Below are 72089 nucleotides of genomic sequence, written 5' to 3' on the forward strand. Positions count from 1 at the left end.
TTAAATTGAGACCGGGCGGGTGTCTTGCATCGTGAAATGAGCTGGTGTAGTGATTCGTCTGTGTCGGTTAAGGACTGTTCGTTGTTGGCCCTTGGATCAAGATTTTTGCAGCACTAGCCATGTACTCTGGTAAGCCAGAGTACCTCGGCTATTCCATTATGCGAACTGATAATGCACACTGGGAGTGGAGAGATGGCGGGAGTAGCGTGTACCCACCCTGCAAGATAACCGTCCGAGATGGAGCTGAGCGGTGGAATACTATGCTCCCAGGAGGTGCGATCCAGTTCATGTTTTGGAGGCTCCATGGGAATGGTTGATATATGTAGGTCCGGGACCTGCATATATCGTGTGGTTGCGAATCCCTAGTTGGGTTTTAATCGATTTGAATCATCGTTTGCTCTACGGTAAAAGGAGACTTGATCCCCGTACCATCATCGTAGTTAATCAATGGAACCTGGTGACTTATGGAAATGAGAAGAAAAGAGATGAGATTGTAAGGAAAATGGACCCTAGGCTCATTTACTTTGGATCTTGGGGTTTGATGACTAACACAACCAAATTGGACTAATGAATTTGCAAGTGTTTGTTTTGTAGTTCAATATGGTGCAAGACGTAACTTGGACGAAGGCGACGTGATGATCCGATGATCAACACCTCAAGCAAGACCTTAGAAGCACAAGAAAAGACCCAAGAGATCAAGCAAAGTCCAAGCATGAAGATTAGAACCAAGCCGTATGCAAGATCACGAAGAAATGAGCTCACTGTGGTGACCGGATGCTGGACCAAACGCTGGACAAGCGACTGAACACTACGACCAGACGTTGGGCAAGTGGCTCAACAGACAGGCGACCGGACGCTGATGGCAACCAACCGGACGTAGGACAACAGCGTCCGATCAAGTATAGTAAGGTTTCAGAGCAGCAAATCTGCGACCGGACGCGTCCGGTGGTAGGTGACCGGACGCTGGCCAGCGTCTGATCAGCACATTGCCGGCTCAACGGTCGGGACGACCGGACACGTCCGGTCAGGATGATTCAGCGTCCGGTCAGTAGCAGAATTGCGGGAGTTTGACCCCAACGGCTACTTTCTCAGTGGGGCTTATAAATACAACCCCCAACCGGCCATTTGAGAGGAGTGGAGCTGAGGAAACATATTAAGGGTGTTGATACACTATTTTAGTGATCTCCACTTGCATAGTGCTTAGTATTTTATTAGGTGATTAGCGTAGGTGCTTTGCGAAGTGCTTAGGTTGATTAGACCACCACTTATACGCTTGCTCTAGGTTTAGGCCTAGTGTTTAGTGAGGTTTGCATACCTCCTGCTACCCCGTGCTTGTGAGCACAAGTGTTGTACATCGGAGGGGCTTGAAGTCTTGCGAGATCACACCAACCGAGTTTGTAGTGTGGCCGCCACCGCGTACCGGAGGAACAAGGCCTGCGGTGTTTCAGCCAGAAACTTGATAGTGAAGACAGCGGGGAGCATCCGGGAGAGGCTTGCCGGAAGGCACGTCGGAGACCCACTTGCGTGTGGGGAAGGCCCGAGGCTATCCATGGAGTTACCTGACCGGGAGCTTGGCCCTTGTGAGGGATTCCTTGCAAGGGGCTCCAACGAGGACTAGGGGGAAGCTTGCGCGCTTCTCGATACCTCTGTAAAAATACCGGAGTTGTCGACGGGAGTTTGCATATCTCTACCTTGCTCTTTAGCTTCCGCATTTCCATTGATTACTTTACTACGTTTGCGGTAGAGATAGCAACACACTAGCAAAACCATAGTTGCACATCTAGATAGTTTATCTATTATATAGGTTTTGCTAGAGTTAGAAAAAGAGGCCATAGTTTTGGAGTTAGATTTTTAAGTTGCCTAATTCACCCCCCCCCCTCTTAGGTGTCACGGTCCCTTCAATTGGTATCAGAGCCGGTTGGCTCAATTGGTACCTTTGGCTTAACCGCCGTTGAGCCGACGCTATTTAGAGTGGTTGGGATGGATACCGCTAGGCCTCCGCACTTTGACGGCACTAACTTCCCATACTATAAAGTTAGAATGGTTTGCCACCTTGAGGCGGTTGATTTGGGTGTATGGAGAGTCACTCGTGACGGGATGAAACCCATCAAGAATGCTAAAAAACCCACAAAGAGTGATGAAAAAGAAATGCACTTCAATGCTAGAGCTAAAAATTGCTTGTTTGAATCACTTAGTATGGATGTTTTTAACCAAGTATTCACTTTAAATACGGCACATGAAATTTGGTTAAAACTCCAAGAGCTCCATGACGGCATAAGCAATATCCGTGAGCAAAAACATTGTCTAACAAAGCAAAACTATGATTCCTTTACTATGAATGATGATGAGCTTGTTCGTGATATGTATTCTCGTTTGAATCTAATTATCAATGAGCTCCATTCTATAGGATTATTAAAGCTAGATAATGCGGACATCGTGAGGAAGATCATCTTCGTGATACCACAAAAGAAATATACAAGCATCATCACCATCCTTCACAACATAGAGGACTTGAGCAACATGACCCCGGGCATAGCCATTGGCAAGTTAGTGGCATTTGAAATGTCACGTAAGATGGGTCAAGAAGAAGCTTCTTCATCAAGCAAAGGCAAAGCTCTCGCTTGTAGCGAGAAAAAGAAGATGAAGGGCAAGCAAGTTGAGACAAGCTCAAGCTCAAGTTCCTCAAGTGAAGATGAAGAAGATGAGGACGATGATGAAGATTCAAGTGATGATCAATCTTCCTCCTCCACCTCCGATCTTGATGAAGAATCAATCAAAGTGATCAACAAGGTGGAGAAGATGATCCAAAGGCTAAATATCAAGGGTGTGCCCATCCAAATTCAAGATTTCAATTTCTCAAATTAAAGAAATGAGCAAAGAAAGAGAGGATGCTATGGATACGGCGAGTTGGGGCACTTTGTGGAAGTTTGTCCAAACAAGCCCACACCCAAAACAAAGAAGAAGACATGCAAGAAACAAGCTCTCACATCAATAAGATCATGGGATGATTCTTCAAGTGAAGAAGAACCCCATCACAAGAGGCGAGGCCGCAAGCACTCATCATCAAGCTCTTCTCATGTGTGCCTTCTGGCACAAGGTAACGAAAGTTATTCCTCTAGTGAGAGTGATAGTGATGATGATATGCCTTCTTATCATGAACTTGTGCAAGAAAATATTAATTATGCTAAAGCTTGCACTAGTCAACAAAAGAAGCTCAAAAGTTTAAAAGAAAAGCTAGATAGTTCACAAAAAGCATACAAAACCTTGCTTGAACAATATGAGGACTTTGCTAATCTCAATGTTGAACTATCTACTAAAATTGAGAAACTTGAGACTAGTGCAACAACAAATGCATGCACAATCAACGATGAGCAACTCTTAAAGAAAAATGAAAAATTAAAAGAAAAGTTAGCTAGCTCACAAGAAGCATATAATAGTTTGCTTGCTAAAATGGAAACCATATGCAAATATTGTGATGAGCTAACTAATAAAGTTGCCAATCTTGAAGCCGTTAGCACAACCCCCTACCAAGGCATCTAAAAAGAAAAGTTCTATCTTTAACATGTCTAAAAAGGATGCCTCTACTTCTTGTAATGATTTATGTTTAGACTCACCTTTGTGCAACCAAGTTTGTGTTGAGAAAGTTGTTGTAGATACATGCACACGAGAGGTTGCAAAGGAGAATGAGCAACTCAAGCAAGAAGTAGCTCGCCTCATCAAGGACTTGACTCAAGTGAAAGGCAAGACGAAGCAAACCCAACTTCATCAAGATAACACCGTCAAGAGAGTGAAGAAGCTTGATGAAGGACAAACCATGGTTTGTTATGTGTGCCACAAAGAAGGTCACAAGTCCTATGAGTGCAAGGTGAAAAATGGGGGAGGAGCAAAGAAGAAGGAGAAAAAGCAAACAAGCAAGCTCTCCAACACCTACACCAACAAGGTGGACAAGAAGGCCTCCACACCTTATCTCTTGAAGAAGAAAAATGACAAGGTGGTGGCCATCAAGGTAAACAAGCAAGCCAACTATGGGGTCAAATGCTTTTGGGTGCCAAAGAAAATCATTTCAAACATGAAGAGCACCAAGAAGGTTTGGATCCCGAAAGGGAAGTGAGAAGTCCATCGGATTTCGGGGAATTTGGAGACTTAGCAAAGTATGGGTGCATTTCATGGAGTGCATCATGATGGACAAAATCATTACCAAGTGGGTTAGTGAATACTATGGACCCAAATTCTCCTTCCCATGTTAGGTAACTAGATGTTATTGCTTTTTAATTGGTACATCTTGCAATTAGATTCTCCTACAATTAGTATCTTTAAGCATCTAGTTATTCTTCATGCCTAGGTTTGCATTTGCATGCTTATATCTTTTGTCATGCATACACTAGGTATATCTTATGGTAGGCTTGCTCGGTCTCATTTTTAACCCTTGGAGCAAACCTACATGGTTTAAAATTGCTTAGAAGCACGACACATAGCTTGTCTTACTTGTGGTAGAACCTCCTAAATTATAGGACCCACATGCACTTGTCACTATCCAACGACCTTTGACAACTATGCATATGTTCCTGGTAACTTAAGAAGTCTGTTGGGTGTCCTCGAGGAACCCCGAATCATCCATGATTTCCGAGTAGGATCACATTACAGAGTCATTGCAGTATTACAACATTTATTCAAATACATACATCAGAGTAAAATAGCGGAAGTCTTACGATAACATAGTTTACAAACCAGTTGTTTTAAACCTTACAAACTAAGTTCGATAATTATTACAAACCATAGTAGTAGTGGAGTGGCATAATTAACATAAACATAACACACAAAATAAGCATCCTGCCCAAGGATCACACATTCATTTATCGTCATCGACCTGAACAACAGTCATGCAGCAAGATCCACAACAGACCTGCTCATGAGGCTCACCTACAACAAGGGTCAACGAACCCTGAGTACAAAAGAACTCAACAAGACTTAACCGAAATAAAGACTGAGAAGACTCAGGAATGTAGGCTCGGGGATTCAAGGTATGGCATTAGCAATACTCAAAGTTCTTTCGCATAAAATCTCTTTAGCAAAATTTTAGTATTTCAATATTTAAACTTCATAAGAACAATATATGAATCTGCCATGATCCGTAATGAGATCATGAACTTCATATCAAACTCTTCTCAAACCTTTCTCAAGTTTTAGTTATTAAACTACGATGATGAACAGTGAGTTGAGTCTCCATAACCGAGGAGCAATGACGATTCGAACCGATTAAAAACCCAGCTGGGGATTCCAGACCACACGACATATGCAGGTCCCTGACTTAAATATATCAACCTACCCTTAGGTCTCCTAAAACAAGAATGGGTCTGCGCCACCCGAGAATACAGTACTCCACCAATCCGGCCCATTGCCACGTGGGTACATGCTATTCTCGCCATCTCTCCACTCCTAGTGCGCGATTAGCCATTCTCGTAATAGAGTTGCCAAGTTAAGGCTTACCGGAGTATGTGGTTAGTACTACAAAGTCTCATCTCATGTAATTCAACAACGGATGGACCTTAATCGACACAGGCGGAAAGAAGCCGCTCACAAGACCTCCATATCTTGTGGCTCTCACACACCGAGTCCGCCCGGTCTAGATTTATTACTTCCATGTTCACATCTCATGATAACATAAGTAACCAAAGATCCATTTAAAACTCGCAGGTGACAGGTAATCACCCGACTAAGCATGACTAAGCATAACTAGTCATTTACGAATAAAACAGGTAATCAAGGTAGATATAGAAGAACAAGGTTGGTAATGCACCAATTAGGTTTCCACTTGACTCCCAATCACTTAATGCAGTCTATAAAAGCAAAAAGCGATAAAATTTGTAAAACACAAGGTAGGGTTAAATGCATCCGGGGCTTGCCTTCGTTGACGAAAAAGTTAAGTTCCTACGGCGTTCCACAAGTATCCGATTCGACCTCAACAGGCGGATTAACCTCCTCCGTAACTTGATGAACTACCACGTGTTCACCTTCGTTCACTACACATAGTAACAATGCCATGTTTAACATGATGCGGGATATGAAACATATGCTCGATGATGGATGTAAAATTAACAATTCAGATACAACTTTCCTTCGCGGTACAGCTGCAAGTCAAGCTAACTAAACCTGTCTCGTAACACATACATTAATTGCCAAGGATCATTACCAACTAATGACCCAAGGTCATCACTCAATCCAAAATTTCAAACAAAACCTAAATCATTAAAGGTTACTATTTGCTTTTATGAATTAATTATTTAATTTAAAATTATGAAATAAATCAACTTATTCTAATTGAGCTCAAAATTTTAGTAAAGATTCATCACATGATAAGTAAGTGGCAAAACAAATTTCATAATTTTTGGATAATTCATTGAGCCTAGAAAAATCATGGAAATCCATTTATTCATTAATTGAGCAATTTTTCATCACATTCAAGAAGTACTGAAAAATAATATTTCATATTTTCCTAAATAGTATTCATCACAGAGAGGTCACACAAAAATTTTCATAATTTTTGGAGCTTTAAATAAATCTACACAAAAATAACAAAAATAGACACTATTCATTCGATTCTAAAAAAGGAAAAATCATTTTCAAACAACACAGTCGCTGACATACGGGTCCCACCTGTCATCCCTAACCTCTAGCTTTGACCGCGACGATGACGGCACAGACCGACGCTAACTCGCCGACGGTGAGTCCAACGGCGACGGCCAAAGTACCAAAACACTCACAACAACATGGCGCATCGATTGGAGACACTAGCTAACTCAAGCACGGCACGATTCGAGGCTGACGCCGGCCATGGCGGACGCGGTGACACGGCAGCACTACGCCGATGAAACAAGGCTGGTAGAGATCAAACAAAAGGCACGGAAAGGTTCAGCAGCTCACCATGATCATGTTGGAGCAAAGAATGAGACCGGAGAAGCTACGGTGACGTGGGTCGACGTTGACAGCGGTCACGACGGAGCAGACTTCGTCGACGACAGTGTATCGGTGACTGTAGTGGGCAAAACGAGCAAGCAACAGGTCATAGAGCATCACAGGAACATGGCGAAGCTGACAGCATACCAAGCACGAGCAGAGACAGACCGTGGAGCTCTGGCCACGGCGAAGCGCGCTCGACGGAGATGCTGCCGGCCGTGAGGAAGAAAGGCTGCTAGCGGCGATTCCTGATGGACTCAGGCAACCACAGTTGGTGGGATGGGTTCACAAGGAGGAGACAGAGTTGGAACACTGCTTTGCCGAGGCTGGTTTGCGCTGAGGAGGCGAGGTGAGCTCGACGAAGCTAAGACGACGGCGTCGGGAAACAGAGGAGAGAAATGAAGGTCGACGACGGCGTCTGATCTATATAGCGCGGCCAAAAGAGCGAGGAGACGACACGCAGTGACCCGCTCATGCCAGCGCAAAGCCGAGGGCGGCCACAGACGCAACTAGAAGGCCGGAGAAGCAACGCCGGCGGTGGGGCGGTGGTCGTGGTATTGTTCCTCCAAATTACAGAATTGCCATTCGTTTTAAAATTCAAATTACTCCCAATTTTGTATAACAACTCAAAAATCTCCAAAAATAGAAGTTGCTCAAAATCTAAAGTTCTACAACTTTGCTTTTATAACCACCCCCTAATTCAGTCTACATTTTGAAATGAACTTTTGAATTCAAATAGGGGACATTTAACGAATTATGCCTTTTCAAATTACTTCAAATTTTTCATAACAACTTTGAAAACTCCAAAAACAAACTTTGTATAAATTGACAAGCTCTATACGTTTGCTTTTAGGCTCAACCCCAAAATATGCTTAGATTTTGAATTGGGTTTTTAGGGTAGAATTTAAATATTGAAAAACAGGTTTTCCTTGAAAATTCAAATTCAAACCAATTTCAAACTTGATTCCAACAATACAATTCAGCACACACCACATAAAGGTAAACTTGTTTTAGTGTATGCATATCAAAAGTTTCACTAAATGCCAAATGCTTTGCAATGCACATGATGACATGACAGGTTTTAGTATTTAAACACCCGAGGTGTTACATTACTATTGTTCATCCAATATGTGCCAAAGTCCAAATTATAGATAATCTCTCCCGGATATCTTTTTGAAAATGATTTTAACATTCATGAGATGTCATCTTTCAAGTGGTATTTTTTATTCTAAAATCAATGTGCATGATTTCTACAAAATATTCTACATTTGTGTGCACATATTTAGGGGGAGTAATTCTACAACTTGGATGCTTTGAGACTAACACATTTTCAAATAGTATAATTTTTTTCAAACCTATTACATGTGTAGTAGTCTCATTGTAAGGAAATTGGAATCCCCGGAGTTAAGCATCATTCTTCAATTGACATAATCATGTTGTTTTCATTTCATATCTATATGCTTTCTTCATGCATTATATAGATTAAATTCTCTTGTGCAATAAATTGCTAATTATGCATATGCTTTGCTTTCTACCATATGTATGCATATATTTAGGGGGAGCTTAGTCTATATAATGTGAGAGTCAAATTTTGTGATCCATTTCACTCTATACACAAAGGATCACAAAATTTGACCCTCCCTTGTGCTACTAATGTCTTCCTTTTCGGTGTTTGATGCCAAAGGGGGAGAATTTGAAGGACCAAAGGCAAGCATCAAGTTGATGTCTACAAGTGACAATGGTCCGAGAAAGGGAGGAAAGTGGATTATGGATTAGTCTAAGTAATGGTAAAATTTATAGGAATCCATAATGCCACATGGGGATTTTGCAAGGGCAAGATAACCTTTCATTTAGTTTTAATTGGTATCTTACAATTGATTTCAATTGGTATCCCTTAATATCATATATGATTTCAATTGGTATCTTTAAGTATCAAATAAACTTGCCCTTTGCATTGCATCCTAGCAAGTAGGTAGTTTTTAACTTCCAAATTCTTATTACTTGCTTGCTTTGGTCGTGTTGGCATCAATCACTAAAAGGGGGAGATTGTAAGGAAAATGGACCCAAGGCCCATTTACTTTGGATTTTGGTGTTTGATGACTAACACAATCAAATTGGACTAATGAATTTGCAAGTGTTTGTTTTGTAGTTCAATAGGGTGCAAGACGTAACTTGGACGAAGGCGACATGATGATCCAATGATCAACACCTCAAGCAAGACCTTAGGAGCACAAGAGAAGACCCAAGAGATCAAGCAAAGTCCAAGCATAAAGATTGGAACCAAGCCGTATGCAAGATCGTGAAGAAATAAGCTCACTGTGGTGACCGGACGTTGGACCGGACGCTGGACAAGCGACCGGACGCTTCGACCGGACGCTGGACAAGTGGCTCGGTAGACAGGCGACTGGACACTGGCGGCAACCGACTGGACGCAGGACAGCAGCGTCCGATCAAGTACTGTATGGTTCTAGAGCAGCAAATCTACGACCGGACGCGTCTGGTGGTAGGCGACCGGACGCTGGCCAGCGTCCAATCAACACATTGCTGGCTCAATGGTCGGGACGACCGGACGCGTCCGATCAGGACGATTCAGCGTCCGATCAGTAGCAGAATTGCGGGAGTTCGACCCCAACGGCTACTTTCTCAGTGGGGCTTATAAATACAACCCCTAACCGGCCATTTGAGAGGAGTGGAGCTGAGGAAACATACCAAGGGTGTTGTTACACCATTTTAGTGATCTCCACTTGCATAGTGCTTAGTGTTTTATTAGGTGATTAGCGTAGGTGCTTTGTGAAGTGCTTAGGTTGATTAGACCACCGCTTATGCGCTTGCTCTAGGTTTAGGCCTAGTGTTTAGTGAGGTTTGCATACCTCCTGCTACCCCGTGCTTGCGAGCACAAGTATTGTACATCGGAGGGACTTGAAGTCTTGCGAGATCACACCAACCGAGTTTGTGGTGTGGCCGCCACCGTGTACCGGAGGGAACAAGGCCCGCGGCGTTTCGATCGGAAACTTGATAGTGAAGACGGCGGGGAGCATCCGGGAGAGGCTTGCCGGAAGGCACGTCGGAGACCCACTTGCGCGTGGGGAAGGCCCGAGGCTATCTATGGAGTTACCTGACCGGGAGATTGGCCCTTGTGAGGGATTCCTTGCGAGGGGCTCCAACGAGAACTAGGGGGAAGCTTGCGCGCTTCTCGATACCTCGGTAAAAATAACGGAGTTGTCGATGGGAGTTTGCATATCTCTACCTTGCTCTTTAGCTTCCGCATTTACATTGATTACTTTACTACGTTTGCGGTAGAGATAGCAACACATTAGCAAAACCATAGTTGCACATCTAGATAGTTTATCTATTGCATAGATTTTGCTAGAGTTAGAAAAAGAGGCCATAGTTTTGGAGTTAGATTTTTAAGTTGCCTAATTCAACCCCCCCTCTTAGGCGTCACGGTCCCTTCAGAGATGTTTAATGAAGTGATTGATTTAGATCAGGTGCAAACTGGATACCGATAATGACTTAATACATAGCTAAAATATTGAAAGTAAGGATCCACTCATAGTAAGCTTTTCTGCATAAGTTACTCTTGCTTCAGACTTTTCCTTAAGCCTGCATGTCCTTGGAGTCTTTTCTTTTAGTCGGGTAAGTCTTGTTGAGTACCCTCAAGTACTCAGGGTTTGTTAACCCCTGTTGCAGGTACTGACCAGTGTTGTTAATCAAGGTCATGTCGGTGGGCTCAACATGATCTGGATGTCTCTTCTACTTTAGGTGCTTCTTCTAATTTGCTTCTGCTGTCCTATTCACCATTTGGATCTAAAGTTAAGTTTTACTTAAAACGTGTTTTGTAATCTAATGTTGTAAATCTTCCACAACTCCGATATATGAAATTTTTGTATCAATGTTGTAATGTTGTGGTAACTCCATTGTTGATCCAGTATGAGTTGTAAAATATAGATGATTCGGGGTTCCTCGAGGACACCCGATAGACTACCAGATTATCTGGCTTTCGTGTACAGCAGTCAGAGGTCTTTAGGACAATGGCGGATACACGTGGGCCAACATAATTTGGGTGGTTCTGCCACACCAACAAATCCGCCCCGGGTTCGAACTCTGGCCGGCAGGGTGCAAAGCGCACAGCCAGACCAACTGGTCTAGCGTAGATGCATGACAGTTCATCAGTTGTTCTAAGCCTAAGTTAATAACATGCATGTAACGATGCCACTGGATAACCAGTGTCCATACCAAAACCCGTACCCATGCTGTTTAGGGAGGATATGGATTATCCATTTGATTGTGGTTATGGGTAGGATAATAGAGGTATTATCCATTTAATGTATATGCTCAGGCTTCAGATCTGAGCGGAGCTCATCGCCTCTGCCTAGAAGCGGAAGGTGAGAGAGGGACGTGTGACTGTAGAGGTCGTCCATGGCCACTTCGCAACCGCACATGGAGGAGGCGCGTACACCAAGCACAGCCTGCGCTGTCCACATGCTCGACCACGGGCGGCGGCAGCATCGTCATGCAGAAGCTCGCTCCCTCGTCATACTCATGGCGGTCATGGCCACTTCACCCCGGCGCCCGTGCCCCAGCAGCCGTGTAGCTCGACCCGCCGATGCCCTCCAAATCAATCTGCGGTGACTGCGCACGGGAGCGAACTAGCACCTACAGGCTGCAGCACCGGCGGAGGGCGATGCTCCTGCTGGCAAACGAGAGTTACCTGTCGACGGGAGAAGGAAGAAACGATCCAGCAAAAATCTCCTACCCATTGGATAATCCACACCCAATGGACATTACCCTTATGGGTAATCGAGGATGGATAATTAACGGATATGGGTACGGGTGACCCCAAAGCTTCCCCACCGGCATCGTTACATGCATGAGCATGTCTTAGATTGCAGATAAGTTTTTGCTATAAATAAATAATGTATGTAAAATAAAAAACTAACCTCTTTGCTCTTTCCTATCAGTAGAAAAGGTATTGTTCAGGCCAACGTACATCAGAAATCAGATTCAGACGAGATGCGGGGGCTTCTGGGCTTCTGCTGCTGCGACCTGGCCCGGTGGGCCTATTTCAGCTGGCCCATGCATGTACAGTCATGTCACCAACCGACCCATGCATCGATCCATAGCCTATCTCGCATCCGATCGTAGTAAAGAGTCTTTCCAAAATTTACTCACTAAAATTATTATTTAAAGAGTTATTTGGGAAAAATCATTTTTATATCTTTGTAGTTTCAACAGTTTTTTTATATCTTATGCACTACTCTAGAGAGTCATTCTCGCTCTTTATATTTGGCTAGCGAGAAACCTAGAATAGAGAATGTTTATATTTAGAAATATAATTAAAGAAACTATTGGAGGATTTTTTTTAACAAAATCTCAATTTCTGTAAAATAGAAAGGGAATACGGAGTCTCCTAGAGTTGCTCTAAGGTAAGAGTGAGACAACATTGAGGCCTTGTTTTGTAGGGCTTCCTTTTTTTCATAAAAAACAGCTCCTAATACTAAACCATTTGGTAGGGGTGCTCCGTAGCAGCCGGAGCCAGAGCAAAGCTTACCAAACAGGGCGTGAGTGAGCACATAGGAGTACAATATGTGATGAAGTGCTAGATTTTGGGACCACACTAGTGTGAGAGGTAATCAGCCTGTTCGCTGGTTGGTTTCAGCAATAAATTTTGGTCCGAGACCTCTCCTTGCCCTCCTTCTGAAATGTCATATCTTGGACATGTCGGGATATATATCCTAGATGCGCATGGCCATGGCATATACTACTTCCAACGTAAAAGAAAAAAATGAAATTGTTACCTTTTAAAAAAAAAGTAAAATAGTTTTAGGTTTGATCAAATCTACAAAAAAAAAATACTAACCTTTATAATATTGCGTAAGTATTATATTATCTTGTAAAATCATAAAAATTAATACTACTTTGTATATAAACCTAATCAAACTTTTAAAAAAAAATTGTTTCAATCCAAAACTAGAACCAGAGTCCTTTTTAGGAGGGAGGCGCGCTCATGCATGCGGCATGCGGCGCGGCCCTGCAAATGCATACGGGGGGCGTCTAATCGAGAACCATGCATGGAGTAGCTAGTAGTATGAGCTTAGCTAGAGCCGGCAAAATGTACAGAAAAAGGACCCGGCAGAATGTACAGTACGCCATTAGTCATTAGATGGCATCTGCCACTGCATGCTAGCAAGACTCTCTGATGAATCTCTGCCTCATATGACGGACGATGCATGGTATCCAAGGTCGTCGTCGCAGCTAGAGCTAGAGCTAGCCTACCTACATAATTCTTGACACATTTGATACGTTTTCGGTTATAATACAGTACTCCGTTGCATCTTGAATAACGCATTTGTTACCACTACCATGCTGAATTTGACCCCAAATAAAATAAAAAACATATACTCTGCTGATTACATGTTTTTTTTTGGGTAGGGGTGTCAATTTGAGGCGAGAGAAGTGGTTCAATCTCCTACAACTAAAAAGAACAAAACATGGATAATTTTTTGTGCGGTATTTGTTTTGGTTCGTCCGTCTGCCCATGCCTGCGATACCCGCCTGCTTTGAAGGAAACAAATCGATCACCTAAGGCCACATGCATGGAAGGAAACAATAATCATGCATCGAAATCATGCAGCTCTGGAAGGGAGGTACGTTGATGTTCTTCGAAGGATCCCCGTCTGCTTTGAAAGAAACAAATCGATCACCTGAGGCCATATGCATGGAAGGAAACAATAATCATGCATCGAAATCATGCTGCTTTGGAAGGGAGGTACGTTGATGTTCTTCAAAGGATCCCCGTCAGCTTTGAAGAAAATAAATCGATCACCTGAGGCCACATGCATGGAAGGAAACAATAATCATGCATCGACCCCTGCGATATTTGTTTTGGTTCATCCGTCTACCCACCCCGACTCCTGCGATACCGCGGCTAATAAAAAAGAAAAATCCCTCCTCATCTCTCTCCAAGGTCGTCGTCGCAGCTAGAGCTAGAGCTAGCCTACCTACATAATTCTTGACACATTTGATACGTTTTCGGTTATAATACAGTACTCCGTTGCATCTTGAATAATGCATTTGTTACCACTACCATGCTGAATCTGACCCCAAATTTAAAAAAAACATATACTCTGCTGATTACGTGTTTTTTTTTGGGGGTGGGGGTGTCAATTTGAGGCGAGAGAAGCGCATGCTCCTTATTTGTTCAATAAAGTTTAAAAATGAACTCCTGCATGAAGGATACGTACGCCGCCATTGCAGCAGACAGCCCACTAAGCCTTTTAGCGGCCCAGCCTAGTAATAGGTGTCCTGGCCCATGACAATATATGCCCATGAGTCAATAACCCACTACACCCAGGTCCAGCGTGAAGTTACTAGGGCCCAGCGGACCTGCCCCTGCCAACTCTCTCAGCTAACGATAACGTGCTGGCTTCATTAGTTTGGGCCATCGATATAGGCCCAGCTGTTTATGTTAACAAAGAAACCACAATGCTACCACGTTCATATGCTTTCATAATTCCCCTAAAAAAATCATGCTTTCATAATATATAATTTTACTATTTTAAATGGTATATTGTAATAAGAAAATGCAGGTCGAAATGTCGACCGTGTTGATGTCCTAAACGGCCCATATGCTAAGTCTAGTGATATATCTTCATGTCAGCTATTCACTTTGAACACAAGTGTCGTGTGTTTGACTAAGCCTGGGCAAAATACCCGATACCTATTACCCATACTCGAATTACTCGAACCCGGACCCGAATTACCCGAACCCGAGGTACCCGATCCCAAATTCGGATAGCGATTTTGATTACCCGAAATTAGTTTGGGTAATTCGGGTAATATCCCCCGGTACCCAAACTACCCGAACTACCCAAAGATTTGTTTTTGTCTTTGTATTTATCATGTGTTGTTAGCTGAACCATTTAACTTATCACTTTATTAGAATATAATTCTCTCTATTTGAATGAGTGACTGTAATATATTATTCTCTACAAATTGCTATTGAAATTCTATACAAATTGCTGCTGAAATTATGTATAGATCGCTACTGAAATTTAGTGTAGTTGGTTATTTTCTGTAAATTTGGGTATATCGGGTAATACCCGAACCCGAACCCGAATTATCGGGTACCCAAATTTGCAGGTAGTGTTTTTTCGGGGGTAATATCGGATAGCAATTTTCATTACCCGAATTTTGAATTACCCGAATTACCCGACCCGAAAAAATCGTGTAAACGAGTAATTCAATGAATGACTCGCAGTATATCAAAGGGATATTGCACGAGACATGTATTTATATACTGGTTCGGATATGAGATGTCCTATAAATTTTTTTATCTACATTGTGAATTTAAGACTAGCCACGGTGTGTCAATGCTCCGAAGTATATGTTCATCATGCCACTTTATTCTCTTACCTCATAACACTTCTGTGATATCTTCGTGTCGCTTACAAGCGGGACCATATATTTTCTATGAAAGCCAGCCCCCGCCTCTACTTTCATTGATACCAAAGGTTTCCATGCCTGCATTTTCTCCTACACTGGGCAAACATCGAAGCTTAGATGGGAAAAAGAGATCGATTCAAGCATCGGGATTTTCACCACGCGCGTGGACCGTGGCTAATCTAAGAAAAGCTAGCATCACCATCAGATCGAGAAAAGAGATCCCCTTTCCCTAAAACCTGTCACATAGGATAATGAGGTGAAAAAAAAAATCTGCTCCACCAAATCCCCTTTTTCAATCTCCTTTTTCTATATTTTTTCTCAATCCCTCAAAATCTCCCCTCAGTCCCTCAATTGGAGGGGAGATGTCTTGCGCGTCGGGGGTGCCACAGAGTGAGAGGGAGAGGAAGGAGCGTCGGGGGTGCCACAGAGAGGAAGGAGAGAGGATGAAGAAGAAACGAGATGTGTCATTGACAGATGGGTCCCATGTAAATAAAGGGCATGAAGTATTCTCAATATGTTGCGGCCGCAGTCCTCCCTGTAAGCTTCAATTCAGTTTTCTCAATCTCTTGTCCCTTATATGAGATTTTTCGGTTTTCTCAATCTCTTGTCTCTTATATTAGATTTTTTTTAGGAAAGGGATACTCATCTGATGGAGATGCTCGGTTCACTAGTAACAACGTTACCATGTTCATATGTTTTCTTAATGCATAAACACTTTACTATTTATTAGTATGGTATATTTTGTAATAACAAAAATTACAAACCAAAATAATGTTACTTCAAAGATCATGTCAATGTCCTAATAAACAGCCTGTTTTTAGAATCAGAGTTACAACAGTGGTATTTAACTACAGAAACTGCAATTAGCATGCAAGCTACCTCGACTAAATTTCTCCGATGATCGCTGGCGGCTACGTGCTTGTTGTTACCATGAACCTCATGATCGAGCATGAACCCATCCATGGCGCGACGCTAGCTAGCCACCTCGATGACCTACAGACCTAGCTAGCTAGCTCCTATTCCCGAGGCTACCCCTATGGATCTGATCTGGCCGTGGCGGCCGTCCCGCCGCAGGCACGCCATCGCCGCCCAGTCCCAGCTCCGCCGATATCCCCCCGGCAGACGGCCTCGCGTACGACTGCACCACCAGCACCGACGCCGTGGTTTGGAAGTCCCTCGACGAGAGCAGGTCCCCGATGGGCCCCAGTTCCGGGCACTCGCTCCACTCCGCCATCCCCGCCGTGAGCGCCGGCAGTCCCGGCACCTTGCCCACCACGAAGAGGTCCTTCCCCAGCGCCTCCACCTCCCTGATCTGCGCCACCATCTCGTTGGCGTTGAACACGCCGCGCTCGCGGTACTCCACGCCCGCGCCGCCGCCACCGCCGGCGCTGACGCTGTTGGCCCGGTCCAGGAACTCCCGCAGGATCCCGTCGTCGGCCTTGCGCTCCTTGAGCGCGTCGAACTCGGTGCCCGTGAAGCTGCCGCCTTTCTGCGCGAACCGGAGCAGCGTGAGGTCCACGGCCGGGTTGTACACCATGCGGATCGCCAGCGCCGCCACCTCACGGTCGTCGCGGCCGCCGAAGAAGAGCGCCGCCACGCGGCACCCGGCGCCCGGCACGCCGCCCAGCCCGCGGTCGACGAGGATGCCCACGGTGCAGGGCGAGAAGCGCTGGATGCTCTGGTTCAGCGGCTGGATCGCCGGGTGGAACACCTCCATCCCGCCGTCCACCAACCGGTGCTTGTGGAACGGCAGCAGGATGAGCGCCGAGTGCCGCTCCTCGGCCGCGGACGTCACGTCGTCGTGCATCGTCGCGTACGGCGACACGGCCGCCATGGTACGCGCCGACACGCCCGCTACGTTCTCCTCGTACGCCATGAAGGCGTGCGCGATGTGCTTGAACTGCAGTTCCACCTGGCTGCGCCGGTGCGCCGAGTGCTCGAACGACGACGACGGCGCCGACGCGTTGATCAGCAGCAGCGCCGACGACCGCCCCGCGAACTCGATCAGGTGCAGCGCCTGCACCGCCACGGGCGACCGGTCGGACGGCGACGCCACGTCCAGCAGGGTGAGGAGCGCCGGCACGTCGCGCGGCATGTGCACGCACGCCAGCACATGGAACTCCGCGTCCGGCTGCGGCCATGCGATGGTGCGCCGCTTGTAGAACACCAGCCGCCGCGCGGGCTTCACCACCAGCGCCAGCAGCGGCGTCACCAGCGCCGTGATCAGCGCCGACATGAACACCAGCACCGTGAACGACTGGTCGCTCATGATCCGCTTGTTCCTGCCGATGTTGAGGATGATGAGCTCGATGATCCCCTTGGTGTTGAGCAGCAGGCCGATGGAGGTGCCGTCGAGCAGCGGCATGCCGAACACGGCGGCGACGCCGACGGTGGCGGCGACCTTGAGGATGGCCGCGGCCAGAGCGGCCACCATCAGCAGCACCGCCGCGGGCGTGCTGGTGATCTTGGCGGTGTCCGTGCGGAGCCCGCTCATGGCGAAGAAGAGCGGCAGCAGCGTGCCCACCACGAAGTCCTCCACCTTCTCGACGATGGCGACGCCGACGGGGCCGTTGGGCACGGCGAGGCCGAAGACGAAGGCGCCGAAAATGGCGTGCGTGCCCCCGGCGTCGGCGACGAGCGCGGCGACCAGGACGCCGACGAGGACCCAGCACTCGTGCGCCTCGCTGACTACCTCGCCCTCGGCGACGCGACGCGCCAGGCGGACGAGCATGGGGCGGACCACGAGGTAGCTTGCGCTGACGATGAGCACGCCCGACACGAGCGTCCAGAGGCAAGGGACCATGCCGTAGCGGACGTGCGCGAGCGCCGTGGCGACGGTGAGCCCGGCCCACGCGAAGGTGTCGTTGATGAGCGACGCCGAGATGGAGAGCTGGCCCACGTCGGTGCCGGCGAGCTTGAGCTCCGCGATGTTGCGCGCCAGCACGGAGAAGGCGGTGGAGCAGAAGGTGGCGCCGAGGAATACGGGGAAGGAAAGGCGGTTGAGGAACTGCTGTCCGGCCTTGGCGGCCGTCGTCGTTCCGCCGCCTTCCTCGTCCCCGGCGCTGGAGAGCGCGACGTAGCCCGTGACGGCGCCGACCAGGAAGGGCGGGAGCGCGGAGGCGGCGGCGAACCAGAAGCTGCGGAAGCCCGCGCGGAGGACGGTGTGGAGCTCGATCTCGACGCCGATGGTGAAGGTGTAGTAGACGAGGCCGATGAGGGACATGGACTCGAGGATGAAGATGCTGCGGACGGGGAAGGCGATGTCGGAGAAGTGCGGGACGCGGCCCAGCACGGAGGGCCCCAGGAGGAAGCCCGCCAGGATCTCGGCGATGTAGCGCGGGAGGCGGAGCGGCGCCAGCAGCAGCGCCACGGCGCGGGTGGTGGCGGTGACGAGGATGATCTGGAAGAGGAGCAGCGGGAGGGAGAAGTCCAGCGGGTTGTCCCCCGTCCAGATGCCTGTCATGGTGATCTTCCTCGTGTCGAAGCAGAAGAGGTCCGACCGGCCCTCCGACATCGTGTGGTTCCACAGCTCCGCCAGCGGGTCGGCCACCGCCGTCGCCGCCATCCTCTCTGCCGGCCGCTCGGTTCGCTCGTCGGCCGGTCGATCGATTGTTAGCTCGTTCGTCGATCGCCGCCGGCGATGATGGCTGATGTGACGGTCGGTCACTGGTGGACGTTACGCGCCGGGGATGGGGGAGAAGCGCGTGTGGGGTGCCGAGTGATCCATGGGAGAGAGGACGGAGCTGCTATTCTTGGCCGGCCGGCCGGAACTCTGCTTGCATTGCATTTGCATGCACTCGTGCATGGTTTGTGGTTGTGAGCTCGACCTCCACGTGGCTGGTATGTAGGACCTGGATTCTACCACAATTTTTGCATCTTCATGGATTTGCTAGAGCTGTGGGTATTCATAGCTCTAGAAAACATTTTGTTTATCAGTTGGATTATACTCCCATCATTCTAAATTATAAGACATTTTGGTTTTTTCTATATTCGTAGTTTTTCTATGTACTTAAATATACACTATGTTTAGATGCACAGTAAAAACGATGTATCTGAAAAGTCAAAACGTCTTAAATTTGGGATGTGGGGAGTATTTGATATAACATTTGAATTACTTTCATCTAATCTACAAATTACATAGTTAACCTGCACCTCCAAAGTTGAATTGTGGCAAATAGGACGTGCCATGGGAAAATCGGCTTCTTATCTTGTTTTTTTAGATAGTAGAAGAATAACGATCATGCTTTTTATCAGAGGTGCAGTGTAAGTTGTGCTTCAACATGTTGTTGTTTTTGACTCGAACCTTGTTGATTCGACATTACGTTTTGTGTTCGTCCATTTCCTTTTGAAAAAAAAACTTACTATCATAACATTTCATAGTAGACATGTTGTGCCAGTTGATTATCCATAGCACACCATTACAAATTTATGGTCCAAGCACTTTGGTTTGTTTATTCTGACCCTAGTTCCCCCTTTTTTCCCTTCTATATTGCACTAGCTAGGATATCTCCTGTGTTATTCAGAAAAAGGTCATTTAGCGGATGGGCTCATGGGTTATACCATCCGATTCTCGCATTTTCAAGTCCAATCATGATCTGCTCGTTTTCTTCATGTCCATATGGGTGGGTGCAAATTAAAGCTTTGTCCGGTTAATCTCTAAATCGAGGGAGTCAAAAAAGATTGAGGAGGGATGTTGACTTAGGGTTTGTTTTAATGCACTCGTAATCATCACAATTCACGTGTGTTGGAGTGAATCAATGTAGAAATTAGTTAATTTTTCAACTCAATACATGTGTTTTGGGGTGAATACAAGTGCATCCAAACAAGCCTTCAGGTCTTGTCTGGATGCACTCATATCCATCTTGATACACGTGTGTTGGAGCGGATTAGGATGAAAATTAAACTAAGTTTCACTCCAATCAGCTTCCACATGTATTGATTGAGGGGGGGGGGGGATACAAGTGTATCCAAACAAGCCCTTATGAAAAGATTTAATCCCTCTCAATCCCCTTCCAATCGTCTCGGTTTGGAGATTAACCAAACAAGCCCTAAGGTGATAATAACTGGTAAGTAGCCTGCTATTTGAGGTTCAAGATGCAAAATCTATCAAGTACCTTAGTATAAGTTGCAGTAGATATATCTACCAGGCACTTATATAGTGCAATCATGGTCTTGTTGTTACCATCCCATATATTATTTTTGCTATATACTGCTAATTCATGTGTTATTTACAAGGGTGGATCTGGCATCAAGGCGAGGTGGGTTCGAATCCCTAGTACCGCTACTTAAAGCATGGAGCCTCTTCTAAGCCCCACTACAAATGGGTATCCATGGAAGTTTGTACAAAAGAGACTAGAGATAAAAGACAATGGGAGAAACCATTTCTAACTTACTTTTCTAGATCTGCCACTATTTATGGGCCTGATATTATGATCACTTCTTGCTACCAGATATTCTCATGGGATTTTACATTGGAACGCACAACATTATATTAATAAATTTGCTGATTCCATGACCAGGGAGAGGTAGAAAAAGGAAATATGCATGGTTCTCATTTAATTGGGCAAACCAGCTAGGTTAATCGGTCGGTTCTTTCTGTGCTCTACCTATGAAACTGCGTTCATGGGCTTCACATGGGCTGCTTGGAATACCGATGCGGGCCTTCTCCAGTGACGAAGAGCCTCTTGGGCTCTTGGCCTTCGTGGAACGCGACGCTTTCCCTGCGCTCCCACCTCCACCGCTCCACGGCTCCGCTCCTGCAGCCGCAGCCTTATTCACTCACGGCAGCGCCACCTCCGCTTCCCCATCGGCGATCTGCTGCGCGCTCCCAGTCCCAGGCACGCGGCGGCGGGTGCATCGAGGCGCGGTGGTGAGGCGAGGCTGTTCGTTCGGGGTGCGTTGGCCCTCTCTGCTTTCCACCCGCTGTATTTGTTCGGAAATGCTGCTGCAAATAGCTGGCACCTGCATGTTAACTGCCTCTATTTTTTCCGTCGATTCAGGCGGCCTTCGCTTGATCCTGCGGGGATCCGACTCCACTGGTTGTGCTTCTGGATTTCTCAAGCTGGTTTCGTTCTGGGTAAGCGACGGGGGTATCCCACGGCTACGCTCATGTGTCTGCACTTGATATGCAACCTCCTTTATTCTACCACGCAGTCAGTTCGTCACCAAATCCTATCGCGCCATTTACTTTGTTGTGCTGCTGCGTAGCACTAGGAAGAGAGGGAGGGGATCCGTGTAGGCGACTATGCAGCTAACAAAGAGGAAAGGGGAACCGAGAAGTGTTCCCAATCTGCCAACCCCTTTTTGCGAAAGTTGGATGCTTTCATGATAGAAGGCATGGGTTGGGATCGAATACCCCTTTATTCAGCTCTTAGCTGTATGGGCGAATTTCATTACGCGTCTATTGTAGTTTCTCAAAAGCCACACAGATGATAAGGAATGGCAGCTCAACTACTTGTCCTGAAAGGAAAAGCAGATGGCTACTTACTTTACCTCGCTAGTTTGTCTAAGGAAAAAGAATTTTGAGTGGTATGGTGTAAGATTCACAGCTTGTTCCAAGTAAGAAGACGCCAAATTATATAATAGGTTGCTAGACCGACCTAATCCAACATACCTGCTACCAAAAACAACATCATTCCTCTGTCGTCTCCCTAATATGCCGATTCTGTTGTCACTGTCCTAAATAGATATCATGTGTGGCTGTTATAATTCTGGCTTTTTAAAGGAACTTCTCTTACTACAAGGAAATGCTACCACTGTTGTCTTGTAGACCTGCACATAGACTTTGTTCAGTAAAAAGATGATAAATATCTATATGACCTACAGCCTGTGAATTCAAGGTTCCTCTCATGACTCTTGACGCGCGCACACCCCTTGTTCAGTTGCTGCATGTTTTCAAGCCTCAAACAAATGGGCACCAGGATATTCTTTTTGAAAGTTGCTAGTATTGTTGTTCTCTACTTGTATCAACAAAAGCTTGACTTTCTCCTCCAAATATTATTTCACTTTAACACCAGCTCTAACGAAAAGTGGTCACAATCACAAGTTGGCAAACCGTCTAACATGGAGTAAAGTATCTTAAGATAGTGACATCATTGAAACTGAATTTTCGTCTTTGTCTTTTTTTTAAAATCATTTTCGTCTTTGTCTTGAAGCAGACAAATCCTTCTCTGTCTCCCGTCACATGCTTTATGATGCCCCTACATATTCTTCATACTTACTATTCTCAAGAACTCTGTTCTGACGACTTCTTTTCCTCACTTTCCCCTTCTCCCTCGAGAAGGCTGTCTCTAGTTCATCACCCTCCTATTCCTTCGTACACAGGCCATCATCAGACGAGAGGGAGAATCAGCAGGGAGTGACAAGAAGATGCTGAAGAAACTGCTGCCAAAGACTAAGAGCAAGAAGAAGAAGGAGTCTGCCTCCTCTGCCATACCCACGCTGGATCGGCTCCATGAGGTCTTTCATCCCCTTTATACCTAATTCATTGTTTATCTTCCCCGTTCCTGGTTTTCACTGTTGCTGCGCTTGTGATCCTTCAATAGTGATATATCAGCTGCAGTACTATTATTTTGTTCAAAAGCGGCAGTACTATTACATATTACTCCTTTTTCTGGCAAGATAGGACTGGATTCGAGGGTGCAGTTCATGGAGGTTTAATATGTTCTCATCAAGAATACTTTTTTTTTTGAAGTGGAAACTGGTCACCTCTAAAATATAAAGAGTTCTTATTTCTTAGAATGGGCTCTCTCCCCCCTTCTTAAGAGTATGCCAGAAGAACTCTCTTGTTTTTCCTTCTATTTGTACTCTTTTGCTTTTAACACAACATTGTGGAAGTATATGTTAAAACCAATGTCATAAAACAGCCTATCCATCTTCAGCTGACTGCTGTAACGTAATCATGTGTATTTCTGAATTGAATGGATTTCCATAAGATAAGAGTGGAATAAAACAAGAGATGATTCGGAGTCCTCATGTTGAAAAAGAGAGAGGAAGAGGTCCTTCTTGGCATAAGCTGCCAGCTTGTCCTGAATGCTTGACCTTTAGGCAGGATGGTCAGTTAAATTCGAGATGGTCAGCCCTTCAATTCTATTGTTCAGCTCATCTATTTTTTAAGGACACAATAAAGTATAGCATTCGATGCTGACATTGTGGATTATTTGTTCTGTGATCATGCCCCTCGGTCTACATCATCAGCTATTGCCAACAGATCAGCAATTTATATCTGCAGTACCTAGATATTAACTTGCTACCTTAGATTTACCTTTCACATTGGTGTGTTTTTTGTACCGTTCATGTGTGCAGACTCTAGAAATGCTGGAGAAGAAAGAGCGTTTCCTACAGAAGAAATGTTCTGCAGAAATCGAAAAGGCTAAGGATTATACAAAATCGAAGAACAAGAATGGTAATGAACATTGCTCCAGAGCAAACACATCTGCTATTTTTATGTTTTGTTACAATCTTATGATAATTCGTCATTCTTAATTGTTAAATATGCAAATTTTGCTTGCTTATCATTAATCTTTGAAAATTTTGCCACCAAAAGGCTTGTATAGAAGAATGCTTGTTCCCTCATTGTGTTTTGGTCAGAAACTAACTTTTTCTCGAACGTGCCATCGGCACGGTATTCATTAAGCAGAAGAAGAGTTTTACAAATTAAAGCTGGGACGGTAATTTGAGGTTACCAAACCAAAAAACCGACAAACCGACAGAGCTCACAGTTGTGATAAAAGAAACTAACTTTGATTTAACGTCTTGCACACAGCCTATCGATAAATGCGCAAAGCAAAGAGAAACTACAGATTAGTGATATTGAATGTCTAGACAACATTATAGATTATATTGTGTTCTCACTGTGCTTGGAACATAAAAGGATTCTTCCTAAGCTTGTGATGCTTTTCATCTTTTATTTTATAGCTCTTTAGCTTTTTTTCCCCTCTCGAACAATAGCTCTTAAGCTTGTATGTGAAATTCCTTCTCTATTTGTTTCAGCTGCTATTCAGTGTCTAAAGAAAAAGAAACTGTACGAGACACAAATTGAGCAGCTATCAAATTTTCAGTTGCGAGTTCATGACCAGGTAAAGGAAAAAACATATGCACACAATGTCGAACTTGGTTCACGCATCCCGGGGCTTGTAAAAATGGTGCGATAAATTGATTGTAAGTTGTTTATGTAGATCATAATGCTTGAAAGCGCCAAGGCAACTACGGACACAGTTGATGCTTTGCGCTCCGGATCATCTGCTGTCAAAGCTATTCAACAATCAGTGTAAGGTTCCATCTGCCCTACGATGGCTTATACTAAGCTGTAACACGTAACATCTGAAGATGTTGCCGTTCTCTACATTTTCTTTTATAATGCAATGAAAACCCCCATTCTTGATTAAATATTTCCTGCCCTTCTGTTGTTGGGCTTGTGCACCTTCTGAATCTAACACAACTCATGTATTGATAGCTCTCATGTAGACTATTACTACTATATTAATATTAATTAAAATGGCATTAACCGCCACTTGGACAAACTGTTTGTGGCAATTCTTCTTGTGCAGGAATATTGGCGACATTGAGAGCGCCATTGAAGAGGCGAACGAACAGACAGAGAACATGCGGGAGATACAGCAGGCGCTCGCGACGCCAGTTGGCGCTTCTGCTGATTTCGACGAGGTACTGTATGACTTCCCCTCCCTTTAAACTGGGTACAAGCTCATAGCATCCAGAGTTCCAGACCCCAGTCATCATCAACTTGAAGTGCACCCACTGTATGCATAGTCGATCCCGGAGAGTCCTGCATGGAACCCATTTATTTCTCTCTAACTAGTTTCCGGGCAAAAACAAAACAGGACGAGCTGGAAGCGGAGCTGCAGGAGTTGGAGGAGGAAGAGATCGAGGACGAGCTGCCTGAGCCGCCGGCGAGGCAGTCCGTGGCACCCGTGGAACAGTTGGCGAGAGCGAAAGCGGAAGCGGCGCCCGCTCCTAAACAGGGCAGTGATCTGAGCGAGCTGACCAGACTTCAGGCAGAGATGGCGCTCTAGCTGTAGGCATAGACTGACGACATCTGTAGAGGCTGGCAGCATCGCGAGCTCGGTCGTTTCGCACTCACCGGTACATATGTTTTGCTGTAAATTCACGCTGTTGTAGAAGACACGAGCCCTGCTTTGCAGGTAGCAGCATTGTGGTGGGCGTGTTTGAGCTGGCTGAAGTTTTTAAATATATTCTTTTTATTTTTGCCTTGCCTAGAGTTTGCTTGATAGTTGCTGTGCGAGCGGTATATAAAATGGATGAAAGGGAGATGATATTGCGATGAGATCGTCCGCGCAGAGTCGCTGGTGACTTTGTCACTGGCAGGTGGACCCACCTGATGACTGTCAGCTATAAGGGCGTGTTTGTTTCCCTGGACGGCGGTCTGGGACATGCCCATGGGCTGCAGGCGGCCGTGTTTATTACCCTGGACGCCTTGGGGGCCTGGGCCGCGCGCTGCTTAAAGCACCCGCGAGCCTGTAGCCCGGGAAACAAAACGGTTTCGTTTCTCGCGGACTCGGCCGCGCGCGGTCCCTCCGTTGGCTCTCGCTGTCCATTTCCATTGGCGGCCTTTGGCTCTAGTGGGCTCACGCACCAAGTGAAATTTTCGTATCCCTTCTTATGCCACCGTCGTGCCGCTAGGGTTTGCTCTCCCTCACTTGCTCTCAGTCCTCTCCACCACTCTCCACTCTCCCGCTTCCCTCCTCGTCTTGAACTCTCGGTGGTCGGTGATGGTGGCTGCGAGGTCGTAGGCAGCTCCGGCTCTCGAGCGCGATGCTTCTCCCTCGTCCGACTCGCTCGTGGTGACGTGGTCCGGGGCTTGTTGTTCTTCTTCCTCGCCGTCGGGTTGCTGCTCCCCGAAGACCTATTGTTGGTGGCCGTGTTTGTTTCCCTGGACGTCGCAGGCGAGTGTGGTGGACGGTGCTTGGCCGCCGTCTGCTCGTCGTCGCCTTTTCCGCTTCTTCTTCCCCGCCTCCAACCCTCGTCTTCAGATCCCCTTCTCGACGCTCAAAGCAAGGTGAAATCTCGGCCTTTCTCCTTGTGTTGCGCTCTGGGCTTGATGCGGTGCTCGATTTACTATCTGTTTCGTCGGATTTTGGGCTGCCTCGAGCCAAATGTTGGGGGAAATGATGAAAATGGTAGGATCTGTGACCGTACACAATCCATGATTTCTGGTGCTAGATCTGAGATTCTAATGTGCCGATTCCTGAGCTAGGGTACTGTAGCACCATAGCTGAGATTGTGTACTATTGGTGCTCATTGTTCATACATGTTGTTGTAGCACCATCTTGCCGATGATTCTGGCTGCTCGATTTTTATTGCATGTGTAATGTTCGATTTACCACCGCAGCTTAGATGAGGTGTTGTCCTAAGGTTTTCTGCATATTTTCTACGATGTTTTCAGTGCTTTTTGATTTACATATGAGTAGATGATATATGCTCCTATCCTTTTGGAGGCATGTGGTGACACATGCAGCCAAGGATAGTGGGTCTGTGTCCACTTGTTATGTTATGCTGAACATGCAGCACTTTTTGAGGCCAACATTGCAAACCCAACAACATGATGTTTCAATACTTGTTGTAGATGGATGCTGATGCTAGCAGATCCCACCTGGCCTCTCAGGTTGCTGCACTTGTTGTTGTGATTGTAGGTTACCTATCATCTAGGCTTAAGAGGAAGAGGTCTGAGGAGGAACCAACAGTGTATGGTCCTAGACTAGAGGCAGATGAACACAGATAAAAGAACCTGCAACTTATATATAACTCAACTGACTCTAAGTGCCTGGCAATGCTTAGGATGACTAGAGCTCCTTTTTACCAACTATGCAAACTATTTAGGTAAAGAGGGCTGCTTCAGGATACTTTAAACTCATCTGTGGAGGAACAAGTGTCCATGTTCCTTCATGTAGTCGGGCATAATCAAAGGTTTAGGGTGGTACATCAGAGCTTTAGGAGGTCCATAGAGACTGTTAGCAAACATTTTCATCAGGTGCTCTATATATGATGGTTTGTACATGACGACGCACTGATGTTGTGGTGCATCCTATGGGCTTGTGAACTTGTGAACCATTTGATGGCCTAGGGGCCTGTCTAATTCTAGACATGTGTTAGTAACTATGATGCATGGCAATGTTGGTTCCTTATTTTTTCACTAGATCTGTTGAATCATTTGCCTGACTTTTTGTTGGTTGTTTTTGGCCAGTGAGGATCAAGTACCGATGTACATGAGGTGACACTCTTCTTTGTGGTTGCAGTTGGTTTGTATCTTTGTTTGCCTCTTGTTGTTACTTTGGTACTTGAATTTCTGCTGACATTTTGGTTTTGCCATTCTTGTTGTTACTCCCTTCTAACTTTTGTCATTCATGCCACCTATAATTGTATACTCACATTGTTTTATCTTTAACATCTGAGCCCATAACATTTTATTTGCCTATCATGTCATTCTTTTGCCATTTACTGATTTGGGCCTGTGATACAACTACATTATATAAGATGGCACTAGAGAATCCACTGTTTTTGTTCCTTGATTTGTTCTTCTATCTTCTGGCTCATATGTGGGAAAGGTCCAGGGAAACAAACACGCCCTGCAATTCATCTAATTTGCTGATGGTTTGTGTATTGTGGTTGAAGTTGAACTCTTGTAATTCATATTAGATTCGTACTAATGGGGTGACTGAACATGTTTAGTAAGCCTATGTGTCATCTGTGACAATGTAATGTGTTGCTTAATGTTAAAACTGTGCTACTAGTTCTCTGTTTTGTTCATTTCTTACTTGAAATGCTTCCCAGCTGGCAATAGTGCATGAAATGTTGTCCAGGTAAATAAACACTATCATCAACTAGTAGTTGGGAGTTAGTTGGGCTACCAACTCAGCTGTCCAGGGAAACCAATAAAAACTTGGCCTAGCCAGGCTCTAGTGGGAAATGCACCCAAACAAGGCGGTGTGTTGCACCCGATGGACCTGCCCTTTGGTGCCCTGGCCCTCTTGGCCCGTCCAGATTAGACAGGTCCAGGAAAACAAACACGCACTAAATGCACCGTGTATGCCCAGATTTCACGGCTTCTAGTCTAGTCTAGTAGTGTGATGAGATCGCTGAGAATATGAATGGCTGTTGTCCTCGCGTCGGTGTTCGATGATACCAGGCCGTGGACGAACGAAGATGTTCCAGACCAGTGACGGCCTTCCCCTCTAGATGCAGGGGAAGCGGTCAATGCCGCCGGCCGAGCTGGCAACGGCCGTGGACATCTGTCCCGGACCGGGAGAGAAGCTTTAACTTTGCCGGTTTGACCCCTGCCGGCTGCCGCCCTGGCCCCGGATCTTGTTCCATTATTCAAAGCTCCGCCGTATCCAGCAGGTGACACTGAACCGGTTAGCCGAGACCGAAGGGAACAGGCACCGGGCAGGCATATACGGACGGGACGGTAGAGGAGATGCCAGTGAAGCTACGGATGCATCTTTCAGCAAAATTCGCTTCCAAGAGATGCTAATAGCAGATGCCATCGTGTGTGCATCTATCGCAATAACATCATTATGCTTGTGATAGATGCATCGCTCAAGAATCTTCGGCTGGCTGGACCAGGCATCGCTCCTAGTCGAAGTCGTTCATTTCGACCGTCTATGTACAGCTAAGGGCATGTTTGGATGGCAGGTTAGGAACATCAAAGGAATAACATTCCTTTGCTTTGCCGATGTCATCGTCCGTTTGAAATGGAGGATTACAACTTTCCTTTCCTGAGGAAAGGTTTGCTTCCCATCTCAAAACGTAGGAATCAGAAAATCCACTCTGATCTCTTGGTTTCTCTTCCTATCATGAAGTCCGAGACAAAGCGCTGACCTACAGAGAGAAGCAGCAGCCAGCGCAAAGTAGATTCTTGTTCACGTGAGGTTAGGTGCTTTTAATATTTTCTAAGTACTCATATTTGCCTAACATGTTATAATTCCTATGTTATAAATTCCTGTGTTCCAAACAGCCTAAATTTCTGTTCCTATTTTTTGAAATCCCGTAGTTTTCATTTTTCATCATACCTTATTCCTATGTGTTTTTTTTCTATTCCTGTGTTTTAGATTCCTTCGTTCCAAACAGGCTCTAAATACTACAAGTACATCATAGCATCATCTTCATCTAAACACGTCGCGGCATATGTGTTACTCTACTGTATAAAATTAGCGTCGTCAGCGTCGGAGGTGGAGGTATTTGACAGGCTCTTCAATGGCAACCTGACCCGCGTCGGAGGCCGAGACGATGGACGCGCTCTTTCTAGCCATTGGAAAGGGCCCGTCCAGGCAGCTGCGAGGACGCAAGGCCACCTCCTAGGTCGCACCGTTGCGTCGGTTTTGGTTGTTTCTTTTCATATAACTAGGTAGCGTGCCCGTGCGTTGCTACGTAACAACTAAATCTTTTGTACTAAAAACACACGGATCGCACAATAAGATAACAATACTGTTAAATTAAATACCGATGTTAAAGTGATATTTAATTCAAAAAGCAAAGTTCGTGAAATTAACATAGTCACGAAGAGCGCGACGTCGTAGGCTCACAAACTCTACTGTATAGACTTTTTCGTGATATGGCTAAGATAATATTTTATATCAGCCGAAAGAATTCTCCGATATCCATTTCTTTCATGTGCCAATAAATCCATGAATAAGTTCCGCTGCATCTCCATATAATCCTGTACACACAGGTTCGAGTATATATGTAAATATTAGTGCCTGTCACATGGATAATACTGCGTGTCTTAAAAAATCTCTCATAAAATTTTAAAACAAAGTATGTTATACTTACCGTATAAATATGTGTGGCTTTAGAACTATTCCACACAGACATATATTGTAGAATAAGGTATCAACTTGAGTGTCTATTCTAAGATGTTGAATTAGGTGTTGTAATTCTTAATTTTGACATATTTTTCAGGTCAAGGCAACCAATAGTGACACTTTTCTTAGTGGTGCATAATTTTATGGTGTACCTCTTGACTATCTGAGTAAGAACAAGTTAGCACTGCAAAGATTTAGAAAAGCTGCTGAGAAGGCCAAGATTGAGTTTTTCTCCACTATGCATACTAAAATCTATGTCCCCGTTTATCATTGCCGATGCTTTTGATGCAAAGCAATTCAACATTATTATGATCAGATATAAGTTTGAGTCTCTTGTGAGCAATCTCATAGAGGAATTCTCATCCTTTATGTGATCTGCCTCAAGAATATTGACAGGACGATGGACCCATGTTGGAATGTCGCACCAAAAAGTATCAACGTTTTGTCCACAATTTATTTTCCATGAATATATGCGGGTACTATGATAACACTAACTACACCAAATAAAAGATTAAAGAGAATTTACATTGCATCTAGAAGAATTTATTTATTAAGTTCTTTGGACTCTACAGGTAGTTTTAAAATATCTGTTTGCATGTCTTACCTCGTATCCTAATTCAAAATTTTATAGTTTAATTAGAATATGGGGAAATGATTTAAAATGAACAGACCCAAGGGTAATTTCAGCAAGAAATAGCAAGCGAGTGCGATGGAACACGTGAGCGTGAAACCAAATGAAAGGAGAAAAAAGCTGTCACTTTTACAAATGCAAAGAGTGGTTGTCTTAATTCTCATTCCTTCTGTGTTAATTTTTTTTTCTTTTGTTCGTTGCCATGTATTCTGGTGCATGCAAACATGCAATGTGTATATAGATAACATAATAATTTTTTACTTTCTATTTTGCCGTGATTCCTCTATCATATGATAAGTAATATTCAAGGAGAATCGTACCGAAGGACGCGGCATGCGAGAGATGTCGTGGGATCACAGGCATGGGCAGACGGATAAATCAAAACAAATGTCGCACCAAAAAATATCCACACTTTGTTCTTTTTAGTTGTAGGAGATATCGCAACAAAATGTATTTTGCTAGGATGGTGCAGCTATAGCTGTATTAGGTCGACCTCTTTTGGCGCTCAATGATGTGTGTTGTACGTCTGTTTAAACTCTTCTACTCAATATAATGATACGCAAACCTTTTGCGTATTAAAAAAAAACCATATAAATTTGCCAGCATGTTCTAAAAACACTTGAAAATAATTTTGTGAGCGTATTTTGGTCATTTTTTTAATTAATAGTTATTTAAAAAGAGGACCGAACCTTTGGTGACCTGGATAAAAAGTTTGACATGTAGCAAGAAGACGTTGGTACGCAACCTTATCGTGAGGCTGTGGCGTGTCGTAAATGATCGTAAATTTCCAGTCGGAACAATATTTTTCTCTCACACAAACCACCCAGCAGTACTACTTCACGAACCAGCAACAATACGAACCAGCCAACCGAACAGGTTGACGATGGATGGCCGGTATTCAACACAGTATCGATCACTGACAAGTGGGGCATGTTCCTAGACCACGGCGACTGACATGTTGGTCCCACACGGCAGCCAGAGTTGGAACGGTGTACAATTCCGCTACGCTCACTCCCGAACGCAACGGAACGGGGACCCCACTCTCTTGCTTGTTTTGTTTCCCTCTTTGCCCCGGAGGCTCGGACTCCTCGGAGGCACCACCAGAGCATTCGTCGTCCTCCCCCGCCTCGCCGCCACCACCGCCGTCCTCTCCCAGCCTTCCTCTCCTCCTCCTCCTCCTCCTCCTCCCCCTCGCATGGCGACAGCCCCTCGTCCCTAGCCCTAGATCCAGCCATCCCTCGCTCACGCACCACCAACCCCTCCCTCCCTCCCTCCCTCGCTCCCCACCTCCGCGCGTCCGCCCGTGCCCCCATGGACGCGGGGAATGGCTGCAGCGCGCGGGCGCTGGTGGCGTGCGTGATCGGCGGCATCGTGCTGGGCGCCTCGGTGCTCGCGCTCCACCTCGCGGGCGGGCCCGCCGCCATCCCGCCCCTGCCCCTGCCGCCGCCCCTGGGCGCGCTCCGCCGCCGCCTCCGCCGCCGCGCCCGCCGCCCCGTGCGCGTCTACATGGACGGGTGCTTCGACATGATGCACTACGGGCACTGCAACGCGCTGCGCCAGGCGCGCGCGCTCGGGGACGAGCTCGTCGTCGGTGTCATCAGCGACGACGAGATCAAGGCCAACAAGGGACCCCCCGTCACGCCGCTCCACGAGAGGTCCTGTCTCCTGTGTCGATGGTCTTTTCGTTTCGATCTCCTCATCTTTTAAAAAAAATATTATTAATCTCTGATGATGTGACGCGAAACGTAATTCTAGACTTGTAGCATGCGGTTGTGTTAACACAGGTTACTGGAGTGACGTTTTATCACCCGTAGCTACCTGCCCATGACCTCAGTTTCATCAGCAGTAATTCACCAGTCGAGTGCTATTTGGGAATTTCATATTCCTCCTGGGGAATCCGTTGTTTGTTATTGCTGGCTTTATAAGAGTTACTGTGCAGTGGACTGCTCCAAAAATGCTTTGCTATCAACTGGGTTCAGAAAATTTTCTTGCATGAATCCAATTCTGCAATCTGCACATAAAGAGAACAATCCAGAGGGTTTTATTTATGTGTTATTTTTGGTAGTTATTAGTTTAATTTCATCCACAAATTGAGTTAAGGCCTTTAGGGCATAGCACTAGTGTTTCTATTGTCACTTCAATATAAAGGAGGCAGGTCACTTTGTTGTTTGACACGTTCTGCATATGCAAATAATCCTCGAATGGTTGTTTTTATATTTCATCTGAACTTTATATTGTGTTATTCCTTTACGTGTGACCTGGCTGTACAGAGATTTATCTCACTGCTTCTCTGTGTCAGGGAGTTACTTACTCCCCCCCAACTTATATATGTTGTTTAGCACAATATGAAAATTGAGTTTTATTTATGTTTTCTTTGCTAGTTATTAGTAATAGGTTTCTTTGGTAGTTATTAGTAATAGGTTCATCCGAAAATTGAGTTAAGACCTTAAGGGTAATAGCACTAGTGTTATGTTGTCGCTTTCATAAAGGAGGCAGGTTACTTTGTTTGACACTTTCTGCAAATTATGCAAATAATCCTCAGAATGATCCTTTATTTTATTTTGTCTCAACTTTTATATTGTGTCATTCCTTTTAATCCTTTACATGTGACCTGGCTGTACAGAAATTTATGCCTCTGTTTCTCTGTGCCAGGGAGAAATTTATGCATATTCTGATGTTTTTTTTTCTGATAATACAGAATGATAATGGTCCGTGCTGTTAAATGGGTAGATGATATCATTCCAGGTGCACCTTATGCCATAACTGAAGAGTTCATGAACAAGCTATTCAATGAGTACAACATAGACTACATTATCCATGGTGACGATCCTTGTTTGCTACCGGATGGTACTGATGCATATGCTCTTGCTAAAAAGGCTGGTCGATACAAGCAGATTAAGAGAACCGAGGGAGTGTCGACAACAGACATTGTTGGTACTAATTTCGCTTTAGTTTTTATTTTCTGCTTTTGATGTTAAATTTTGCTTTGTTCTTGTTCATGATTATATTGAATTCTGAAATGTTGATTATTTAGGTACTTGTTCTCAGTTGCTAGTTATTTACTTATTTTTTATTGAAATATCATAGCTGTCCTTTGGTGTTGCAATTGATTCTATGTCTACCAAAAACTTCTTTTGTCAGCCACCGTACTGCAAAAGATTTCCTCAGCTGATTTGGTCATGAGGAAACCATTGTGAACCAAGTGTCATATTAAGAAATGTTTAAGGGATGATCATTCCATTATTGTTCTTGTTCCCAAGACTGCATGCACAATGAAGCTTCTGCTATACGCCTGTACCCATTTCTAGTTTAGAGTTTCAATTTATTCAACATCTTGGGGACAGTGATTTGGTCATTTCTAGTGAATACAATTTATATGGTGATGAAATGGCTCTTCTCATGTTGATCGAGTATTGCTTCATGATAGGACGGATGCTTCTTTGTGTTAGAGAGAGATCATCTGATGCCCATAATCACTCTTCACTACAAAGGCAGTTCAGTAGCGGACATGGTCAGAAAGTTGATGATACTGGATCTGGAACTGGAACAAGAGTATCTCATTTTCTTCCCACATCTAGGCGAATAGTTCAGTTCTCAAATAGCAGGGTATGACTTCCGCTGTTCTGTAGCATCACATACAATAATATATCACTTCTTGGACTGTTCACAGACGATTTGAGACCAACTCTTGGATAGTCACTGACTGTACAAATTCCCAATGCAGGGTCCAGGTCCAGATTCTCGGATAGTTTACATAGATGGTGCTTTTGATCTGTTCCATGCTGGACATGTCGAGGTAAATGTGAATTCCTTTGCACATGCCCACCCACCTGAAATGGGGAAAGAAAGAAAGAAATCCTCACATCTGTTTCAGCTAAGTCTGTTTAGGACACAAATGCCTGTGCTGGCTGTACTTCTGTTTTTGCAAGGAGAAAACTAAAATTAACCCTCCACGATTCATATATTCTTGTGTTTATAGTTTCTTTCCATGTAGATATTACGACTTGCTCGAGAACTTGGAGATTTCTTGCTTGTGGGGATTCACACAGATCAGACCATAAGGTAATATGATGATTGCATCTGTATTCTCCCCTATGCTTAAGTTAGTTCAGTTCTGCAGTAGTCCTTCTTTATAGTCAGAGTTCATTTCTGTTGAAGCATTATATCTGTAATGTATAACATTCAGCTTACTTTTCTTTCGGCGTTTACTATTATTTGGCAGTTCAACTCGAGGACGACACCGCCCAATCATGAATCTCCATGAGCGAAGTTTGAGTGTTTTGGCTTGTCGTTATGTTGATGAGGTGATCATTGGTGCTCCATGGGACGTTTCAAAAGACATGGTGAGTTATCTGTTCTCTTCTCACCATGGAACTCACTAATTTAGTTATAGAACGCATGATGAAATGTTTGTAGTTGGCTGGTTGCTCCTTGTACACAGCACTCTTAACACAATAGACAATACATTGACCATAAGATCTGTAATCCAAGCCCAGATTATCTTAGTATAGATAAAAAATAAGGCTGGCATGCTCTTATCCATGGATTGATACAGAAGAAATAAGCCTTGCATGGTATGCTCGCATCCATATTTTAGTTTGGATATAAGCTAGGTCTGAGGCTTTGAGATTTGCTTAACTGAGCCTCAGACATATTTAAATAGTTGGTTGGCATCTAAATCAGATTTCAAATAGGTGTAGACCCATTAGCGCTACCTGTTCCATTTTGGATGCTATTTACATTGGACAGAAATGACCAGAGAGTAGAGACTAGACCCCAACGGCGGAGCCATGTATTGGCCATAGAGGGCTCCGGCACCCCCTTGCCCCGTAAAAAAAATGAGGATATATGCTACAGATGTGCAAGCTCCGCCATGCTAGCTAGTGCAAAGCTGCAGGACTGTCCGAGCAAGCAAGTTAGTCATACAATAGTAGAGATACAGTAGTAATAATATGAGTATATCCGTGCCAGTAATAAATAATACACTTGCAGCAGAACAACTAGCTGCTCTCAAGTGGTTCAGCCTGGGCACAAATACACCGATAACCGAAAACCGAACCGAACCGCACCGAACCGAATCAAAATTTTGGTTTTTTCGGTTTTCGGTTTCGGTTTCGGATTCAGCATTTGCACAGTTCGGTGATCGGCTTCGGCTTCGGTTTTAGGCTGCAACCGAACCGTTAAACCGAGCAACCGAACTCCCAGCCAGCGCACAGCGCGTCGCACAGGCACCAGGCGGTGAGGCACCTAAGTGCACACCCAGCAGCCCAGAAGTCAAGACGGCCCACCATACTCCAAGGCATACAAGTCACGTGAGGCCAGCCCACACACAGCCACATACTCGTAAACCCTTTCTCAAAAAAAAAAAAAATACTCGTAACCCTATCCCTTCGACCCTTCCCTATCCGAGCTTTGGAGGAGGTGGCGGCAGTTACAGCGGTGGAATGGCGGGGTGGTGCGGATGCCGGACGGTGATTCGCTGCGGCGGTTTCTGCGGTGGATGGCGTGAGCCGGGAGGCGTGGAGCCCCGAGCAGCGCTTCTACGAGAGGAGCAGGAGGCCGTCAAAGCTGCGCGCGAGGAGGCCGTCAAAGCTGCGCGTGAGCGCGAGCGCCGAGCAGGGAGGCGATGCTGCGGGCACCGGGCTGCGGCGCATCTGAGGCCCCGAAGCGGCGAAGCCCGTCAATTCGTTCTTCTCTTTTTCTTTTGCGACTCGATTCGTTCTTCTCTGTTCCGACGTTCTCTCCCTTTCGTCTTTTCTTTCTCTGCGATAGTTTCGGTTACTTCGGTGGAAACCGAAAAACCGAACTAAGAAACCGACACCGAATTTGTCGGTTGTTGATTCTACAAACAACCGATCGGTTGTTGATGTCTGAAAACCGAAATTTACAGATACCGAACAAACCGAACTGATTTGTCGGTTTTAACCGAATGCCCAGGTTGACAAGTGGTAGTTCAAGGATGCTACAGTGTAATGGGCCCCTCCTTAACTTTGATTCACGCTCCGCCACTGCTAGACCCAATTTTGATAGAAGCAGGAATCAAGTTCTTACAATCATCTTAATCTCAAATACTCATAGCCTGAATAAGATGTAAAAAGAAAAGGACCAGGGCCCATACCCGCGGCCTAAGAAAATGAAAAAAATGGCTCCGTTGGCTGCAAGCCCCCTCATCAGGCACTGTAGCAGCAGCAGCTGAACAGGCCCATTAAAATTTGAATAGCCGGGAAATATAGAGATGGCACCTGCACAAAACAATACACCTTGCAGAGTGATCATGGGTAATATTATTGCTACTTCCTACGTTGCATGGATACGTGAGGTTGGCCACGTATCCCGTATCGGATACACTTGGGATATGCGACGGATACGCATCCGTGAAGTATTGGCAAAAAAAATAAAGGGGCGTACCCAGTGCAGAGAGCTCCCGCTCTGTGCGGGGTCTGGGGAAGGGTGTCAGTGGCAAGCCTTACCCTCGCCTGTGCAATGTGAGGAGACCGCGACTCGTATCGGCAAAAAAAAAAAAATGCAAAAAAAATCCAATACTTGGTCTGATACGTATCCACACGATTTGATGAATGACGATACGTATCTGCCACGGACACCTGCCTAGACACCCTGCTGCATGAGCGCCGCCGTCTGACGTGCCTCTGCCCGCTTGCACCCGCGAGCGCTGATAGCGCCTCCTGCCCGGATGCACAGCGGCACGAGTGCCGCCGCCCGACACGCGGCTTCGTGCCAGTACGCTCGAGCGCCGATGGCGCAGCCCGCCCGACGCCTCCCTCCTGGCCACCCGCCTGCCTCAGTGGCCGCGAAGACCTCCAGCACTTCCTGGTGGCGATTCAGCAGACTTTCGGTGATCTCCCCTTCTTAATTTCTTTCTTCCCTTCCTGATCTAGTCACTCGTTGCTTCATTTCTTCCTCAACGGCAACCTCCTTTCTGTTCTTTTTGCCTGATGTCTGTCTTCCCCTGTGGGAAGGGGTGAGAACTGGGGAAGCAAAGGATACAGACTGAGCGGTGGTGAGCTGTGCCAATTTTTTTTACTGGTGTCGGTGGGGTGAGTGGTGGAGATGGAATGCTGTACGAAGCCACTAGTCTAGCAGTTAAATAATTGTAGATGTGGCTTCCGGGAGCGTTTGATTGGCTTCTACTAATTTTAACATGTCTTATTATTTTTTGTAAAAATATAAAACGTATCTGCGTATCAGTTTTTTTAGAAAAATGACGTATCCGCGTATCCGTATCCGTCTGATACCGATACACGTATCCGTATCCGTGCTGCATAGGCTACTTCACTACAAAAGAAGAGCCAAAAATGGAGTTAATAAAGACCAAGTCCTATAGGTTTTCCACTATTTTGTTCCTCATCTCTCCAACTGAGGACCTTGGTCTTCATCTGAGAAACTGAGCAGCTCGTATATGAAACAACATGGTTAGTAGGTCTCTGCAAAGCTATCAGTGACTGAGTTTCTGTCCCAGCCAAATGCTCTCTTATAGCACCAGTATATTGCCATCAGTGTCCTCAGTTTAGCCACACTGGTTGCATAAAGCACCAATTAGAAGGCGCATGCTATTTAGATATTTTAAGGTTAATAATTGAGCCCTCTTATGTATTGATAGAGGCCAGGTAAATGATTATGTGATGCAATTATTGTTATGACCAGTATGTTTGTGTACTGAATTCTCCAGCTTCCTTTTGTCGTGTGCAGATTACCACATTCAATATTTCGTTAGTTGTTCATGGAACTATTGCTGAAAACATGGACTTTACAGAGGTAATTAAGTTTTATTTATAAGAACCATTTCATTACTTTAACACACAAATGTTTCAACATTGATAACTAATTGTTCCTAATGCATTTTAGGATGATTCAAACCCGTATGCTGTTCCAAAGGCTATGGGCATTTACCGTCGGCTGGAGAGTCCCTTGGATATCACTACAAGTACTATCATCAGGAGGATTGTTGCTAACCACGAAGCTTACCAGGTAATTACTGTGATAGGTTGGTTATGGGTCCTTTCTATGCAGTATGCAGCATGGTGTACAGTACATATTTACAGTTACATTACACGCGTCAGTCGATTTTGTCGTCTACATATCAATGATGTGCATATGGGAGCTATTGTTTGCTGATATTGTGCTGATGCGTTACTGCTTGAGCACAGGCAGCCTTGCATGTCAGCATGTGTCATTAAATAATGTCTGTTTTCTTGGGACCAATCTTCCCCCCTTGTATTACGCCTGGCAACGTGTTCTTTGGTGTGGGGCTGTTGTCGTTTCATTTATTCTGGTCCATGGATCTGGTGCTGTCTGTATTCACTTTTGCTGTGTCCATATGCCATTTTGCAGAAGCGGAATGAGAAGAAGGAAGCCAGTGAGAAGAAGTACTACGAGAGTAAAAGCTTTGTCAACGGGGAGTGAAGTTACGAGTAGCAGGACTTGCATGAAGATTGTTGCCTAGATCATTTTAGATCCCAGCATTTAGCAACGGCAACAGTTGGTTGATCTACAGCTGTACCTTTTTCTTCAGTATCTTTGATGTTCCGCTGACATAGCTTAGGAAGCATCAGGCGCGGCGTTGAGGAATGACTACCAGAGTCTAGGAGCATTTCCATCATTCCCCAGTGTCGTAGTCAATTTCCCCCTGCTGTATTGTATATGCGCCTTCCAGCTGTTGTTTCCAGCTGAGTTGCATTTGAGAGGTCTATAGGCTTTCCGACCCCTTCGAAATTGTGCGTTACAGTATGAAAACCCAGAATGTTAGCGTGATTAACTATTTGCTGCTGGTGTTTCTTTCCCATCTGCACTGTAATGCGCATCGTTTTCACTGGCAGCAATCCTTTTCTTGAAAATCAGGTTGGGTTCCTTCCGCTGTGTTGTTGAACTGAATAAATGAACATATGGACTGTCCGTGGTCGGCGATGGCAAAAGCGACCGATGGTACACCTGGTTGGCTGGTTGGCTGGATGGATGGATGAACCGAACGTGGGTTGGTGACACGTTGGGATCTGATGATACGATATGGATCTGTGAATTAACTGAATTCTGACAAATGGTTGCTGCCAATCTGCTGGGCCTGCTGCTTGCTTGCTACGCGTTGTCGCGGATGGAAAGAGATGTGCTACCTGTGATCTGCATGCATCCAGCAGCCGAGGGGCACACATCTGGTGCTGGGGCTGTCTGTGCTTGCTCTCTTGCGAGCGACCTTTACTGTGTCTGGTCCACTGGCTGATTTGCTTGCCAACAAACGTTGGTTTCGCTTTGATCTTGGATTAGGACACTTGTCGTCTGTCTCCTGGTTTCTGGGTGCAGGATACTCATCGTCTGACAGTCATGCGTGGCAACGGTTGAGTAGATGCGCTCCATTGTTTCTTCTGCTTGGGTAATCGTTTGTCGTTTCCCTTGTATCGCAGGGAAGGTACAGGATACAATTCGTAAGAAAACTTGCAGGTTTGCACCTTACTTTTCCGTGCTATCTACGTGTACAATATGTCATGAAGCCAATTCTGAAATTGTTCTTGTCATCTTCGACAGTTCACATCCGTATGCATCCTTGATCTGCTCTGAGATGAACAAAGGGCCACAATTAGTGGTACTAACATGGACAGAATAGACGGGGGAGAGATTTTCGTGATGGATGATGGATGCTGGGACATTACGATTCAAGGTGTGGGACAAGACGAAGGCCCCGCTGCTAGTTCTGACGCGTTACCGATCCTCTCAAACGTCGGAATGGATAATACATATCTGAACGTGCTTCTTGTGTGTGATTTTGACATGAGATTTACCTTTTGCGGTTGCTGGTGGGCCGGGCTCTGCACATGATATAAAATCCGGCCCCAATCATGCATTACAGCATTGGCAATTTTTTCTTCATTTCCTGTGCCTCTTAAAGGTGCCAATAATTCAACTATTATTTGCCAATGCTAAATTGTTTATCTCGTGGACTCTGGCTATCCAAGCTAAATAGGATATCTTGCATGCCCTTCTACCTGAATTTTGTCTTCGCTGTTGGCGTCCATCTGAAGGGAAGTACGGGGTGCAGTGTTCAATTTTCTACATTCATCTGTCCCTTCAAAATAACGTGCTTTCAGAGTTATGAAGCAAAAGTGACGTACATTGAAGGTCATACCAAGTTTCTCTACTCATACTCAGAAGCATACCATTCTTGCTGACATACGTTGCACAATTTTATTCGTGATAGCAAAAAGTTACATGATAAGGAGTTTGTTAGACGTGATGCAGATGAGGAGTACCTCCCAGAAGCACCATATGCAACGACACAAACACAAGGAGATGAGAGTCCATAGTGGGAGAATGAGGATACCACCATGAATACCATTCGAAGTAGGATAGTTGATGATTTAATTAGTTAGTGCGAGAAGGAGATAGCTATCCTGACAGAGATTCAGTAAACAACTCAGGGTTTTATGTTAGAGTGACACATTTGCTTGGCTTCAGCAACCAGACGCATGCGTTTGGTCTCAAGTGAGGGTTGTCCCACCTCGTATATTATGCTTCACCGTCGTTAGTTTTCGACGTGAGACTAAACCTAACACTTTTCGCCGAGTAGAATGACTATGCACCCTTTTTCCCTCACCTTCTCTACTCTTTCCCAGCATTCATAGATAAAGTGGTTGCTATGGCATGGTCACCAAAGATGAGGAATGAAAAACACTAGCAATCTGGCCACTCACATATACATTCTTTTTGTTTTCACTTCTGCTATATTTGTAGATTTTCTAATTTTTGCAGTTATTCAGGCAACTTGTATTTTGTCATTTTTAGGTACAAAAAATATAAATTATTTGAGTTGTCCTATTAACTGTAATAGTTGATTGTTTGTTTTTTGCTGTTTCGACAAACGACTCGATCTGCAGTCAATCAAAGGCTGTGTGCCTGATGCTTGCATGTGCTATGCTTTGCCCATCATGCGTGCTAGGTGCGGGACCGAACTGATGAACAGACGAGGAAAAACACAAACAGAGGAGTTCAGCTTTTGTCCTGTCGTAGCTGAGCGTGCGCCTGGATGAAAAATAACAAGGACATCGATCTAATTTTTTTTAAAAAAATTCGATCCGATGAAGAACTTTTGGCGCGAGAGCTAAGATAACAAACCTACTGCTTCATCCGTTCCTAAATAACTATCACCGTTGGTGTACATACCACAAACAAATTTGACTCGATGGATAGAAAATACGTATAATATTTATATCTTTAAATAAATTTATTAAAAAACTAGATTCAAATATCTTTCTAATGATATAAATTATATACCATAAATATTAATATTTTTTAATATATATTTAATAAAGTTGTTTTTTGATAAACGAAACGATAGATATTTAAGTACGTAGGGAGTATATTGCAGTTAACAATGATATCATCAGCAGCAGCAGGATGCTAAACAGCGCATATCCCAAGGAATCTTAAAACCTGTAACCATGTGCCTTGATGGCAGCAGGTAAGAGAGGAGTATCATCCAGTATATTTCGTTACGAAGCAACTACAGTCCGATGTGATCGTGCATGCAGTGCTTCTCGATCGGGATGACCACTACTTTATTTTTCTTTTGAAAGGTTACCACAGTACAACCACGCTAATGAGGCAGCCGTGTTCATTGTCAAACTAGTTGGAGTACAACCACGCTAATGACATGACATGACAAGGTGAGATTTGTAGATGGCTGCGTGGCCTAATGATGTGATGAGCGAGGCTGCATGCACGGGGCTCTCTGTCTCTGACCAGCTGAGACCTTCAATTCCCAACGTTACTGCGTTGCCGGGTGCAGGACTGGAGGACATTGTTTAGGCCTTTTTTTTTTCCGTCTATTAACTACTAAATTTAGTAGTTTTTAATTATTTTAGTAATTTTTTAACCAAATGCTATAACTAAAAACTATTAAAAGAGCTCTAGTAACTCTAAAGTTATTAAAAATGACTAAACTGTTTAGTAGCTACTAAAGTTGAGTAGCTCGAACAAACACCCCCTTACCTGCTGCCCATGCGTCTCCTTTTTCATTTTTAGAGTCTATTTGTTCCAAATAAGTCACTTACTTGTAAGTTAAAAAGTAAAATAAGTGATTGATTTTGTCAAACACTACCAACTTATAAGTTACCACTGCTTATAAGAAATAAGCTGGTTCACCCCTGCTTAAAACTTATAAGCCACCCTTTTCCGTATGGAACCCACACCTTTCACTTAACAGGCATGAGCTTATAAGTTATCTACGACTAAACAGGCATGACTTATAAGTCACTGATTTTCAGTCACCTGACTTAATAAGTCACCTGACTTATGGAAACTAATAAGGGCCTTATCACCAACAGCACAGCCCTAACCAACTTTGGGCCGGATCGGCTGGTATTAAAGTCGGCTAAAGTTGTTTTTGTTGCGAGAGAAAAATACTGTAGATTTTATCTAATAAACCGGCTGAAGCTGTTTTGCTCTTGGCTCTTGTCACACAGACTTGACACTACTGCGGCCACAGATATCATTGCAGTAAGTACCGTACTGCTAGGGGCCTTGTGTTAAGCAGCTGGCAGTTATGATGGGCAGCCAGCCAGCCAGCGGCAGATTAACGAACACAGTTACACAGTGATACATAAAGCTAGCTAGCGATCTTGCGCGGCCTTTGGATCGACTCAGGGTGCGTTTAGATCCAAAAAAAAAAAAAAATTGGATTTTGGCTCACTGTAGCATTTCATTTGTATTTGGTAATTAGTGTCTAATTATGAACTAATTAGGTTTAAAAGTTTCGTCTCACGATTTCTCGACCAACTGTGTAATTAGTTTTTTTTTTCATCTACATTTAGTACTCCATGCATGTACCGCAAGATTCGATGTGACAGTTACTATGCAAAATTTTTTGACAAGTAAACAGGGCCTCATAAAAAAAAAGGGAAAGTTGATCTTCGCTTGAACATGGAAGAAGAAAGGTGACAGATGCATGCTGCTAACTGTATTCTACAGGGCCTGCATGATGCAGTGCAACAGCAACTGCAACTGTAACTGCAAGACATGCACGCAGGATGCAGCAGGGCGATGGTGCGTGCGTGCGTGCGTGGTAGCTTTTGCTAATTCCAACGTAGCAGTAGCAGAAGATCTTCGTCTGCTGCTGGTGTATCTGGCCCGCTGCCGCCTGCCTGTCCCGTCCATGGCTCCATGGGCACGCAGCCGCACGCATGCAGCAGCGGCAACCACGGAGCAGAGCAGAGCAGAGCAGCACATGCAGCTCATTGCTCCCATGCATGGGGCTCATGGCCACACAGGCCACCCACGGGCCTCCCCCCATGTGCCATCACAGCAGGTTCACACGCTTTGCCTCCAGGCTAGGCCTGGCCGCTGCTTGTCCCCGGGGACGAGACGACGACGAGGAGGGAGCTCAGTGCTTGTTGTGACAGTGTCCAGGCGTCCAGCTGCTGTGCTGCTTCTGCACCTTTTTAGGCACGTAGTACTCCGTACGCAGGCAGGCCGAGGCAGGCGAAGCACCGAAGCGCGAAGCACCCGTGCACAGTTTGCACATGCGTGCAATGGCAACATGGGCAAATCGCGGGACGCCCACGCCACTCCACCCTACCATCGTTTTCGGCTTGCTCGTGTGGTCCTTTCTCCTATTTCTTCACACACATGCACCAGGATTTTTTTTGTATGAGTGGTATATATTTAATGAAGTAGTGATTTTGTTAAAAGATACTATTTTATTGTGGTAATTAATACCTGAACACTATAGATATTAAAACAATATTTTCTAAGAGTAGATGAGAGTGTGAGAGGGAAGTTAAAAGTGATCATTATACCCCTGACCATTATACCACAAACCTTAATAGTTATCTAAAAAAATTCATAAATTTTGCATATGGAGTTGGATGAAGATGGGTTGAGTTGTATATAAAAAGTGTAGAGCCTAATAAGATGTACAACTTTGTAAACCCTTTGTCCTTGAATAAATTAGTTTCTAGAGTGGTCTTAAGTTTTTTTTTGCGTTCATCCAATTTATAGAAAATAGCATAAATATCTATGACACAAAATAAATATATTATGAAAATATTTTATGATGTATCAAATCTAATGATATTAATTTCTTAACATTTTTTCCTATAAATCCAATCTGGTTTAAAATATTTGACTTAAGATAAATTTAGGAATTGAATTTTTCCACCAAAGATGAATCAAATTTAATTATTCATGAGCAATTAAATTACAAAAGTTGAATTTAGAAATTGGTTTATAGTTGACAAGTTTTTTATTTGAAATTATTTGCAGTGAATATGTTTTTAGTGGAATTTGCAGTGAATACGTAATACGTTGGCCGATACCAATGTGTCCGGTTAGCCGATAAGGCCCAACCCAATTATCCCCTACATGTGGGTCGCCCGCCCTGCCTGCGCCCGGGCAAATCGCGTGACGCCCACGCCACTCTACCCTACCATCGTTTTTGGCTCGCTCGTGTGGTCCTTCCTCCTATTTCTTCACACAAATGCACCGGATTTTTTTTGTATGAGTGGTATATATTTAATGAAGGGCATGACTTAATAGTGATTTTGCTAAAAGATACTATTTAATTGTGGTTATTAAAACCTGGACACTATGGACATTAAAACAATATTTTCTAAGAGTAGATGCGACTGTGAGAGAGAAGTTAAAAGTGACCATTGTACCCCTGACTATTATACCGCAAACTTAATAGTTATCTTAAAAAATTCATAACTTTTGCATATGGAGTTGGATGAAGATGGGTTGAGTTCTATATAAAAAGTGTAGAGCTTAATAAGATGTACAACTTTGTAAACCCTTTGTCCTTGAATAAATTAGTTTCTAGAGTGGTCTTAAGTTTTTTGTTTGCGTTCATCCAATTTATAGAAAATAGCATAAATATCTATGATACAAAATAAATATATTATGAAAATATTTTATGATGTATCTAATCTAATGATATTAATTTCTTAACACTTTTTCCTATAAATTCAATCGAATTTAAAATATTTGACTTAACATAATTTTAGGAATTGATTTTTTCCACAAAGATGAATCAAATTTAATTATTCATGAGCAATTAAATTACAAAAGTTGAATTTAGAAATTGGTTTTGTAGGATCTCTGGTACGCCTAGTGGGGGGGTGAATAGGCATGTAACAATTCAACTCAAACCGAAGTCAAATTCACCAGCGGCATGTCGCTCTTTGAGCGCGGCACTGCCGCACCTGCAGGAGAGATTAGTTCACAATTCAAAATCTATCCAACAAAATTTAGATCGGGTAAATTTCTTAGCTTCCTGCAGTGTGGTAGATCACAGATCGACAGCTGAAAGTGATGGGAACACCACACACAAATAGATCGGCCTCAATCCTAGAAATTACCTCAACAACAACAAGAACACAAGTGTAGCAACACAAGCACAGGATGACACAAGGATTTATCCCGTGGTTCAGCTTGCCACCAAGCTTACATAAGTCCACGTTGTTGAGGTATACCACTAAGGTTTAGAGATTTGCAACCCTACCTTGTTCTCAAGTTAAGAGAGTGAACTTTTGAGATGAGGGATGATTTTACTTGCTGCAAGAGGTGATTACAAACCTTTTGGGGCTATCACACAAGTTGGCAAGCTCACCAGGCGACGCTCTAGCCGGCTAGGAGCCAAACTCCAAGAGTAACAAACACAACCATCGGTCAAAACATGAACCAAGTGCTTTTTAGAGTTTGGAACCAATAGAGATGCTCTCTTATCAAGTTTTGGACCCTTATCCCTCAAGGATTGATGGAGAAATCAATGGATTTGCTTGGGGGCTTGAGGTCAACAATGAAGTGAGAGAGAGAGAGAGAGCTCCTGCTCTATTTTGAGTGTGCTGAAGTGAGGAAGAAGGGAGCAGATTGGTTCGTTACCGTTGGGAAAGAAAGGGAAAGGTATATATACCTCCTAGGCTCCAATAGTATCTTAAATCGTAGATAGCCGTTGGGGAAAAAAAGACAAGGTATATATACCCTCAGCCCCCAACGGACATTGCACCCAAGATGTCGGGCGAGACGAGGTCCGCAGCCTTGAGGTCGGGCGAGATGAGGCCGTCACCAAAGGGTCGGGCAAGCCAAAGCCTGCGACCAAAGGGTCGAGCGAGCCGGAGCCCGCGACCAAAGGGTCGGGCGAGCCGGAGCCCGTGACCTTAGGGTCGGGCGACACGAAGCCCACGGCCAAAGGGTCGGGCGAGCCGAAGCCCGCGACCTTGGGGTCGAGCGAGATAGAGCCCGTGACCAAGGGTCAGGCGAGACAGAGCCTGCGACCTTAGGGTCGGGCGAGACGGAGCCCACGACCAAAGGGTTCGGCGAGATGGAGCCCACGACCAAAGGGTCGGATGAACCGAAGCCCGTGACCTTAGGGTCGGGCGAACCGGAGCCCGTACCCAAGGGGTCGGGCGAGTCGGAGCTCGTACCCCGCAAGACACTAAGGATAATAGTGAAGTGTAGTCTGTCTTGGCTGTGAATCTAAGGATACATGTGGTTGTTTGAGCACTTGGTAGCATATATTAGCTTAAGCATTGTGCCCTCCTTTATAGTACGTCTTTTTCTATACTCAAATTCAATATATAAAAGAATTTAAACCTCCTTTGAGTTTGAAGCCATCTATATTTGTAGTTGGGGGCTCCTCCGTTTCGTGTAGCATTCTCGAATATAAATTCCCTGCTTGTTATCTCGATAAATCTCATTAGTTCTCTAATTACGAGGCCATTATCACAAAAACCCACAATTAAGACTTGATTGCACTTTCAGGTTTATAGTTGACAAGTTTTTTATTTGAAATTATTTGCAGTGAATATGGTTTTTAGTGGAATTTGCAGTGAATACGTAATACGTTGGCCGATACCAATGTGTCCGGTTAGCCAATACGGCCCAACCCAATTATCCCCTACGTGTGGGTCGCCCGCCCTGCCTGCGCCCGAGCCCGGCGCGCGGGCCTGACACTACTGCGATGTCGCCATGCCCGCCAGCGACGAGCCTCCGTGCCGGCTGAGAGAAACAAATGAGCAGAGTCCTGAAATGTCAGTTCAGAGAAAAAGGGCTCCGACCCACCCATGCGCTGGCTCGCTGGCACCGCGCATCCCTCGCCACCTCTGCACCGCCACCATGATCGCGGCCGTGTTGCAGGGTCTCATCGACGCGTCCCCGCTGCTGGCCGAGTTGCAGACCCTCCACACGTAGCTCCTCGCATCAGGTCTCACCGGCAGCGCCGACCTCTCCGTCAAGCTCCTCGTGCTTCACCTCCGGTGTGGCTCCCTCCACAACGCCCGCGCCGTGTTCGACGGAATGCCGAGCCCGACCCATGCCGCGCACAACTACCTCGTCGCGGGCTACTTTCGGTGAGGCCGCCCCGCTGAGGCGCTCGGGGTCGTGCGGTGGCTCACGGCGTCCACGGGGCGGCTTGACGTCTTCAAGCTGTCCATGGCCCTGAAGCTGTCCGCGGCGCTGGCTCTGCCCGGGGTCGTCGCCAGGGAGGTCCACGCGCGCGCTGAGGTCCGTCGTACAGTCCGACGATATCCTGTTCATGGCCCTAGTGGACGCCTACATGAAGAGCGAGTTGCTTGGGTATGCGTGCCGGGTGCACGGCGCGATGCCTGTCTGGAGCGTCGTGTGCTCCACGGCGCTGATCGTTGGTTGCATGAATGAAGGGCTGTTCTAGGATGCTGAGGCGATATTCGAGGAGATGGAGGGGAAGGACGTCGTGGCGTACAACGCCATGGTGGAGGGTACAGCAAGACGGAGGAGACGGCAGAGGCTAGAGGGCTCGCTCGAGGTGTTCAAGGCGATGTAGCGGGCAAAGTTTCGGTCCACCGTATCGACATTTGTGAGCGTGTTCGGGGCCTGCTCACTCTTGTCGTCGCTAGAGCTTGGCGAGCAGGTGCATTGCCAGGGATTGAAGAGCGGCCTAGTCTTTGACATCAAAGTTGGAAGCGCTTTGGTAGACATGTATGCCAAGTGTGGCCGGGTGGAAGACGGCCAGGATCTTCAGCCAGATGCCAGAGAGGAATGTGATCACCTGGACTTCGATGATCGACGGTTATGGGAAGAACGACCTCTCTGACGAGGCCCTCCAGCTGTTTGGCAAAATGCGAGAGCGGCGAGATGTGAGGCCGAACCACGCCACCTTCTTGAGCATTCTGCAGGCGTGCGCACACGCTGGGCTGCTGTCTCAGGGCTAGGAGGCTTTCCAGAGCATGGAGAGTGAGTACTTGCTGCGGCCGCGGATGGAACACTATGCATGCATGGTGGACTTGCTGGGTAGATTCGGAAGCGTGCGGCAAGCCTATGATTTTGTCCGAGGTATACCGGTGAGGCCAAATGTGTGGGCAGCGCTGCTCGGGGCAGCTACACTGCACGGGGGCATGAACATGGCCAACATTGCATCGAGGGAGGTCTTTGAGCTGAGCCGCAAGGGAAGACCGGGTGCTTACATGGCATTCTCCAACACACTTGCGGCAACTGGGAAGTGGGACGGCGTGCATGATGTTAGGGAGATGATGAAACAACGAGGCGTGCTGAAAGACGCTGCCTACAGCTAGGTCGGCTCTGAGAACCCGCTGCTTGTCGACTGATGTACAGGTATAGTTTTTACCTAGCCATACCATGTAAAATTTCTCCTGTAACATTTTAACATCAATCTATTGGAGAACAATGCATTTTTGCAATTCATATGATATAGAATCTATAAGTGTCATGCTGCTGGCTTACAGCTGAGAAGTAATGTCTTTGTATTCTGATAGTCAGTAATTAGCTTTCCAGAAAAACCAGATAGATCTGTTTGTTAATTTAGTATCCTAATTTCTCTTCCCTAATTGTGTTTGTTATACTCATACCTCAATGAAATTAATGAAGAAATTATTTTTATGCTGGATCATGTTACTGCATTGTGCAGGCTATACCAGTTGATATGTAGGATATATTCTCATATAGACTAACGATTTTCTATAAGTCTTCTTCTCAAAATGATGTGACATTTCCATCAGTTTAATCCTGGTTTGCTGCAAACTGAGTTTTCATGTGTTTCAACTTCTTTCTTCACAATGCTATAATGTGTTCAATGTAATATGAGGATATAGGTAACTCCTTGTTGCTTCTCTACTAGAACATGTGCTCTGAAATAATAAGTAGAGTTTTCTTAAGTACTGTTTTTGTAGGTTTTATTGCCTGGAAAGTATTACTTTAGAGGATCATATCTGCAAAAAATTAGGTATAAAATCTCCATGCTGCTCATCAGTCATCATTTGAATTTTGAGAAGTATTAGTTTTTAGGTCTAAAATCGCTGTGCTGAAGATCATCAGATTTATTGATTTTGTGTAGATTAGGAAGAATGCAGTTAAGGAAAAACAAACTATACTTATACTAATTCGTTGTGCTAATTATATTAAGGAATCCAGAATTGCAACACTTTAGTTTCGTTTTTCTAAATTCATTTTCATTATCAATTTTGTTTGTTTGTACTAATTCCAGGAACGGTCATGGTTGATATAGTCAGAGTGAATGCGGACACAAGGCACCAGAGAACCAGAACAGTCCCTTTGAAAGAAAAAGAGAGAACCAGAACAACATTTATCTTTGGTGGATTAATTTAGTCATGAATACACTGCATTTTTCCTGCTTTTGGGACATTCTCACATGGCATTTGAAAATGTTTATATGATTGTTCACGAGACATGCATAAGTTTTTGGAATAAATATTTGCCTTAAAAAAATAACATAAATACGATGTCATGGGCTTAACTTTTATGCCCATAAGCAATGTCAGTTAACCTTGTCAACGGAATAGTCATTCACCAAGAGGAATCTTTGAGAAGTGGTGGATCCCTCTGCAGCTCTGCTCATGTTCCTAGTACCATGTACTACAACTTGGTAACATGCACTGAAACAAATCTCCAAAAAAAAACTCAGTAAGCCAACTATTACAGACCTGTATCTACAATCTATTTTGCCGTTAGTGACAGGAGATGCACAGGTCTCTCTTTTCTTCACTCCAAGATCATCCCTCGGCCTCTTTGTCCCTGGCAAAAATGGTAAGTAAAAATGATCAACATATTCCAAAAACAACAATTTCAAATGATCAATATATACCACAAGTTCAGGTAGGAAGAAATCGAGCGGAGCACAGAATCTGCCATGGAGCCATGGCTCAGGGAACAGGAAGATCTGAGAAAGAGGAGGAAATAATTGGCTGCAGGCTCATGGTCCGCCCCAGGCCTAATCTGTACAAAGGACCCAGGGTTTCTCCGAGGAAGCAGCATCTAGGTGACCTAGAAACCCCGCATCCACCGACGCGGATGGCATAGAAGGGCAGGGAGGCGAGGTGCGTGCACTCATCAGAGACGACGACCCTTATCCGTGGCCGGTCGCAGAGTCCCATGAGGAGAGCCGGCGTGGGAGGGAGGCTAGGGTTTAAACGCCGTACCTTGAGGTGGCTGTCATCCACGGAGCCACCGGAGGGCAGCGACCTGGTGGCTGCCTCTCATGTCGCCGGCGAGCGCCTCTACGAGGAGGCAGGGCACCTCCGCCGGGGGCGGGGTCGGCGCTAGGCCGCCGTGACCCGTCGCACATGAAGCAAGGGTTTCCTGTAGCACTGGAGCACACACCGAGCAGAGAGAGGAGGCAACGCCTGGGGGAGGGAGCAGCGACGCCGGCGGCGCGCCGTGGCTTGGGACGGCCACCGCCGGTGGCTGGGGACAGCGCCACACCGCAGGCCGGGAGCGCCGTCGCGCCCCGCCAGATATGGAGGGGATTTTTAACTTTTTGCCATATTTACCAATGGCACTTCTCCGTTTGCTATCTTGATACGCGTCCCTACACGTTTGTCATTGCAAACAGTAACCTTCCTACGTTTTTGTTATTTTTTGCTGAGGTGGCCCACCAGATGGACACGCCAGCGTGGCAGGGAGCCTGGGAAGGCCTAAAGAGCATGCGAAATGACCTATGTACCCCTGTTGCTTCTCTCCCTCCAATCGCTGATGCGTGGCCCCCACATGTCAGCTACGTCTTCAACCTCCCACCATCACCCGCTCAGCATCGGCGGCGGCACGTACAACGCCATCCCGTCCTCGACGGCAGCTCCGCCGGGCACTGCACAGCTGGCCACGTCCGTCTCCATCATCAGGCGGCGGCCCGTGATGCCGGGGGGCATGCCAGCAGGGATGGCTCCCGGCGACCTCGCCCAGAGCATGTATGTGAACCACGGGCCGGCCTCGGCGGCAGTGCTCGTCCTGACGCACGACACCGAGATGACGACATAGCTGGCCGTGCCGGTGCCGCATGGGCACACGGACAGCGCGAACATGCTCCCCCGCTCTGCCGCCGTGGCGCCGCTGCTCCTCGCCTTCGCCCTGTGGGGCCACGTTCCCCGCCGCGTCTGCCTCCCGTGAGCGGAAGAGGACGAACCCGTAGCCCTTGGATCTACCGGACTGCTTGTCAGAGATGACGCGGCAGTCCTCGAGCTCGCCGAAGCACGAGAAGGTGGAGCGGAGGTCTTTGACGCCGGCGCCCCAGCCAAGGCCGTGGACAAAGAGCTTCCTGCTGGCCGGGTCGGCCTCCACGGCGCGGCGCATGGCCGCCATCGTGGCGGGGCTCACCTCCACCACCGTGTAGAGCAGTGCGACGAGCTGCTCCCGCGACAGCGGCTCGAGCAGCTTGGCGATGTCCTCGGCGTCGTCCTCGGCCGCGGTGGGCTCGGGTGGGTCGTCGGTGATGAGGAAGTAGATGGTGCCGTGGGGCTTGGGCTCCGAGGACATCGGCTCCTGGCTGTGGTTGTGGGCAGCTGCCTCGGCGGCGGCGGCGGACTCGGCGGGACCGACCTTGCGTTTCTTCGGTGCCATCAGGAAGCGAGCTATGGTTTAGGCACAAGCTTGCGGAGGAGGGGCAGGGGAGATTGGGATGGTGGGAGGTTGAAGACGAAGCTGACATGTGGGGCCCACGCATCAACGATCGGAGGGAGAGAAGCAGCAGGGGTACATAGGTCATTTTGCATGCTCTTTAGGCCTTCCCAGGCTCTGCCACGCGGGCGTGCCACCTCAGCAAAAATAGCAAAAACGTAGGAGGGTTACTGTTTGCAATGGCAAATGTGTAGGGGCGCATATAAAGATGGCAAACGGATTAGTGCCATCCGTAAGGATGGCAAAAAGTTAAAAATCCCGATATGGAGAGAGCGAGAGGGAGGAGAGAAAATTTTTTCCTCTCGACAGATGGATCGGGAGGGGCCGAGAAGCGTTTGGACTCTGGACGGAGAAGGGAAAAGATGAGAAGCTGAGTATATATTCGTCCGGCCTGGATTCAAATGAGAAGCCGTTCGAGGCAAAGAGATACAGAGGGGAAGTCGTAGAAGCTACGTAGAAGAAGCAGAAGTTAGGAGAATCCGCTTCGGCAAGAATCTTGCGGGAGCAACAGCAGCCTTCGGATGGAGAGATCGAACGGAGGAGTGACTTTCAGGTGACGTGGATGGTATTTCTGTTCGAGGAGCTAACACATTCTTTAGGGAAGAATAGGGGTGGGAGAAGTCAGTATGATCATCATAAAGCATGCATGGTTCCAACATATTGTCCCCTTTTGACATACCATGGGTTTTGAAGTGGTGGAATGGGCTGTCATACTCATACCACGGATTTCGCTTGGCCGCCTCATGGTATATGTCACATGACTAAATGGCTATCATGCCAAAGCTGCCATGGACCATGATGTGATAGCTACATTATAGGCTATACCATACACAAGGGTTAGATCTTTATGGTTCAGATAAAATAAATACTGTTAAAATATTAGATTTTAATGGGTTAAAGTAAAGAAAAGAGACAAAGTCCACCCAACTGTTACAAAAGGAAACATGTAACCCGAGATATATTTATGTTAATATTGACTCACATTTCTTTCTTCTATCTCTCGGAGATTTTTTTTTCGAAAGATCATCTCTCGAAGAATTATCATGAGCTTTATATACGTATCTCACAACCAGTGATGGATCTAAGAAAATACTGTAAGTTAGAAGTGCTTCTCCTGTTGTCTTTCATATCTAGTCATTCCTTACAACCTTTTATGGGTACCAATTTGAAGAGGGAGGGGCAGGCAGGGGGGGGGGGGGGGGGGTTGAGCCTTAGGTGGGCTTCATGTTTTGAGTAAGGGGGGCTTGAGCCCACCTCGCCCCGGTGCTAGATTCGCCTCTGCTCACAATATGCCATTCCTACATCTTTAGCCGTTGCTTCATCATTATTGCCTCTCTCTTGGTCAATGGTGCATTTAGGACATCTCGACAAGGAGGAGGCAGAGGGGGTGGCTACTTGATTTTGTCCCCCTCTTCCTCTTTTTTACACATGCCTAAAAGTTGTTGGGAAGATTTGAGGATCTTCATTATGATTTCACTATAAACCCATACTATTCAAGAGTTATGGACAAAGATGATGACAAAAATGGTAGAAGCACTCCAACACCGATTTGATAATTATGGAATATGTAGAAAAGTATATGTGAGCACAAATAATGAGGCAACAATAACAGTGAAGCAAAAAGATCGACATCAATAAGAGAATATCAAGCATAATGGAGTCGAAGCAAAACTAGAATGATGAAATTTCATTTTCTAAGAAAATACATGATGCTCTCGACTAGGGTTATAGTAAAATGATTTAGTGAATCCTCGGTGGACATAAGATTTTCCTAAATCTTAATGTGCTCCTGGCCGTCGGATATCGAAAGATTTAGTTGGTCATATGCCCTTCTTCTCATTTCGTCTATTTTTTCACATGTGCTAGGCGCTAACTTACATTCTTTTCTTATTCTTCCTCCCCCGATTGCATCACCTACTGCCATCTTTCATGCTCTAGCTCTACTGCCTACCATGCTCTATTGCCATCTTTCGAATGAGCCGTCATGCCATATAGATTCTGCTTGGCACGACTAAAAATGGCTATCATGCCAAAGCTGCCATGGACCAAGATGTGAGAGCTTGGTTAGCTACATTATAAGCCATACCGTACAAAAGCGTTAGGTCTTGATAATTTATTAGATAAAATATAATAGTATTAAAGTATTATATTTTAATGGGTCCAAAGTAAAGAAATGGAACAAGTCTACCTAGCTGAAGAAACATGCATATGTATCCTAAGATATATATATATATATATATATATATATATATATATATATATATATATATATATATATATATATATATATATATATATATATATATATATATATATATATATATGGCAATTTCTCCTCACATATCTTTCTTTATGTTTTTGAAGAATTATCACGGGCTTTATGTACTTATTATTCCACTATATGCCATTCCTACTTCTTTATGGATGAGCTAACTCTAGTTTGTCACGACATCTTGAGCTGTTGCTTCATTATTACTGCCTCTCTCTTGATCAATGGTGGGTCTAGGACAATCCGACAAGAGGCGGCAGAGGCCGAGGGGTTGGCTACTTGCTTTTGTTCTCATCTTTCTCTTCTTTACACATGCTAGAAGTTGTTGGGAAGACTTGAGGGTCTTTATTATGATTTCACTATGAAGCCTATAATATTCAAGAGTTATAGACAATGCTGGTGAAAAAAATTATACACACACTTATTGTCGGGGACTAATACCAGGGTACCCGAAGAGGAGGAACTAATAACCATCAACATTGATTCTTCCGAGCAGTCAAGAGCGCGACTACAGCTCCACCCGACCTCCAGGTGCGCAAACTCTGCCTCGCCTGACCCCTGAGGGTTGGCTCCGTCTCGTCCAACACCGAGGCCGCAGGCTTCACCTCACCCGACCCCTGAGGGCAGGCTCCGCCTCGTCCGACCCCTGAGGGTGGGCTCTGCCTCGCTCGACCCAAGAGGGTGGGCTCCGCCTCGCCCGACACCAAGGCCGTGGGCTCTGCCTTGCCCGACACCGAGGCCGCGGGCTCCGCGTCGCCCGACCTCTAAGGGCTAGCTCCGCCTCGCCCGACCCTTGGGTTTGCACTCTGCCTTGCTCGGCCTCTGGGGAGGAACTCCGCCTCGCCCAAACCCGAGGCCATGGACTCCGTCTCGCCTGACGGAGACCCATACCACCGTCGACCACTCTAGGTCCAAGCGTATGGGCCTGGTTCAATGCTCTGACACCAGGGAGGTGATCGGCATGCCCCGATATAACCTATGGCTATGACGGGCCATACATGAGGATTCACATCAGGAACAGCGTCGGGCGAACCGGTGCTGTTCTGCCTAACCCTCGTACGAACACTGACAGGCGCGTTAGTTCACCATGACGTCCACCAGGATAGAGTGGAGCGCCATGACCGGGAGATGACACCTATGCATGGCGCCAGTGACGGATAGGGTCATGATGTAAAGCTATCCCTATTGACGTCTATAGGGTCGGCGGGACTTGCATAGAAGAAAAGAAGGACCCGGTGATCCTGGAGGACTTCTTCTCCTTCTGACTCTCCTTTTTTACCCCACTGTAACCCTTGCTTTCCCTTGGCCTATAAAAGGGAAAGCAGGGCGTCCCATTAGGGGGCATCAGACCAACGATCAGAACTCATCGCAACACACCATAGGAGACTCGAATCCGATCAATTCATCGAACCCCGAACATACAATCGAGCAGCAACCGAGCTCTCAGCACCCGTTCATCCTTTCCATCAGAGACTTGGAACTTGTCCCTCTCTCGCTCGTTTGTAACCCCTACTATGAACTTTCAGTGCTAGTAACACGAGCAGTAGCAATGAACTGGACGTAGGGACATTCTGCCCGACCCAGTATAAACCCCATGTCCTATTAGCACACCATCCGAGCCAGACACGCAATATTAGAACTTTACTTGTTGGTGGCAACTCAAAACACTGATAGTTAGCGCACCAGGTAGGGGCCTTTTGTGTGTCTCGACATCCACACCAAGCCTCGGATGGCTAATCGCAACGTCAGCTAGGTCCTAGGTGCGCATGTGCGCTTCGGGGACCTAGACTTCATTGTCAAGATGGAGGGAGAATTGGTGATGGCTCTTGCCATCATCCAACCTCTCCACTCCGCCAGCCTCGACGCAATCACTGAGGCGCTTGAGGAGCTACAGCTACACGCACCGAAGGCCCGCGCCTCCAGGAGCAACTAGCTCCTCGACTTCAACTACGGGAGGTGGAGCGCCAGCTCAGCGCCTTCCTGGGACCCCGACTGACCCGGGAAGACCTATGCCACCTCACCTTCTTATTCGCCAACATCATGGCGCAACTTGCTAGAGGGGAGCTGCTCTCTCCAAAATACCTCATCTGGAGTGCCCTGACAGCGCTCCCGTTCGGTCTTTGCAACACCGCGGAGACCGATGGCCACCTTGTGGCATGACGCACGCCTTTGTCCTCCATGAACGACAAGTTCGTGGGGATGACCGAACATGTTGTGGAGTCTTTCCATGACCTCCTTGCGGGAGAATTAGAGTCACCCTCCAGCTCTGACTCTAGCAGGGGGAGCCATCACCCCTCTCGTGAGTGTTTCATGACAGGTGCCCTCGAGGGACACGTCGAAAGCATCCACGAAGAGGAGGCTACCCCAACGAATGACCTCGACGATGAGGTCGAGGGGGAGACAGGGGCCCCACGCCACCTACAGGTGGAGCAGCTAAAGGCCTGGCACCTAGAGCTCGAGGAAGCATGACTCCATCTCGAGCAGGAACGCGTGGAGCTTGATCGAGAGATCAAGCACCATGGAGACGGTGGGTGCACGTGTGCCATGGCCTGCAATGTGAACTAGAGGATCATCACGGACGATGAAGCCCTCCCACACTTCGCTCGGGCGAGCTAGAACATCGCTACTGCGGCGGCCTTGCTCCATGGGCTTTCGGGGCCCTCAACACCTGAGGATCATCGTGCCCACCATGAGATTCGCACGCTGCTCGAGCATGTGGTGGTGCAGCAGGCCAAGAGCTCACTGTCTCAGCGATGTGAGCTCGACGCTAGCCAGCACACGCTCTCAGAGCGACCCGACAAGGACGCGTCAGTCCACTAGGCACCACAAGGCGGTAGGCGACGCACCGTGGTCCTGGTGCATGAGCGTCTCGGCTGCAACCATGACGCACGTGACACCCTCGATGCTCGTAGATGCACCCACGATGAGCCAAGAGAGGGAACTAGCCACGACTATCACCCTCGTCGTGGCAGACGCTACGACAGCGGCGAGGACTGAAGCTTGAGTCCTGGCCTTCTGGGGCCTTAGGCCTTCGACCGACACATCCTCAACGCCACCTTTCCGCCAAGATACCGACCACCAACCAATATCCCAAAATACTCTAGGGAAACGAACGCCGGACTGTGGCTCGAGGATTATCGGCTTGCCTGCCAAGCCAGTGGAGCAGGTAATGATGATTTCATTATCCACAACCTTCCATTGTTCCTGGCTAATTCGGCGCGAACATGGTTGGAACACCTTCCGCCCAACAGAATCCAAAGTTGGGCAGACCTGAAAGGGATCTTCGTGGGGAATTTTTAGGGCATGTACAATCACCCTGGGAACCCATGAGATCTCAAAAACTGCCGACAGAAGGCCGGAGAAACCCTTTGTGGGTACATCCGACACTTCTCCCGGCAGTGCAATGAGCTGCCTAACGTCGCCGACATCGATGTTATAGAAGCTTTCCTATCTGGGACCACCTGCGAATCCCTGGTTCACAAGCTAGGACATAAGGGCCTGCGAACCATCAAGGAGCTCCTCAACATCGCCACCCACCATGCCTCGGGCGAGGTAGCGGTCAGAGCAATCTTTGACCGCCTAAAAGGCAAGGTAAAATGGGACAAGGACGTCAGCAAAGGCGCCTCCAACCGTCCCATCAAGAAAAAGAACAAGCCGGCAAAAGCGAGGGCTTTCTCGTGGCCACCGTCGACCATAGGGGAGGTCGGAAGCCCATGGAGGTGAAAGGTCCTAAAGGCTAGAGGGAGGGTGAATAGCCTATTAAAAATTTCTACAACAACACTTAACAAACCGGTTAGACAATTATGAGGCGAAGCAAGTGTTACGCTAGCCTACTAAAATAGCAAGCCACCTACCACAATTCTAGTTTATATAGTTTCTATCCACACAATAGCTATGACACTACACTAAGTTACTGTGCTCTCAAAAGCTAACTAAAGAGCCACACTAACCAAACTAACAAGCTCTCACAACTAGCTACACTAAAGAGCTTGACAACTAGTTTGCAGTAATGTAATGAGAGTGAGCAAGAAGGTTATACCGCCGTGTTGAGGAAGGAGCCAATCAATCACAAGAATGAACAACAATGAAGACCAATCACCTCGTAATCGAATGATGAACATAATGATTTTTTACCGAGGTTCACTTGCTTATCGGCAAGCTACTCCTCGTTGTGGAGATTCACTCACTTGGAGGTTCATGCGCTAATTGGCATCACACGCCAAACCCTTAATAGGGTGCCGCACGACCAACACAAGATAAGGATCACATAAGCCACAAGCAATCCACTAGAGTACCTTTTGGCTCTCCACCGGGGAAAGGTCAAGAACCCCTCACAATCACCATGATCGAAGTCGAAGACAATCACCAACCTCCGCTCGACGATCCTCACTGCTCCAAGCCATCTAGGTGGCGGCAACCACCAAGAGTAACAAGCGAATCTCATAGCGAAACACGAACACCAGGTGCCTCTAGATGCAAACACTCAAGCAATGCACTTGGATTCTCTCCCAATCTCACAAAGATGATGAATCAATGATGGAGATGAGTGGGAGAGCTTTGGCTAAGCTCACAAGGTTTCTATGTCAATGCAAAATGGCCAAGAGAGTGAGCTTGAGCCAGCCATGGGGCTTAAATAGAAGCCCCCACAAAATAGAGCCATTGTACCTCTTCACTGGGCACAACACGGGGTGACCGGACGCTCCGGTCACATTGACCGGACGCTGGACCTCAGCGTCCGATCACGTGATGTGTGACACATGTCCCTCTCTTCAATTACTAAACGCCCGATCTCAACGGTCATATGACGACCGGACGCTGCAGTTAAAAGTGACTGAACGCTGAACCCCAGCGTCCGATCGTTTCCAGTAAGCATCCAGAGATGACTTTTCTCAACCTGACACGTCCGGTCATGCTCGAATGGACACACCCAGCTTCCTGTCACTTGGCGACTCCTCTATGCATGACCATGTCAGTGTGACCAGACATAGCTAGCCAGCATCCGGTCGTTTCAGCGCCAGCGTCCGGTCGATGACCGACACGGCGCTTTTTTTGCTGCTACTGACCGGACATGCCGGTCCTTCAGATACCAGCGTCTGGTCACTTACACTGACCTCCATCTTTTCTGTATAGGGTGCCGGTGGCACCATCGGACTATCCGCACTCTACGGGTGGACACTCCACTGGTGAAGTTCCTCACCCTTGCTCAAATGTGCCAACCACCAAGTGTATCACCTTGTGCACATGTGTTAGCATATTTTCACAAACATTTTCAAGGATGTTAGCACTCCACTAGATCCTAAATGTATATGCAATGAGTTAGAGCATCTAGTGGCACTTTGATAACCGCATTTCAATACAAGTTTCATCCCTCTTAATAGTATGGCTATCGATCCTAAATGTGATCACACTCACTTAGTGTCTCAATCACCAAAACAAAATGGCTCCTACAATTTATACCTTTGCCTTGAGCCTTTTGTTTTTGTTTTTCTTCTTTTCAAGTCCAAGCGCTTGATCATCACCATGGCATCACCATCATCATGTCATGGTCTTCATTTTCTTCATCACTTGGAATGTGCTACCCATCTCATGATCACTTGATAAACTAGGTTAGCACTTAGGGTTTCATCAATTCACCAAAACCAAACTAGAGCTTTCAATCTCCCCCTTTTTGGTAATTGATGACAACCCTTTCTCAAAGATATGAATTAGAATTCAATTGAATCCATGTTGCTTGCCCAAGCATATTTACCATGTGTAAAAGGATATGGACAAGTTTCATGAACCCCAAATGGTAGCAATTGCTCCCCCTACATATGTGCTAAGAGTTTGGATTGTAGCTTGCACATATGCTTAGATAGAAAATATAGGAGACAATGTCTACCAAATGATGCTAAGGTATAAAAGATGGACCTTTGAAGCGTGATACCAATCAGAGTGCACCATTATACCATCCTTAGCACCATGGTTAGCTTGATACCACTTGAAAACACTTGGAAATGGAATCACTAGATAACCTATGCATGCTAGATTTTCATTTCATCATTCAAGCCTACAACTAGCATACACCACACAAGCATGAATATTGAAATTTAAAGATTGTGCCATGCAAGCAAACATATGAAATGCACATTCAAATGCACCATATAAGTTCATGAGCTTGCTCCCCCTACTTGTGTGCTCAAAATTTTAATTGATCCCTTTCCTTTGTCATATTTCTCCCCTATGTCAAATCCCCCTTTTCATTATCTTAGTACACTAATATCTTTGTTTTTCTCCCCATGTACTAATAATCTAATATCACTAATATCTTTGTTTTTCTCCCCCTTTGTCATCAATGACTACAAAGGTTCAAAATGTAGATAGGTTGAAATTATCAATGTCAATTAATGGGGTGAGGATCATATTCCCAAATTTGGTCCAATCTAGATCATTTGCCAAAGATATTTAACTCGGTTTGATCTAAGGATAAGCTTTTTCACACCTCCAAATAAGGGTTATCTTGTACCATGTTGAGTTAAACACTTAGAGCTTATTTTCTAGATCAAACACTAGGTTTACAAGCCCACAAACATGTCATATGCTACCACTAGATCAAAATAAGCATAGAAGCAATAGTGGTACCATATAATCATCAAATTCATTTGATTTTCATGAATGAGCCTATTAAATGTGAAAGATGTCTAGATGCACTAAACATGTCCTTAGCAAGGATGTATGCCATGCCAATCAACTTTTACTTTGGATTGCTCGAATGAGAGGCATGTCATATGAGTGGGGGGTGTGTCAACACATATTTGAGAAATCCAATATGTTCAACTCATTCCTTAGCTTGCAAAACCTTTTTCATCCAATGGCTTGGTGAATATATCAGCAAGTTGATCTTCGGTGCCTATACTCTCAATGCAAATGTCCCCTTTTTGTTGGTGATGAGCTTTCTCTCCTTGTCAATTACAGGGTCAAATTGACTGGCATGCCTCGGGAGGATTGCGTAGGATCGACCACCCTTGCGCTAAAGCTAGGTGGATCTGCTCCATCGAGTAGACCCTTCCGGCTTGCTGCGTGTGTCCTCGGTACGGAGATGAAAATTCTGTGTCGACACACGTTTGTAGCACGCCTGGTGGGACCCCACAATCATCATGGCGGCTCACAACAACGACAACATCCTTATGGTACATTATGAAGACCTACCTGATGAAGATAAGGATACCATCAGCAAAGCTACAGAAGAATTTCAGAAGAAATGTTTGTTGTCCTGCACCAAAACACGTGACAACACAATTATTTAGAAATTTCTACTACCAAGAGTTCTACTACACAGACAGATAGATACAGTCGAAACTAAAGACATGTGTTTCTTTACAGAAGCCATAGACAAATCTGTTTGTGATGCCATATCAAGCCACAATGAAGCTTTCATTGACGCATTTCACAACGCCATGAAAGAGGCGATTCATAGAATTCCAGTTGGTCAGGTTGGATCGACTTGTTACAACATTCCAGATCCATCGACTCAAGACTAATCAAGTCAGTACTAGCCATCAAGAAGTAGCACCAGCTAGTAATTGTGATGTCCAGACACTTCAAGGTTCATCTGAATAAACTCCAGGTACTACTATGAATAAGATATAGTACAATCTTGGCTCATCAATATAGCATGTGCAATAGTCAGCGGGGCAAGGTCAGAATCAGGTGATCAATTTTGACACATCAGGCCACATACCGTCGTTGGCTCAAAAAATAGCACCATCAATTCAAAGGATCCATAGAGATATAGATCCTTATGTCTATAATTAGATACTGCAAGCAACGAGCCAGCAAAGGACCCAACAGATTAAGATTCCATAAGGCTATCACTATGGCATGGATTATAACACCCTCCACATGATGCCAAATCTAGGATATCAAGGCACGTGGGATTTTAATCCACAGATGGGTCAGCAAGTACCGAGAAACCCAAATCCACAAGCTGACGAGTTGCTGCTAAAGGTGATCGAGATGATGAAGAATTAGTTTGGTCTAAAGCCAAAGGGGCTAACCTTTTCGTACGTCCATATCCAGAATGGTATAATTTTGTCGCTCTTCCTATAAATTATAGGCTCCCAGAGTTCGCTAAGTTCACCGGTCAAGATAGTACAAGCACAATAGAACATGTCAGTCGATATCTTATATAATTAGGCGAAGCGTCAGTTGAGGATGCCCATTGAGTTTGTTTCTTCTCCTTATCCCTATCAAGGCCAGCCTTCACTTGGTTTTCGTCACTACCAGTCAACTCCATTACCAATTGGGCTGACCTAGAAAAGAAGTTTCATACATATTTTTACACTAGGACTGGAGAAAAGAAGATAACCGATTTAACAACCATGAGACAGAGGACTAATGAATCAAGCATTGAGTTTCTTTAAAGATTTCGAGAGACTAGGAACTTGTGCTTCTCATTGAACATGGCCGATGATCAGCTAGCTGCTTTAGCTGTCCAAGGAATGTTGCCAATGTGGAAAGAAAAGCTGCTAGGATAAGAATTTGATAACTTGGATCAATTGGCTCAATGAGTAGCAGCACTCAATAGCCAATTCTAGAGTATGCACAGAGATACCCTATTCCAGAAGAGTACCACCATGGCCGAAGCTTACGATCCATACTCAACGGATGATGGCTATGAAGATGAAGAAAAGGAGGTTGTTGTAGCTGAATAGAATTGGGGCAAGAAGACAGTAATGGTGCCAAATCCTTGGGGAAGAGGAGTCGAGGAGATCTATGACTTTGATGTCACAAAATCAGACAAGCTCTTTGACTTCTTACTTGAAAAGGGCCAGATCAAATTGCCGGACAATCATATTATGTTGCCCCTTGAACAGTTGAAGAATAAGAAGTTCTACAAGTTCCATAATGCTACTTCTCATTCCACCAATGAATGCAGAATCTTCCGATAGCATATACAGAGGGCTATTCAGCAAGGGAGGCTCAAGTTTGATACACCTCAGAAGATGAAGGTGGAGATCAAAATATGGTTGATGTTGGGCTATTCAAAAGAAAAACTAAGGTCCTAACATCGGCCAAATCAAGAGAAACAAGAACAGTTGATCCTAAAATGCAAATATCGACTAATGAATACAGAGAGATTAGAAAACATCGTAATCAGCAGAGGAGCCGATATGAATAGGGGGAAACGTCAAAGGATGGAGCAACAAAGCCACGAGTCACATCTTGGATCCTATTAAACAAGTGGCAGTGGCAGAAGGAAAAAGATTATTAGCGATGGTTAGAGGATCAAGAATACCAGCGTCAACTGGAAGAAGAGAGGTATGAAAGGAAGCAAGCCGAATCGCACTGGAATTGTCCTTTCTTCAGATACTGCTGTAACAAAGGTTTGAAATTACCTACCAGACATAACTGTCCAGAATGCAGCAATTAATATTGGGAGTTTAGGCAATCTCAAGTCAACCACTGGTCTATCCATGCCTATGATGCATATCATCATAATAACATGGATCGGTGCTTAAAAAATAAAAGTATTCATGATCGGCTGGGAAAAAGAGTTGTTGACCAAGACTGGGCTGATCATGAAGGAAGCAACCAGAGGGAACATGTTTAGCAGAAAGGCCAATGATGCCCCGGAGGTTTAACAAGAAGCCAAAAGAGAAGAGTGCAATGCCTAAGGAATATGGAGATAGAGTAGGCTCAACCATCTGGTAAAACTCAAGTGTGGCGTACCTAGCAAATAGCTGATAAGAAGCAACCATCGGCTAATATCCAAATGGCTTTTCTGTTGCCATCAGAATTCAGAGCTCCGGTAGATCAGGAACTTTACCCAGACTTCAATGAATCAGAGTATGAAGAGATGGTTGCCAAGTTGATGGTTACCCACCAAGCAATATTTGATAAGCCAGTCAAACATCGGCACTTGAAGGCTTTATACATGAAATGTTTTATTGATGGGAAGCCAATGAATAAAATGTTAGTGGATGGAGGTGCTTCTATCAATCTTATGCCTTACACTACTTTTCGTAAGCTTGGCAAGGGACCAGGAGATTTGCTTGAGACCGACATGATGCTTAGAGACTTCGGAGGGAATACATCTAAGACCCGGGGGGCAATAAACGTCGAGTTGACAATCGGGAGTAAAACTCTGCTCACCATGTTCTTTGTCATCGATGGAAAAGGCTCATACAGTTTACTCCTCGGTCATGACTAGATTCACGCAAACTATTGCATGCCATCAACCATGCATCAATGTTTGATTTAATGGCATGGGGATGATGTCGAGGTGGTTCGCGCTGATGAGTCTATGAGCATCGCAACAACCGATCCAGTGTTTTGAGAATTAGGAGACTTCGAATGCCTTTATGGCAAAACATGGGAATGAGGCTTCATCAGAATTAATAATGAAGACCAACAGCCAGTTCAAGCAATCAGCTCTGAAAGTTTGTTTTAATCAATAATCGTGGCGTCTCGTCGGCCATTGAGTTAAGAAAAAATAAACATTGAGTATTGGAAATGGGTTTAGGCCGACGTATGTGAATGCTGAATTAAAGTGTAAGTGCAATTTAGAGTTAATGGATTTCTTAAGAGAAGTTCTGTTTTGCTTAATAGGATGCTTGACTTGGATTGATCGATCATTTGATCTTTGGAATAAAAAATGCATGAAGAGATGTTATCCTGACATCTGAATTTGATAGCTGATTCGTTCTCGACTCTAATAGCCGGTACCAGGAGGGTATCACCTCTAGTTCAAAACATAAAATCTTCAAAGATAATAAAAGCCAATATGATATGTATCGCCTACAGAGCGAAAACAAAAAATCAAAAATAGTCATACGCAAAGATGTCACACTGAAGCACAATCATAAAGGAACAGGAGTCTTCATTCATCGGTTCATCCTAAAATACAAACTAGTCGAAGACCTTGTTCACCACATCCTGAGCGGGTGTGATGTCCACGATGGCCTCTGCCGTTGTGGTGAAATCTTCTATCAGATCTTCATGTCCCTCAGGGCCATCATTTTTTGGGAAGCCGACCTCCATGGTGTGGAGATCATGCCTGGTTTGGACCTGTGCCGCAGCTAGCGCCACCAACACGCCGTGACAAATGCCGTGAAGGGCAATCTCCTAGACACGGACTGGGATGTCTTGGAGACGAGCATCAATGAGGGAACCCCTGGCATTGACGGCGTCCACGGTCGCATTCGCCGCTAATTAAAGAGACTCCAATTGCACCATTTGGGCTGACGATTGTAGAAGAATATCAAGACGAAAGCAACGGAAACCAGAATGGGAACATTCATGGAGCTCATCTTATCTGCTACCGTGGCATCAGACTTAGCCAGCTGCGCTTGGACGGTGTTGGTCTCCTCCTCCGTTGCATTAAGAGCAGCCTGGAGGACTCCCAGACGAATCTCCAGTTGGCCGTTGTTCCGAATCGCCTCAGAATAGCGGTCCTCGGCCGCCCTCCATTCTTGGAAGAGGCATCGGGCATCATCACCGTCATACGAGTTGGAAGAACCTGATGATGAAGCTAGCGCGGAAGATGCAGCATCGATGGGATTGTTAGTCCTAGGAAAAGGGTGAAGGCTGTCATTCACAATGAGTTTATAGGCAAGTCGGAACAGATCATCATCATAAACAGGGGTTGCCAATCTTACCTTATACGTCGGAGATGCTGGTTCATCGGCATGTCTTCTATCGGGATCTCCTATGCCACGTGCTTACCTTGATTACCTTCGCTGGCCACGAGGAATGATTGAATCTGTAGAAAAGAGGGATGGAACCGCTGCAAGGTTTTAGCAGACGGAGGAAAGCAAAGGAACAGTTGTAGATAGAGAGGCGTTTGAAGCCGAAGCCCTCGGTTGGTATTTGAAGACATGAAGCGAATAGGCGGACGCCTCAAGACGCGCAAAAGGCAACTGCAATTAATAGAAGGCGAAACACCACTCCACTAATATCAAAATACGGCGCCATATAACTAAGGATAGGAGATCGAAGGGCTCTCTTGACAAAAGCCATGTTTTCAGACCTAAGTGGGATTGAGATCGGGAGTCTGGAATCGGTTATTTGCAAAAGAATCGGCTCTTTAGCCGAAGCAGAGGTGATCAGTCGACTGTAGTGATTCTTTAAATCTCCCGCCTGTTCGAATGCCACTTGGCCAAAGGGGTTTCGCGGTCAAACAAACTCCTCTGAGCCTGTTTCACCTTCTGGACTTGATCTTCAAAAATGTAAAAGGGAGACAAGACTTTGGGGAGGGCTGAGAATAGGTTGTCCTTGATGACCAAGAGCAGAGGAGCTAATATGATCGCCTTATGGACTTGTGCATAAATACAACACAGTCTTTCTTTGGGAAGTTCAAACTAGATCAAGGCGTGTTACATTACAAAATGATTTATCAAGCCGAAGGCTACTAGAATTTTGTGATGGATGACTTTAAAGACTTGAGGTGCCATCGGCTGCATGTTCTTGAAAAACATTGAAGCCAATAAACTGAGGATTGCAAGGTATTACGATTAAAAGGTCAAGATCAAGCAATTTTCAGAAGAAGACTTAGTCTGGAAAATAAAGTCACCGATCAAGTTAGGGAACAGCAGGTTCGGCAGAAGGTTTGCCAACTGGGAAGGACCTTATCAGATCAAATGTTATGCGCATGGTGATGCTTGTAGATACTGAGAAGAGAAAGAAAATTTGGCAGAGCAATCAAATGGGAAATATTTGAAGGAATATTACCCTAGCATTTGGATTGATACTTAACAACCGATTTGCTTGTTGTTAGTTTTAGTAGCCGATACTGGAAGGGTATCTTTGCTAGCGAGAAAGTAAACCCGAAGAGGTGAAAGCTGGTACAATGCGTATCGATTATGCAGATAGAGTGATGCGTGTAATGTGGAATATAAAACGAAGGAGAAATCACTCAAGACGAAGAAATTGTTTGCTAAATACCACCTATTACAAGTTATGGGCCGGAAGACACTTTGCCTACTATATCATCGTCTAGGGTGTTGAAGGTCACGGAGTCGACAGCGCTAAGGAAATCCTCAGTCAAACGCTCGTGATCCCCAGGGTGCACCGCATCTGGAAAATCATGAGGAAGAAGCTGAAGATTGTGGCCAGAATGAGCCTGTGTGGCAGCCAATGCCGTGGCAGCACCATGACGGACGCCATGAAGGGCGACCTCCCTGACACGATTTAGGATGTCATATTGGCGAACTATTAGGATGGCACCTCTGGCGTTGACAAATCCTGCTGCGTACTCCATAGCTAGTTGAAGGCTCTCCAGTTGAGCGGACAAATCTGAAAAGTTCAAAAGGGAGATGATCAAAATCCTGAAGGTGAAGTTGAAAGGAAACAAAGGTTATGATATTTCACCCATGATTCTAGCCTCGACTTTGGCCAATTTATCATCCACTAAATCAACCATGGGTGGCGATCGGTATCGAGCCATGGTCAGGGTTGATTCTGCGAGAGAAAGACATTCGGCAAGACTCTGGCCGTGGCTGTCAATGGTGGCGAGCAGGTCATCATTGCCGATCCATCGCCCTAGGTAGCAAGGAAGCTGGCGATAAGCTATTGACAAGGAAGACCCCAGAGGCCGAATGGAGTCAGCCCTATGACCTAAGGCAGTGGGTGCATCATGGGCTGCACCCTCTCGATGATGAAGGTGCTAGTGCGATGTTACAGATCCATCGAGAGCGCCCTCAGCAGACCTCTTGCTGATTTCCATGATCCCAAGCTTATAGAAAAACAGGGACTATATTGAGGATGTGAAGGGATTGAGATGAAGCATATTGTTGTTCGACCTTCAGCCGTGACCCGTAATATAGCCCAAGAAGGCAAAATCAGAGACGGAAACAGATCGACACAACAGGAATTCTAGGGACAGATAATGGAAAGGTAACAAATTCGAACTTATCACTTCCCCAAGTTATGAAGCATCGTGGGATGGATACAAAGAATTTACATGGACCAAAGATCAACCCACCAAGGCTTCTTTTGGATTGAAGGAAGTCCGAATCCCCACAAGGCTGAGGATCATCATAAACCAAGTCACATCAGCCCATTAATAAGATTATGCCAAAGAAAGGGAAAGGTCGCCTGACTAGCAGATACCCATAGGTTTCTCGGTGACTGGGGAAACCACTGGAAAGAAGCTTGCGGTTCTCCCGATAGGCATTTGATGGAACGAACAAGGGAAAAGTGTCCACACATTCTAGCCCTTGCAAACACTAGAACAGCTCTGTGAGCATGGTGAGAAGACATAGGTGTGTCACAAGACTTCTTCTAGCCGCAGCAGCTGATCCTCTTGCTCGACAAGGTGCTAGAATGGGTGACACAATCACCCTATACACAAGAATTCTTCTAACCGCTCAAGATCTTTAAAGAGATAGGCCATGGAGGGTCTAGAGGAGTTGGGAGCACTCGAAAAGATGGATGGAAGAAAAAACATGGTTGAAGTGTCGAGTTGCTCTCGCCAGGGTCAGACGAGCGTTTTATAGCCGGTCCGGGAAGATGAATCCAAATGCCCGTGAAATAGTGGTGCTCTTGCAAAAGTTTTGAGGCATAGGCTCATAAATGGACGTAAGCGGCGACAAACGGTGGACCCCAGATCAAGGTTCTCTACCCATGACTGTGGACCAATCAGGGATGCAGACATGATAATTTTGGAATAAAATTACTTTTATCCCAAAATTGGGGGGCATGTGTTTACACCAGAATTTGGAAGGAGGATCTCAGAAGCTCGAGAGCTCCCAAAATCATGTCAGCAAGGAATCGATTGCATGTGGATCGGAACCAACTGATTCGGATGTAGCACTAGAATCAGCTTTCTTCAAATAGCGCCAGCAGATAATGATAGAGGCTATGATTGGTGTTGGGACGAGACATGCTAGACTCTACAAAAAGGGAAAGATTAGAGTCCAAGTTATCTTAAATTAGGAATGTTTTCATTTTATGCCAAAGGTTGTAACAAATCGTGCTTGAGTAGGGTTCATGTTTAGACTCCGGGTATAAATACCAAACCCCGGCTATTGTAAAAACAACAATCAATCAAATACAAGTTAATTACTTTTTTAGGCTCCGGCCACCCCTTAGGAGTAGGAGTAGAGTAGATCTCGGCGAGTTCTTCAGCGAGTACGGCTGCATCGATCTGGTCGACCTCCACTGCTTGTCTGTAAGTACCGTCATGGTTTATACCTCTATTCGTATGGCTGCATCAATCCGGTCGACCCTCACTGTGACTTTGGTATAGGCTAGTTATCGACTCTTGTCTAATTCAAGTATGGCCTATGTGATTCTGCCTCACACCCCACTGCTTGAATTAGATCAAGGTCAAGTTATCGGCTCTACCTTAGTATGGCAGTCTTTGGTAGATTCATTAAGTTACCGATATTGCTTATTGCTTTCATCGTTTATCTAATTACAACAATATCACTCTGCCCGATTGAGATTGATCTGGATCAGCCTTATATCTTATTTAACCCATCATTTGCTAATTTAAAGTTGATCTAATCTACACCTTAAATGATGAGTTATGTTTTATTGGCTATTTTATATCAATCTTAATCGTGCATAGCGTGCGATTAAGGCATGTTCGATCTTGAGTAGATCTATTGGTTAGCGAGAACCATTTCATGACCTATGGGATTCTGCCTCTCACCCCACTATTAGCACCGTGGAGTGGGGATCGTTAGTTGGTAGATCCGTTCCTGAGAAGGCATGACCTTAACTGTGCGCTATGCCTGAATCGGCTGCTTAGCCGATATCGAGCGCTTTCACAAACAGTTCACATTACAAGATCATTGAAGTAGAGATAAGTTGAAAGATATGTTAGCCCCATGATCTTATTATTATATTATGGCCTACATGATTCTGCCTCATGCTCCACTGATATTAGTAATGAGTTAGGGTCGTCGAGTCTATTGTTGTTACTACGACCTGCATGATTCTGCCTCATGCCCCACTGGTCATGGCGATGGATGAGATCTAACATGTTCATTAGATTTATCTTTATTAAATGGTTAAGTGGTGTTGAATTGTCTCTTTATATAAAAAGGAGTTCGGTTACTTGTAATCATTGGCTCAGTATAAACCGATCATCATTGATATCTTATTGCCATTGATTAATATTTGCTTAAATAATATTTATTCTAAATGATAACCGATTCTTCTTATACGACCCCATGAGCTTTAATCGATTTATTCTTATGAATATGCCAGAATCGACTATTTAGTCGATCTCCTCTCATATCGGCTCTCCGAGCCGCACATTCGGGACTGTCTAGCAACACCGGCACGTTCCACCCTTAATTACTGATGAGCTTTCTCTCCTTGTCAATTGTAGGGTTAAATTGACTAGCACGCCTCGGGAGGGTTGCGCAGGATCGACCACCCATGTGCTGAAGCTAGGTGGATCTGCTCCATCGAGCAGACCGTTCCGACTTGCTGCGTGTGTCCTCAACACGGAGACGAAAATTCTGTGTCGACAGTACCATTCTTCAATTGCTTGATTTGAAGACCAAGGAAGTAACTCAACTCTCCAATCATGGACATTTCAAACTCATTAGCCATCATCTTTCCAAACTCATCATAAAAGTCTTGATTGGTTGATCCAAATATGATGTCATCAACATAGATTTGCAACACAAACAAGTTTTTTCCAATCTTCTTGATGAAAAGAGTGGTGTCAACCTTGCCCATCGTGAACCCTTTAGAGAGTAGGAAGTCCCTCAATCTCTCATACCATGCTCTAGGTGCTTGTTTCAAGCTATACAATGCCTTCTTCAACTTATACACATGGTCAGACTTCTTGTCATCTTCAAAACCGGGAGGTTGCTCAACATATACTTCTTCATTGATGTAACCATTGAGAATTGCACTCTTTACATCCATTTGATAGAGCTTGATATTGTGGGCACAAGCATAGGCTAGCAAGATTCTAATTGCTTCCAATGTAGCAACCAGGGCATATATTTCTCTAAAGTCAAGACCTTCAACTTATGTATATCCTTGTGCTACCAATCTTGCTTTGTTCCTTACTACTATCCCATCTTGATCTTGCTTGTTTTTAAAGACC

The 72089-nt window shown here is 45.5% G+C and overlaps 3 protein-coding genes and 1 pseudogene across 7 annotated transcripts; 3 read left to right on the forward strand and 1 right to left on the reverse strand.

Annotated features, from left to right (window-relative positions):
• Positions 1–16128: 16128 nt before the first annotated feature.
• On the reverse strand, positions 16129–19208 carry LOC136487558 (cation/H(+) antiporter 15-like). The gene is made up of 2 exons (XM_066484684.1): positions 16315–19208; positions 16129–16278 (listed from the first exon to the last, which is right to left on the reverse strand). Exon 1 carries the CDS (start codon positions 18962–18964, stop codon positions 16409–16411), a length of 2556 nt encoding a protein of 851 aa, XP_066340781.1. The 5' UTR covers positions 18965–19208; the 3' UTR covers positions 16129–16278; positions 16315–16408.
• Positions 19209–21128: 1920 nt separating this feature from the next.
• Positions 21129–25636, forward strand: LOC136486136 (vacuolar protein sorting-associated protein 32 homolog 2-like). 4 transcript variants are annotated; one of them, XM_066482942.1, is made up of 8 exons: positions 21129–21268; positions 21399–21475; positions 22682–22857; positions 23704–23803; positions 24391–24476; positions 24576–24667; positions 24948–25062; positions 25239–25636. In XM_066482942.1, exons 3-8 carry the CDS (start codon positions 22768–22770, stop codon positions 25428–25430), a joined length of 675 nt encoding a protein of 224 aa, XP_066339039.1. In that variant the 5' UTR covers positions 21129–21268; positions 21399–21475; positions 22682–22767; the 3' UTR covers positions 25431–25636. The 4 variants fall into 4 exon arrangements, with proteins under 4 accessions (XP_066339039.1, XP_066339040.1, XP_066339037.1 ...); XM_066482943.1 differs by having other exon boundaries at positions 22723–22857; XM_066482940.1 differs by having other exon boundaries at positions 21146–21292.
• Positions 25637–31905: 6269 nt separating this feature from the next.
• On the forward strand, positions 31906–39667 carry LOC136486138 (ethanolamine-phosphate cytidylyltransferase-like). Of its 2 annotated transcripts, none has more exons than XM_066482944.1 (9): positions 31906–32522; positions 33566–33797; positions 34279–34473; positions 34592–34663; positions 34862–34929; positions 35090–35210; positions 38575–38640; positions 38731–38853; positions 39217–39667. In XM_066482944.1, exons 1-9 carry the CDS (start codon positions 32179–32181, stop codon positions 39286–39288), a joined length of 1293 nt encoding a protein of 430 aa, XP_066339041.1. In that variant the 5' UTR covers positions 31906–32178; the 3' UTR covers positions 39289–39667. The 2 variants fall into 2 exon arrangements, with proteins under 2 accessions (XP_066339041.1, XP_066339042.1); XM_066482945.1 differs by having other exon boundaries at positions 31910–32522; positions 33566–33801; positions 34295–34473.
• Positions 39668–47835: 8168 nt separating this feature from the next.
• On the forward strand, positions 47836–49448 carry LOC136487909 (pentatricopeptide repeat-containing protein At1g28690, mitochondrial-like; annotated as a pseudogene).
• Positions 49449–72089: the final 22641 nt, after the last annotated feature.

This window comes from Miscanthus floridulus, chromosome 10 (genome assembly GCF_019320115.1).
Source record: "Miscanthus floridulus cultivar M001 chromosome 10, ASM1932011v1, whole genome shotgun sequence".
Classification (NCBI taxonomy): Eukaryota; Viridiplantae; Streptophyta; class Magnoliopsida; order Poales; family Poaceae; genus Miscanthus; species Miscanthus floridulus.

Coding starts and splice junctions, on each gene's coding strand:
- LOC136487558 (XM_066484684.1), bottom strand. CDS start 18,964: ATGGCGGCGACGGCGGTGGCCGACCCGCTGGCGGAGCTGTGGAACCAC.
- LOC136486136 (XM_066482942.1), top strand. CDS start 22,768: ATGCTGAAGAAACTGCTGCCAAAGACTAAGAGCAAGAAGAAGAAGGAG. Junction 24,477..24,575: donor AGTTGCGAGTTCATGACCAG/GTAAAGGAAAAA, acceptor TTGTTTATGTAG/ATCATAATGCTTGAAAGCGC. Junction 24,668..24,947: donor AAAGCTATTCAACAATCAGT/GTAAGGTTCCAT, acceptor CTTCTTGTGCAG/GAATATTGGCGACATTGAGA.
- LOC136486138 (XM_066482944.1), top strand. CDS start 32,179: ATGGACGCGGGGAATGGCTGCAGCGCGCGGGCGCTGGTGGCGTGCGTG. Junction 34,474..34,591: donor TTCAGTTCTCAAATAGCAGG/GTATGACTTCCG, acceptor TTCCCAATGCAG/GGTCCAGGTCCAGATTCTCG. Junction 38,854..39,216: donor CTAACCACGAAGCTTACCAG/GTAATTACTGTG, acceptor GCCATTTTGCAG/AAGCGGAATGAGAAGAAGGA.